Source organism: the organism of the source record quoted next, unplaced genomic scaffold (assembly GCF_019419815.1).
Source record: "Pyrus x bretschneideri cultivar Hongxiangsu unplaced genomic scaffold, Pyrus_bretschneideri_v1 Contig79, whole genome shotgun sequence".
Classification (NCBI taxonomy): Eukaryota; Viridiplantae; Streptophyta; class Magnoliopsida; order Rosales; family Rosaceae; genus Pyrus; species Pyrus x bretschneideri.
In genome coordinates this window covers 316071-388159 of record NW_025999819.1, presented here as the reverse complement: position 1 = coordinate 388159, position 72089 = coordinate 316071, and the positions used below count along the sequence as shown (strand labels likewise).

The 72089-nt window shown below is 36.4% G+C and overlaps 3 protein-coding genes across 7 annotated transcripts; all 3 read right to left on the bottom strand.

Annotated features, from left to right (window-relative positions):
- Positions 1-20411: 20411 nt before the first annotated feature.
- On the bottom strand, positions 20412-27602 carry LOC103939988 (non-specific phospholipase C2-like). The gene is made up of 4 exons (XM_009350073.3): positions 27064-27602; positions 22031-22635; positions 20943-21122; positions 20412-20826 (listed from the first exon to the last, which is right to left on the bottom strand). The coding sequence occupies exons 1-4, from the start codon at positions 27525-27527 to the stop codon at positions 20516-20518; spliced, it is 1560 nt and encodes a 519-aa protein (XP_009348348.2). The 5' UTR covers positions 27528-27602; the 3' UTR covers positions 20412-20515.
- Positions 27603-32023: 4421 nt separating this feature from the next.
- LOC103939986 (nonsense-mediated mRNA decay factor SMG7) lies at positions 32024-39270 on the bottom strand. 4 transcript variants are annotated; one of them, XM_048575169.1, is made up of 9 exons: positions 39112-39270; positions 37069-37179; positions 36335-36922; positions 36124-36246; positions 35594-35826; positions 33440-35454; positions 33216-33355; positions 32811-32880; positions 32024-32582 (listed from the first exon to the last, which is right to left on the bottom strand). In XM_048575169.1, the coding sequence occupies exons 2-6, from the start codon at positions 37138-37140 to the stop codon at positions 33459-33461; spliced, it is 3012 nt and encodes a 1003-aa protein (XP_048431126.1). In that variant the 5' UTR covers positions 37141-37179; positions 39112-39270; the 3' UTR covers positions 32024-32582; positions 32811-32880; positions 33216-33355; positions 33440-33458. The 4 variants fall into 4 exon arrangements, with proteins under 4 accessions (XP_048431126.1, XP_048431125.1, XP_009348344.1 ...); XM_048575168.1 differs by having other exon boundaries at positions 32024-32578; XM_009350069.3 differs by lacking the exon at positions 32811-32880.
- Positions 39271-53883: 14613 nt separating this feature from the next.
- On the bottom strand, positions 53884-67969 carry LOC103939987 (rho GTPase-activating protein 7). Of its 2 annotated transcripts, none has more exons than XM_009350071.3 (22): positions 67534-67969; positions 66689-66728; positions 65632-65708; positions 64804-64874; positions 64645-64723; positions 64357-64501; positions 64148-64267; positions 62593-62670; positions 62355-62410; positions 62196-62265; positions 61770-61857; positions 59904-60147; positions 58364-58585; positions 57462-57809; positions 56870-56919; positions 56613-56673; positions 56443-56526; positions 55620-55733; positions 55359-55528; positions 54868-54937; positions 54539-54745; positions 53884-54383 (listed from the first exon to the last, which is right to left on the bottom strand). In XM_009350071.3, the coding sequence occupies exons 1-22, from the start codon at positions 67585-67587 to the stop codon at positions 54198-54200; spliced, it is 2634 nt and encodes an 877-aa protein (XP_009348346.2). In that variant the 5' UTR covers positions 67588-67969; the 3' UTR covers positions 53884-54197. The 2 variants fall into 2 exon arrangements, with proteins under 2 accessions (XP_009348346.2, XP_009348347.2); XM_009350072.3 differs by having other exon boundaries at positions 66689-66725; positions 67534-67968.
- Positions 67970-72089: the final 4120 nt, after the last annotated feature.

The following is a 72089-nucleotide window of genomic DNA, read 5'->3' as shown; positions in this document are numbered from 1 at the left end:
ATCATTCAAGGCCCCAAACCTTGGTGGAACGCTGGATGACCCAGGAAAGAGGTGCCTCTGGAAGAAAGCTGCAAACCGTTGACGATCATCAAGCTCATCAAGCTTCCTCTTCATGCCTGTTGAATAATTGTTGGCAAGCACGTGCAAACTTCGGTTCTCGTACTTAAGCTGTTTGATCTCCTGCTTAAGACTCTCCACCTCCGCCATTAAGGATTCAACTTGTCGGGAGCGAGCAAGAAGGCGTTGGCCCATGTTGGACACAGAGCCAGTGCACTGAACACTCAGAGCCAGGGATTCTTGAACGGCCAACTCATCGGACCGTCCTGAAAGCAGCTGACTGTCTTTGGGAGTGAGGAGGTTCCGAGCCACTATCGTAGCCGTTGTGGGATCCGTCATCACAGAGTCCTCATCTGTAAGAGGGCCATGGGAAGATAAGAAAGACGGGCACCATACCTTACCCTGACGAGACGCGACCGGATCACTGCTTAGACTCAAATCTAAGCAAAGGTTCGATGGGTTGGATGAGCTAGCCATTGTTCACGAAGTTAAAAGAGAAGGGGTGGACGGAGTAGATTTTCAAAAGGGCCGGAGACGAGTTTCAAGAATGGAAAATCTTCAGAGTGTGTAAGTTGGCGGTGATCGATAGCTCTATAAAAAGCCAAGGCAACGTGTCCACCAATTCAAAAAGCCTCGGCTTTTCAGAAATCGCGTTCAACACGTGGAGGCCACCATCGCAACTACACGTCTTTAGCCGACAAGCGCAAAGTTCGGCGACGCTTTATCTGCTTTTCAGAAAACGCGTGCAGCTTTATCGAAGAGGCGTCTTCAAAGATCGAAGAGTCGTCACTATTCCAAAAAGCCGGATTTGCGGGATCAAAATGTTTGTCGACAACGGTAAAAGAACAGTATCACCACTTGCTATTGAATTCTCTATATATGTCGACCTTCATTTTTTTTGGCAAGACAGAACTGAAGAAAATGCCCAACTCTTTCTCACCTCTGAGGGCGCACTCCCAGCAAAGCCTTTTGAAATACTCCATTCTTTTTTCTTCCCCAAAGATGATACCAGATGCCTGGAGTACAGATGACCCAGGAGGAAACAGCACCACAAATACATGTGCTGATTCATTCACCGCTTCTTCAAAAGCAAAGGTATCTCATATCATCAAGGGCAAAAGCAAAGGTATCTCATATCATGCTCTTTCCCTGTCTTTTCCTTTGTCCTTGATATTACTTGCATGGCAAAGTGAAAGAAGCAATCAGTCGGCACTTGGAGTCTATCTGGACTCTATTCCCTGGTTGCTTACCTAGCTTTGCTGAGCTATCCTCTAACCCTTTTCAATACGAATTGGAGAGATTGAACAAAGAAACAGATAAAAGGAGGAAGCTCAGACCTTCGGGGGAGACCAAAGGAAGCCTGCTACCCAGTTCAAGAGTAGCACAAAGGAAAATCAACGATGGGAGCAGCGCATTTCAAGAGTAAGCCTGTGGAATCACTCAAGATGAAGCCTCACTGCAATCACCAAGGAGAAGATGGAATTTACACTCCATAACCAGATTTGCATCTCTAAAACTCTTCTCTTTGTTAGATACATTCTGCCATGTTTAGTATGTTTAGTGCTGTTTTATATGTTTTCTTTTGTTTGGTGTGTTTTAAGCTTAAAACATTGAGGACAATGTTTGATTTAAGTGTGGGGGGGTAACTAAGTATGTTGATACAAAATTTGTTGGATTTTATCACCCATAACTTCAAGTGTTGTTCCTTGCTGTTTTAAAATGTTTTTAAACTGTTTTAGTGTGTTTTGACTTAAAAATTCGAAAATCCCATAAAAATTTGAAAAAAAATTGTTTTGAAAAACCCAAAAAGAGTTGTTTTTGTGTGTTTGTGTCGTAGGTCACCTTCCAACACAATGATGAGGATTTGGTTTTTAATTGCATGATGGTTAAAGAAAGTTACAAACATGGATGGACGTTTGATATACTCTTTGGTTTATGCTTGGTTGTCGTTATAGTTTACGAATTCACATGTAATCACAAATGATAAAAATTAGTTTTTGTAACATGCTTGAAGGAAGGAACTTAAACAAACGATACATCCCTGTGAGACTTGAGCCTAGACGTTATTTGGAGAGTAATAATCTGTGCGTCATTGTTTTCTAAAGTCGTTGCATGATCTCATTATTCTTTGCTTGGTTACTACTTAGAAGGCGTTTCATCACTTAGTTCCAAATGCTAGAACTCATGCCCATTTCATTCAAAGCATGTCATTGATTTGCATAACACATTTTCAAGATAAAAGTTGTGTAGTGACCACCACAAAAGCCAAATAGCCGTGCACACTTCACTGATTTTGTGTTTAAGTTTAACCCCCTTTGAGCCTTGTGTAACCTACTTTCTTTGTTAACCCACATTATCTTCACCTAGCCTAGATTAGGACCATCTATACCTTTGTTCTTGAAGCATAGTAAGCATGAATGAATTCCCTTTGATTAATGTGTGCAGAAAATAAGTGTGGGGGAAAGTGTATTCATGTGAGTTTATGTGCCATAGGCACGGTTGAAAAAAAAAAAAAAAAAAAAAAAAAAAAAAGAAAAAGAGAAAAGAAGAAAGAAAGAAAAGAAAAGAGAAAAAAAAAATGAAAGAAAAAATTGAAAAGTATTGGTTGTTGAAGTAAGGACCCAAAATAATGAATTAGGTCCTAAGAGTTGTTTGAATCTTCCCCATTTGTCTAAAAGTTGATTTCTGCATTCTAAGGGAATTCTAGGACTTAATTTCAATACTTTGCTTGCTATTGCTTAAAGAACTTTTGTTTATCCCTACCTTTCGTTGTTAGCCAATACCTCAGGCCCCGTTACAACCCTTGACTTCTATCTTGAGTGTTGTGCATTTCAATTGTGGAGTTTGAATTTGGTATGAGCATATGGTGTCACTGGTTCTCGCATCTAAGTAGTAGCATTCCATTCATGAGATCATATCTAAACACGTTTAATTACTCCATAAATGGTGATTCTTTGTTATAACATATGTGAGTACTAGTCTTTCATGTTTACATCAATCTTCTCACATATAACTAGTGTAGGGTGTGTAGTCAGAAAATCTGAGTGAAAATTGAGTGCATAACTAGTGAGGAATTGAGGGAGTTCTCGAAGGCATGTTACTACATTCAAAATGTGTTTTAATTGATTAAATGCGAACTAGTGAATGGTGACTATGATTAAGTATGTGCTTAAGGGGAAGTAGGACTAAAAGCTATGTGAGTAATGATCTTTGACATGTCATGTTTCATTGGAAATCCCTGAGGCAAACGTTGGAAGGTTTAGGTTGTTTTCTTTGTTTTGTTTCGTTTTGTTTACTTTAGTTGTTTTGTTTTGCTCGAGGACTAGCAAAAGTTAAGTGTGGGGGAATTTGATAGGAGCATATTCATGCGACTTAATTAGCTTGTTCTCGTGCATTTATGTTGTGTTTACTTATCTATTTTAGTGTTTAAGGCCACTTTTGTGTATTTTCAGATTAAAAGGCCAAAGTGTGCAAGAAGATGCAAATTGGAGCCTTTTGGAGCGAAAGAGGAATGAATGAGTTGAAGACGTGAAGAAACAATGAATTCCTACCAAAACGAGGATTCCTACTCAAACAAGGTTTCCTATTTTAGGAAAGTTAACCCTAAGTTTCCCGTTTTGGTAACCTTTCCTAATCTTAAACGTCCATATTTCCTAGCCACTTTGTAACCCTTTGCCGTGCCCTTTCATTTCACCCTAGCCGTCACTTTTCATTCTCCCATTCAGATTCTCACCCTAACTCACCCTAACTCACCCTAGTCGACCTAATTGTTTCACTTTAATTCATATTTTCAGCCACCACCCTAATTCCCTCTCTAGCCGTCACACTCCCATCCATTTAGTTGACAAAACCATCTTATTCATTCACCCTAAATCTGCCCATTAACCCTTCAATCCGTGACCCCCATTTTACACCCTAATTCCTCCATTCTCTCCCTAATTAATTCACAAAAATCTGCAGCCCACTACATACATATTCATTAAGCCGTGCATTGCCATTAACCCTAATCCTCTAATATATTATTCATCCACCATTCCACTAACCCTAATTATTCAGCCAATCTTCCCATAATTTTTCAAAAGCAGCCACTTTTTCCCATTTTTTTCCGTCCATAATTGGTGCATCTTTTCCATCACCCTAATATCCCATAATGCTAATCCGTGCATTCCCATTAAGCCACTATCACCCATAATCCATACAACCTAATATGCCATTATTCCTTCCACCATACCTTAAACAAACATCCATTCACATCACTAATCTTCCTATAAATACCCATTCATTCCATTCATCAAGGCATCTCATATTTTCATACACAACACAAACACAAAAACAGCAACCTTGTTGCCGTGAGTTCCCCTTCTCCATTTCCTCCATTTCCACTCCATTCCACACTTCCCATCCCTCAAAAACACTTCATACCATCACACAACCTATCCTTAAACCTTGTGCTACAACAACGAGGAAGAAAAGAGTGCCTAAACGTTCATACAATTCAAGTTTGAGTTGTTGGAATCTTTAGGTGTTTCTTTGATTTCAAAGTTTCATTTTAATTCTCTTCGTTTTGTACGTATAAGGAATGGAAGAGAAGAGTGCTTAAACGTTCATACAATTCAAGTTTTGAGTTGTTGGAATGTTTAGGTGTTTCTTTGATTTCAAAGTTATGAGGAACTAAACCCCTTTAGCTAGGGGGTGATTCGACACTATGTTTATATTTGCAATATGAATTGATTAACTTTCGTTGGAATTTCATAAGTTGTGGATTCAATTTGTTTAACCGTTTGATTGATAACTTATTTATGAATGTTTATTAAGAATGCGCGCTTAATTTTCATGCATAAATATGACGCTAGAATATAAGTGAATTTCACCTAATCGTTATGAACTTATATTCACAAGTAGTGGAGGTTGCTTATAAACAATCGCGTTAAATGAATTCTTGGCACGAGTTTCATGCTCATCATATTAACGAATGCCTCGTCAACACTTATAGTTTTCATAATGCTTAATGATCTTTGATTGTATCTTTATTGTGCTGTTCACGTAAAGGACTTTTGGAGAATGTTGTGAATTGCGTTGCGCAAACCCATCCAATTCATTAACTTAAGGAAAACTTGACGGTTAATTTAAGCGGACCTAATTAATCCGGAGTGTTGAGTTTCATAATTTATTGAAAGACCAACTGAGAATCAATCTTGTATGCAAGTATAACATGTGTGGAGAAGAACCCCTTAGCTAGCCTTCATTCCATTCATTCCATCACAAAGTCATATTTCCATTCCGCTTAGTTTATTAACTTGTTTTGATATTTCAATTTTCGTCAAATCAAAACTTCCCCCCCCCCCCCTTTACTTTCTTGTTCTTTAGTGCTTAGAATCTGTTTAGTTTATGTTTTAAAGTATTTTGAATCAAGCCATAATCTTAAATTCGTCCAAAATTAGTTTTGAGTCTTTTGGTTTGTCTTAATGTTTTAAATTTTAGTTTTGCATTCTTTGAGTATAGTTTAGTGTTTTATATTGTTTTTACGTTCTTAAGTCAATTTAGAAGGTTTTAGCAAGCCCTCCTAATCCCCGGTCTAGAACGATCCCTCACTTATCCATTCTACTACAATTGTCAAACGAGGGTTTAATTTGAGTGTCAAGTAAATCTCGCATCACTAGGGTATAAGTTTGTTTCACCTAATCGTTATGAATTTATATTCGCAAGTAGTGAAGGTCGCTAGTCACGATCGTGTTAAGTAGATTCCTAGCAGGAGTATCATGCTTTTCATAGTTACAAATGCCTTGTCGATGCTTATGATTTCCAAAGAACATAATGATTCTAACTTGTGTCTTTGTCATGCTGTTCATATAGAGAACTTGTTAGGAATAATTTGGTTGCGATGCATATTCATCCAATTCAATGATTCTAGGGAAATCTGAAGGTTAATTTAAGCGGACCTAATTAACTTGGAGTGTCGAGGTTCCTAACTTATTGAATTGATAACTGGAAATTGATTTACGTTGCATATATTTCATGTGTGGAGAAGAACCCCTTAGCTATTCCATCATCCATTGGTTCATCACAATTTGTCTTACAATATGTTTTCTTTACAATCTACCTATTAAGTTTAATTTCGTCCAAACACAATCCCCCCATATTTTGTTAAGTCTTAGTCATTCTAATATGTCTTATTTTGTGTTCTTAAGTATTTGGAGTCACAAACACTTTCAAATTCGTCCAATTCAAGTTATAGTTTCTGTTTGAGTCAATTTGATTGTTTTAGGCAGTTTTGAGTGTTTCAAATCTATTTTGAGTCATAGTAGTCTAGTTAGAGTCTTTAAGTTTAGTTTTTGTGCTTTTGAGTCAATTTATATTAGATTAGCACCCCTAGTTAATCCCCGGTTAGAACGATCCCTACTTACATCATTACTACAATTGTCACAAATAGGGTTTAATTTGTGTGTCACATTCGTAACGCATCAAAGGTAAGTAAAGAAGTTCAAAATTCATTTTACGAAGTCTAAGAAAGAGCAAACTGATAAGGAAATCTTGGATACTTTCCAGAAGTCCAAGTGAACTTACCTCTTTTAGATGCCATAAAACAAGTGCCCAAGTATGCAAAGTTCCTTAAAGATCTTTGTACGAACAAGAGGAGTTTCAATGATCAAGAAACTGTGGCATTAAGTGAGGAAGTATCAGCTGTTTTGCAGAGAAAGCTACCACCAAAGTTAAAGGATGCCGGTAGCTTTACCATTCCATGTGTAATTGGAGGGAAAGAGTTTGGGAGAGCATTGTGTGATTTTGGGGCATCAATCAATCTGATGCCATATTCAGTGTATGAATCACTAAACCTTAGAGACTTGAAGGAAACAAAGGTAGTAATCCAGTTGGCAGATCGTTCAAATAGAATCCCAAAAGCCTATTGGAGGATGTACTTGTGCAAGTGAATGAGCTTATTTTTCCCGCTGACTTTTTTGTTCTTGAGATGGAACATGACCTTATGCCTACTGCACTTCCTCTTATATTGGGAAGACCATTCCTTAGAACAGCTCGTACGAAGATTGATGTTTACGATGGTACCTTAACCATGGAAATTGATGGAGAAAACGTCAAGTTCAAAATCTTCAATGCTATGAGGTACCCTAGTGATTTTGAATCTTGTTTTTCTATTGATGCGTTTGACTATTTTGTGCAGGATTGTTTTAATGAAGGTGTGAGACAAGATAATTTAGAGAAGGTGTTAGTGCATAGCATTACACATGGAAATCTTAATTATTTTGAGCCCTTGAGTCTCTTTCACCAATTCGTGGTAAGTCTTCTTCCTATTTTATTTCTCTTCCTACTTCTAACGAAAAAAACTCTTCCTTCTGTGATTCATGCACCTAAATTGGAGCTCAAACCAATTCCTGAACATTTGAAGTATGCATTTTTTGGGAGAGGATGAAACATTACCGGTCATTATATCATCATAACTCACAGCAGAAAAGGGGGAGAAACTGATTAGGGTACTAAGGATCGCAAAACTGTCATAGGTTGGAGCATTGCAGATATCAAAGGTATAAATCCAGCTACATGTATACATAGGATTCTGTTGGAGGAAGGTGCAAAACCTTCAAGGGAAGCTCAATGCCGTTTGAACCCACTCATGATGGAAGTCGTCAAGAAAGAGGTTATCAATCTTCTTGATGTTAGCATTATATATCCTATCTCAGACAGCAAGTGGGTGAACCCTGCTCAAGTAGTTCCGAAGCGATCTGGGGTCCCAGTTCTTAAAAATAAAGCTAGTGAGCTAGTGGCTACATGTGTGCAAAATAGTTGGAGAGTCTGTATGGACTATCAGAAGATAAATAGCACCACATACAAGGATCACTTTCTGGTCTCATTCATTGATCAAATGTTAAAAAGGTTAGCTGGTCATTCTCACTATTGCTTTCTTGATGGATATTCTGGATATAATCAGATTGCAGTTGCTTCAGATGATCAAGAAAAAATGACTTTCACATGTCCATTTGGCACATTTGGATATCGGAGGATGCCGTTTGGACTTTGCAACGCCCCCGCCACAATTCAACGGTGTATGGTAAGTATCTTTTCTGATATGATTGAGAAAATAATTGAAGTGTTCATGGATGATTTTTCAATTTATGATGATTCTTTTGATACATGTCTACATAATTTGTCCCTAGTTTTAAAATGTTGCCAAGAAACTAATCTGGTCTTAAATTGGAAAAAATGTCATTTCATGGTTCCGCATAGATTAGTTCTAGGGCATATCATATCTGAAAATGGAATTGAAGTTGATAAATCTAAAGTAGAACTTATTAGTTCTTTACCCCTCCCTACTACTGTCAGGGAGGTTCGTTCCTTTCTTGGACATGCAGGTTTCTACCGTAGGTTTATGAAGGACTTCTCAATGATTTCTAGACCCTTATGTTGTTTGCTTCAAAAGGATGTAACATTTGATATGAATAAAGAGTGTGGTAGCATTCAACAAGCTTAAGGAGTTGTTATCCACAGCTCCTGTAATCATGCCACTAGATTGGAGTTTACCTTTTGAGTTGATATGCGATGCTTCAGACTATACTGTTAATGCAGTTCTAGGGCAGCATGTTAACAAAGTGCCACATGTCATCTATTATGCATCTCAAACACTCAATGATGCACAGTTGAATTATTCAACAATAGAAAAAGAGCTTATAGCTGTTGTATTTGCTTTAGAAAAATTTAGATCTTATTTGATTGGAACTAAAGTTATTGTGTTTTCTGACCATGCAGCTTTGAAGTATCTACTCACAAAAAAAGATGCAAAACCGCGACTCATTCGATGGATACTTCTGCTTCAAGAGTTTGACTTGGAGATCAAGGATAAGAAAAAGAGTGAGAATGTTGTAGCAGATCATCTTAGCAAACTTTTGCATTCAAACACGGAGGAAAATCTCATCCCTTTACGTGTGAGTTTTCCAGATGAGCAATTGTTTTCATTAAAGGTTACTGACCCTTGGTATGCAGATATTATCAATTTCAAGGTCACCAAAATGATTCCAGATGATAGGAGCCTATTCATGCGACTTAAATGGCTTGTTCTCGTGTATTTACGTTATGTTTCTCTAGTTATTTTAGTCCTTTATGCTTCTTTTGTGTGTTTTCAGGATTATAAGACGTGTTTGACGAAAGGATGCATTGTAGAGTGTTTTGGGGCCTTTTTGGAGCACTATTGGGCTAAGGATGGATAGCTTATGCTTGGAGCCCAAGTGTTGGATGAAATTGAAGGCCTTGTATGCACTTGAGGACACAAAACAATGGCCCTAACCCAATTACATTCACATTGCCATGGGCTTAACACAAACACCATTCCTTGCCATGCAAGGGGGAGCAATTTGGGTCCATTTCATGCACTTAAACCCTAGCCCAATTACACACCATTGCAGCCAAATCCATTCTTTGTCATGCACATTCACCACCAATTCAACCACATGCACTTATTCCTCCATCATTGCACACCATTGCAGCCACATGCACAAAACACCTTCCTTGCCGTCCAAACACATGCATTTCCCTTGCCATTTTCAGCCATCAGACTTCATCATTGCAGCCACCATTCATCCTAGTTGTCAATCACATACTTTCCCATTGTATAATTCATCCACATGCATCTTTAACCAACAAACAAATCAGCCACAATGCACCAAAACACCCATGCCGTGACCTTCCTAGCCATTTCCAGCTTTTCCCTTTACAATTCACATGCATTCCATACTTTTCCTAGCTGTTTTCCATCATTATTTCAGCCACCATTCACCCTTTATTTCACATGCATTCACACACACTTCACACAAACAACATTCACATGCCAACACAATCTTTATCCAACAAACAAAACAGCCAACATATGCACCAAAACAACATTGCCGTGAGCTTCCCTTGCATTTTCAGATTTCCACCAACCAATCTAGTTGTCATTACACATGCATTCCATTCTTTAATCATTCCTAGCTGCCATTCACATGTTCTCCCATCCATTCTCTTCCTATAAATACCCTTGCATTCATTCATTCATTCATCATCTCATTCACAACACAACACCCGTGATAGGAGCATATTTATACGACTTAGTTAGCTTGTTTTCTTGCATTTAATTAGCTAAACTATGTTAATTATAGTGTTTAAAGTTATTTTCGTGCAATTTCAGGTTTTAGTGTCAAAGTATGCCAAAAGAAGCAATTTGGAGCATTCTAGAGCATTTTTGGGCCAAGATTGGATAGTGCAAGCATGGAGGCATGAGGATGGACGAATTTGAAGGCTTGAATTCAGTTAGGGAGCTGCAAGGGGGCCTAAAGACCTTATTTCTAGAAGGCTTTATCTATTCACACATGGTGCCTAATTTCTGTATTGGAAGAACTAGCCGTCCTAGCTTGTCTCCTAGCTGTCCTACCTTGTCTCCTAGCCATCCTAGCTTGTCACAAGCTCATATCTGATTACCCTAGGGTTTTAAGTGCTTATATATACTCATATTAACCCCTAGATCAGATCACCACCTCTCATACACATTCATTCACGCCAGAAATTCATTCCCTCTCTCTAACACAGCCATACTTCACCATTCTTCATATTTTCTGCCCAAAAACACTCCTTGCCTTCCCCTACATCCATCCCTACCCTAAACACATCATTCTACATCATCCATAACCCCCCAAACTCACCAAAACCCCTTGTGCTGCAGCAACTAGATGAGAAGAGGCTTAAACGTTCATACAATTCAAGATTGAGTTGTTGGAATTTTTAGGTGTACTTCGATTCTTGTTTTCAATGTTTACTTTGTTATTACTCTCTAAGTTTGTTGTAATCATGAGTGGCTAAACCCCCTTGGTTAGGGGGGAATTCGAAACCATGTACATGCTTGCAATATGATTTGATTACATTCAGTTGTTATTTCATAAGTTGTGGATTCAATTCGTTCATCTATTTGATAGATAACTTATTTGTGTATGTTGATTGAGAGTGCACGCTTAGTTTTCATGCATGAATATGATGCTAGATTATGAGGGAGTTTCACCTAATAGTTACAATCTTATAATCACAAGTAGTGAAGGTCGCTTGAAAACGATCGCGTTGAATGAATTCTTAGCATAAGTTTCATGCAATTCATAGTAACGAATGCTTTGTCAATGCTTATGTTTTTCATAGAACTTAATGATTCTTGCTTGTATCTCTATTATGCAATTCATGTAGGGAACTTGTAGGGAATGTTTTGGGTTGTCGTATGCAATCATCCAACTTAATAACTTGTGGAAAAACTGAGGGTTAATTAGTGCAATTCACGGTTAATTTGGGGCGTTGAGTATTTATAATTTATTGGAAGAACAACTGAAAATCGTTTTGTTTGCAAGTGTGACATGTGTGGAGAAGAACCTCCTAATTAGCCTTTTATCCATCCTTTTTATCCAAAAACATTCTACAATCTGTATAGTTTAAAGTTTCTGTTTTATGTTGAATTTTCGTCCAAAACAAATCCCCCTTTAATTTGAAGTCTTAGATTAGTTAGAAAGTGTTTTGATTTGTGTTTCTAAGTATTTTGATTTATTTTATTACCCAATTTCGTCCAAAGTAGTCAAAGTGCTCAAAACTGCCCAGAAAGTGTTTTTAAGGCAGTTTTGAGTGTTTTGGGTGCTGTATGAGTCTTTTGGTTTGTTTTAGTGTTTTAAGTGTTTAGTTTTGCATTCTTTGAGTCTAGTTTAGTGTGAAAGTGTCTTAGTTTGTGTTTATAAGTGTTTTGATTCAATTTATTACACACATTCGTCCAAATTCACCAAAGTGCTCAAAACTGCCCAGATTGTGTTTTTAAGGCAGTTTTGAGTGTTTTGGGGCTGTTTTGAGTCCTTTGGTTTGTTTTAGTGTTTTAAATGTTTAGTTTTGCATTCTTTGAGTCTAGCTTAGTGTTTTAAACTTTATTTTACGTTTTTAAGTCAGTTTCCAAGAGATTTGCAATCCCTCCTAATCCCCGGTTAAGAACGATCCCTACTTACATACTTACTACAATTGATAAAAAGAGGGTTTAATTTGTGTGCTTATCTATTTCGCATCAACCCCTCAAACACTTCCATTCCCTCTCCTAGCCGTGGGTTTCTTTCCATTTTCTATCTTTCCTCATCCATTTCCATAACTCCCACTCCATTCCACACTTCCATCCCCCCAAACCAACTATCCTTAGACCTTGTGCCACAATGAAGAGGAAGATAAGAGGGCCTAAACGTTCATACAATTCACGTTTGAGTTGTTGGAATGTTTAGGCGTTTCTTTGATTTCAATGTTTAATTTCAATTCTCTTTGTTTTGTAAGTATGAGGAACTAAACCCCCCTTAGCAAGGGGGTGATTCGAAATATATGTTTATGCTTGCAATATGATTTGATTACTTCTAATTACGTTTCATAAGTTGTGAATCCAATTTGTTTAACTGTTTGATTGATAACCTATTTATGTATGTTTATTGAGAATGAACGCTTAATTTTCATGCATGAATATGACGCTAGAATATAAGTGAGTTTCACGTAATAGTTATGAACTTATATTCACAAGTAGTGGAGGTTGCTTATAAACAATCGCGTTAAACAAATTCTTGGCATAAGTTTCATGCAATCATAGTAACGAATGCCTCGTCAACACTTATAGTTTTCATGATGCTTAATGATTCTTGCTTGTATCTCTATTATGCAATTCATGTAGGGAACTTGTGAGGAATGCTTTGGGTTGTCGTATGCAATCATCCAATTCATTAACTTAAGGAAAACTTGACGGTTAATTTAAGCGGACCTAATTAACCCGGGGTGTTGAGAATTCATGGTTTATTGAAAAGCAATTAGAAATCGTTTTGTATGCAAGTATAACATGTGTGGAGATGAACCCCTTAGCTAGCTTCTCATCCATTCATTTCCGTCAAATTCGTATTTACAATTTGTTTTCTTTGCAATCTATCCATTTTAGTTTAATCTCGTCCAAACCTCAATCCCCCCCATATTTTGTTTAAGTCTTAGTCTTAATCTTTCTTACTTTTAATTTTGCATTCTTCGAGTTTAGTATAGTGTTTTAAACTTGTTTTTACGTTTTTGAAGTCAAATCCAAGTGGTTAACAATCCCTCCTAATCCCCGGTCCAGAACGATCCCTACTTACATACTTACTACAATTGATGAAAAGAGGGTTTAATTTGTGTGCGTATAATTCCCGCATCACTACTCACAAAAAAAGATGCAAAACCGCGACTCATTCGATGGATACTTCTGCTTCAAGAGTTTGACTTGGAGATCAAGGATAAGAAAAAGAGTGAGAATGTTGTAGCAGATCATCTTAGCAAACTTTTGCATTCAAACACGGAGGAAAATCTCATCCCTTTACGTGTGAGTTTTCCGGATGAGCAATTGTTTTCATTAAAGGTTATTGACCCTTGGTATGCAGATATTATCAATTTCAAGGTCACCAAAATGATTCCAGATGATTTTACACATGCTCAGAAAGATAAGCTTGTCAAAACCGCCAAATACTACGAGTGAGATGATCCTTATTTGTGGAAATATTGCCCTGATCAATTGATTAGAAGGTGTGTCCCCGAATCTGAGTTTAAATCTATTCTAACTTTTTGTCATTCTTATGCATGTGGCGGCCATTTTGGAGCAAAAATGACAACGAACATTATGATGCGTAAGAGTTTTGTGCAATATGCGATCGTTGTCAACGAACATGTAACTTGGGCCCAAGAAATCAAATGCCACAAACCCTTATTTTGATTGTTGAGATCTTTGATGTGTGGGGCATTGATTTCATGGGACCTTTTCCATCTTCAAATGGTTTTCTTTACATTTTATTGGTTGTGGATTATTTTTCTAAATGGGTGGAAGCGAAGGCCACCAAAACTAATGATTCAAAAGTTGTTCATATTTTATTAAGACTAACATCTTTGCAAGATTTGGAACACCTAGAGCAATCATTAGTGATGGAGGGAGTCACTTTTGCAATCGAACATTTGAAGCGTTGCTTCGGAAGTACAATGTCACACATAAGGTGTCTACATCTTATCATCCACAAACTAGAGGTCAAGTAGAAGTATCAAACCGTGAGGTGAAGCAAATTTTGGAGAAAACTATGAATCCTAGTAGGAAGGATTGGAGCATTCGCTTGAACGATGCATTGTGGGCTTATAAGACTGCTTATAAGACTCCTATTGGAATGTCTCCATTTCGGTTAGTTTATGGAAAACCATATCATCTTCCAGTAGAGTTAGAACACAAAGCTTATTGGGCGATCAAAGCCTATAACATGGACATGAGTGTTGCCAGACAGCAGAAGAAGCATCAATTGAATGAGTTAGATGAAATCTAGAATGATGCATACGAGTCTAGTCGAATATACAAGGAGAAATCAAAGGCATTTCATGACAAGATGATATCAAGGAAGAGCTTTGCCATTGGACAAAAAGTTCTTCTATTTTGGTTATTTCCAGGTAAGCTTCATTCTCGATGGGTTGGTCCATTTGTTATAACTAATATATGGTGCAGTGGAAATCCAAAGTGCAAAGACCGGAAACATGTTCAAAGTGAATGGGCATAGACTCAAGCCATATTACGAGTCTGTTACAAAGCATGATGTAGAGGTTGTACCCCTCCAAGAACCAGCTCCCCTTGGATGATTACTCTTGGTACTGTCTGGCTGCGAACGTAAAAGCAAGCGCTTATTGGGAGGCAACCCAATATTTCTATACATTGTATTTTTATGTCATTTTCAATTTTTTGTTTGCTTTTTTTGAGTTTTCTTGCATGCTAAACTGAATTATTTCTTTTCTTTGTAGGAATATTTGGTTATGTCCACCCTTGGAGTTTATTGCAGAATTGAAGTTTGGGGGTCATCGTTTGATTTTACTGCAAATTCGGGAAGTTTTCAGTCCAAATGCTTTATTTTGTTTCTTACTATTTTATTTTATTTTTATTTTATGCATTATTATGTTTTTTTGACATTGGGGACAATGTCCAGTTTAAGTTTGGGGGTAAGGATTAAAAAAATGACCAAATTGAAAATTTGAACTAGTTTGATTTGTTTTCATGTTGTTTCTTTTTGTTTTCTTAGTTAGTTTTATTTACTCTAAACAAAAATATAAAAAAAAAATTCAGAAGATTTGAAAACCCAAAAAAATAGCCTTATTTTCTTTATTGTTTTGAATTAGATTTTTTTTAGTTTCCCGACCCAGTGATATAATTGGATTGAATTTGAACCATGGTGATCAAGAACTTAGTAAGCATGTATTGTGTGAAATTCCTTATTCTCTTGTTAGCCTTGTACATGTTTAATCATCTTTGAAAAACCAAATCCACATAACCTTGTTGATGTGAAACTAAAGCATGACTTAAAGCTTCGTAAGTAAATATAGTGGCCATATACAGCCTATGTGAGTTTTTAAGCCTATTGAAAGTGTGTGCATTTTTCATACACTCCTATTCTTTCATGTGTGATAAACTTATGTGAATTACATCTCTAGAACTTGCGTAACAATCTTTCGAAACGTTTGTCATTGATTGCATGAACTTGAAAAGGATAGAGGCATTAGGTTTATCACCATGACCCAAATAAGCATGTTTCCTAAAGAAAAATGATATCATTAGATTGCCAATTTGAGCCGTATATGTTGAGTCTTCTATTTCTTATCACCAGATATGTCTACCCTTATACCTTAAACATTTTTCCTTACCCTTTCCAAGCTAGCTAGTGAACAATGTGAGATTGTCTTATGAGAAATGTTTGTGAAGTACTTTGAAGGAGTTTGGCAAAAGAATAAGTGTGGGGGTATTTCATGTTTGTATTTAGTTATGTGCAAAAATTGGTTCAAAAAAAAAAAAGCAAAACATAGAAAAAAAAAAAAAAAAAAAAAAAATTGTATACAAAGCAAATAAACAGTTTTTTAAGTTTCAGTTTAGGGGTGTGGTTGGAGGTATTAGTAGAGTGGATGGAGAGTTTAAGTTCTTATAAATCTCAACAAGAGAATTGCTTGCAATGTAGCTTGGAACTTGTGTTTACCTATCCTTTCATTTTTATAACCCTCTCCCTAAGCCTCGTTATATCCAATAAAAGTCCTCTTGATCTTAGTTTCACAATTATGATTGTGCAGATGAGATTTTTATGCAAGCTTATGGTAGATCTTTCACATTTGATTCTTTGAGCGAAACACGATAAACTAAACATATGTGTGATTGAGTGTATGTCCCGTGAGAGGGTCACTAGTTTGCATGTGGTGTTTCAACAAAAAAAACTTGAAATTGCATTAGCATGGCTATTACACACACTACACTTCAAGGATGATTAAAAGGTCGCTGTTAACATTTGAATAAGGAAGATGAGCTTGGATTAGCTTGTTTGGTGCTAGCTAAGGTTCTAGATGATTTGTTTTCTTGAATGAAATTCTATGAGGGTCACATAGGGGGAGGCTAATGTTTTTCATGTTGCTACTTTTTCATGTTTTCTTTGTTTTGCTTGAGGACTAGCAAAAGCTAAGTGTGGGGGTATTTGATAAGCTCATATTTATATATATTCTACATCAAATTCACTTGTCTTTTCTTAGTTAGTTCCTTATATTTTTGAGCTATTTACTTTGTTTTTGTATTTTTTAGGATTTGTCAAGCAAAAAAAAGAAAAACAGCACAAGTGGGATTTTAAGTAACAAATTCATCAAAACTGCCTGTGCAGGTCAGCTGACTTTGGAAGAAAGTTGTGGACAGTTCAGAATGAATTAGAGAATGAGCCTTATATGGTTGGAAAGCTACGGATGTCTATTTTCTGGAGCATTTCACGGATTGCTATTATCATTTAAGACGTTATGGCCGTTTTAACACTAAAAGGTTCCCAAGAGGTTGAGCAGTTTGTAACTGACAAGAAAGCATTGAAAGCAAGAAATCCAATAAATCTAGCAGCCAAAACTGATGCAGCCAAGAACAAACCAGCTAACATCAATTCAAATATCAGAGGAAATGGAAAATTAAGTGGGAGTAATGGGCATAAAGGCTGCCTAAAGAGTTACAATTGTTTTACCATTTCCTCTCACTTATTGTCATCACTAAATGGCTGTTAGTGGGGTGAGTTATGGAGAAAAAACTATAGCAGCAAGCAAGAACAAAAAAGGGTTGCAGGTTGCACTACAAAGACAGGAAAAAAAGAAAGGAAAGGAAGAAAAAAAGGCAAGGCTACTGCGTTGGGGAAGGAAGGAAAGGAAGGAGGAAATCTTGGCATTCTCTTCTTTCGGTTTTTTCTTCTCAAACTCATGTCTTTCTTTTGGTTTTATTTGAGAATAATGTGTAACTAAATTTTTAGTAGTTAGGTGCTATTTGAAACCCCGAATATGATTGCAATTTTGTTATGACATTTCGTTTGAATTACTTTTATGAATGGATGAAAATAGGTTCACTACTTGTCTCATTGATGAATTCTTTATGTGTTTTCTATGGATGCATACTTAGTAAGCATATCTAGGATTCTAATGCTATATGAATATGTGTGTGTCTGCCCTTATCGAATGAGGACCTACATATGTTCTAGAGTTGTACTTGTTAATTGCAATTAACATGTGAACCAATTTCTAGGATAAGTAAGACAACACTAGTACTTACGATGCCTTGTGATGACTCAAACTCTTTTCGTTCTTAATGATTTCTACTTGTTAAATCTATGAACACGCCATTCTAGATTGCATGTTAGGGACTAAGTTAAGTTGAAAACGCTATTCTCTTAACTTACTACGTAAGAAAGAGTAATTGGTTGAGTTCTAACATTGAGGCAACTTGAGCATCTTCATCCAGAAATAGAAGGAATTTGAATGAAACATAACATGTTTGCATGATTATTTGATGGTGGATAGCAATTCCCCTAACTCGTTTTTCTTAATTTGTGAACTACTTAAAATCTGTTTTTGCCCTGTTTTTGTTCGATTTAATTTAAATAGTAAATCAACTCCAAATATTCCAAAAATTTGTGTGAGTGTAGCTCTGTATGTCTAGTGTTTGCATATAAAATTTCATAGACTTTAAATAAGTGTAAGTTGGTCTAATAATTATTTTTCAGTGGCTGGCCAGTGGGGACAACAGCCCAGTTTTTGTGACATTTTAAGTAGTTAGATAAAACAATCTTCTGCGAGAAAGACCCTTATTTTAATATGCTACAATTGACAAATCTTTGTGTTAATAAGGAAAATGAATAGGACATTTATGTGCTACTTTGTGGTGTGCTTTTAATCCTATCACCTAACTATGCCACTTTGAAGGTTTTTGGGTGTAGTTGTTTTCCATGGCTACAACCTTACTCTAAGTCTAAATTAGATCCCAAAAGCAAGCTCTGTGTGTTCCTTGGTTACTGCCTCAATTGCAAAGGTTACAAATGTTTGGATCTCACTACCAACAAGTTATACATCTCACGAAATGTGATCCTTGATGAAGGCAGTTTTCCCTTTCACAATCTTGCAGCTTCACAGTGCTCTCTTTCCTCAGCAGCAGTTTCATCTCTCAATACCATTCCCACTCACTTCACATTCACTCAACCACAGACCCATTCCCCTATACCTTCATCTCCATCTTCTATATTGCCAAGTAGCTCTTCTCCAACAGCCCCTAGACCTACATCTCATATACCTTCACTCAGTTCCTACTAATACTCACCCTATGCAAACTAGGCCAAATCTGGTATTTACAAACCAAAAGCCTTTTCTACAACCAAACATCGTCTCCCTTCTCATCTTTCCAATGAATTTGTTCCCCCTACATATCTCCAAGCTTCCAAATATCCACATTGGGTTAAGGCAATGCAAAAGGAGTTTTTTTCCTAGCAACAAACTGGTACTTGGTCTTTAGTACCCAAAATTGCTCATCAAAACATTGTGGGATGTAAATAGATTTTCAATATTAAAAGAAAACTTGATGGTACCATAGATAGATACAAAGCTTGCTTAGTTGCCAAAGGTTTTCATCAGCAAGAAAGACTGGATTATACTGAGACTTTAGTCCAGTAGCCAGGCCTGTGACAATTCGACTCCTGCTTACTCTTGCTGCCTAATTTGATTGGAGTCTCAGTCAACTAGATGTAAGCAACGCATTTCTACATGGGACATTGTCTGAATCTGTTTATATGCAACAGTCGCTTGGGTTTGAAGATGTTATTCATCCTACTCATGTTTGTCAAAATCCCTATATGGTCATAAACAGGCTCCCCAAGCCTGGTATGAAAAACTCCATGGAGCATTGCACACCCTTGGCTTCACTGGTTCTAAATCAGATCATTCATTGTTTGTCAAAAGGGATCCTATGGTCTTTGTTCTGGTATATGTTGATGACATTATTATCACAGGGCCATCTACATCAGCTTGCAAGCATGTTATTTCTCAACTTAGCTCTCTCTTTCCCATTAGACCTTGCTGCACTTCATTATTTTCTGGGAATTAAAGTCAAGCGATCCTCCAAAGGCATCTTTATTTCACAAACCAAGTATATCTTGGATCTATTAAAGAAGGCTAGCATGGTTGGAGCAAAATCATGTGCTACCCCCACTCAGTACATCTAAGATGGATCATTCTTCTCCATTGCTTGACAATCCTACAGAATATCGATCTTTGGTTGGTGCATTACAATATCTCACTTGGACTCGGCCAGATTTATCATTTGCAGTCAACCTTGTTTGTCAATTCATGCACAACCCAAGCCAGTCTCATTTTCAAGCTGTCAAAAGGATCCTTCGATATCTTAAGGGTTCTATTGACATTGGTCTTTGGTTTACAAAATCTATCTCTGTTCCATCTGTCAAAGCCTTCTTAGATGCTAACTAGGCAGGTTGCACACTTGATTGAAGATCAATTGGTGGTTATTGTATTTTTTTGGGTTCATCTATCATCAGTTGGAGTGCTAAGAAGCAACCAACAATGGCTCGTTCTTCAACAAAGGCAGAGTATCGATCTCTAGCTAATACTGCAGCTGAAATTACATGGATATGACAGTTACTTGCTGATATTGGTTTCCATCTTCCATGTACTCCTCAACTCTGGTGTGATAATCAATTAGCTATCTCTCTTGCCAAAAATCCTTTGTCTCATGCTAGACCAAAGCATGTAGAGATCGACACCACTACATTCGAGAAAAGGTGTTATCGAAGACCATCTCAGTCCATTTTATCTGCACTCAAGATCTGCACAAAATCTCTTTCCAAAGAGCGGTTTCGGCTCTTTAGGTCCAAATTGTCTCTTCGAACTCCTCAGTTTAGTTCGAGAGGGGATTTTTATTTTTTTTTCTCCCAGATATCAAGATACGGTTTAAGAACTTGGAATTTGAGATGGGCAAAATAATGCAGAATATCATGAAATGCTCAAACTTCATTTGATTATTTCATCTCTTTCCTTGGATTTGTACAACTAGATAAATATATGATTGCTCTTTTACATATGCACCGGAGGATCCACTGCCAGATTTCTATGGGTGTTCTGGTGAAGTTCTGGACGATCTCGAAGTAAGGGAGGGTTTCATCTGGACAATCTGCTCCTCATTAACTCCCATTCTCTTAGCGTAAAGCCCCGCTTCAAAAAATCCTTTAACTGCATCATCTGCGTATTTCTTCCCATCCTTGACCGTCATCGCCTTCCCTGTCTTTTTTGGGTAACTTGTAAATATGTTGTCTCCTTTTAGAACTGCCGCGAGTTGTATCATCTCCTGCTGAAATTCTGTAAGCTTGGCATCTTCGTTAGGCTCACTCTTTCTGATGGCGACTGGTGTTGGCAGTTGCTCTGGTCAAAATTCAGACAATTGAGACGTACATATTAGATATCCATTCGCCATGCAGGATTGATGCATCAACGTTGCATGTAATCTTTTCCTGTTTTGTTAGTAAAATGTGACTTACCTGGGCAGTCAGTTCGGGGTTCTGTCCGTGTTTGGACAATGCCTTCAAAGGTACCAGCCCATTCATCCCTCTTTGTTAGGAAGGGTGCAGTTAGGTTGAAGATCTTCTTGACTGTTGCCGGAATAGACGAGTGTTCAAATTCCGAAGTCGGAAATGGCGATCCATTAGGACCATGAACGACTGCTTCATCATCATCAATGCAAAAAATAAGTTACTAACCATAAGAGTTATATAAAATTTAGCATGCAGACATATATATAGCTGATTCTGTTATCAACCAAGGAAGTTTGTTGTTCGTTGACGATGTAGACGACCCATTCCATACAAAAAGGCAATGTGAAATGGGCACCAATTTCTGGAAGCAATCCAAATATGAACATGGAACAACTGTACCCACAAACTGAGGTTTGTACCATTTGATTGTTACTTTTTACTTCTAACTTATGTTATCGACTGGTGGCTTATAATAATATAATATATAATATAACATGACACACGTTTGATACATAGGATTGACCTGACTCGAACTAATTGCGGGGATTAGCTTGGATTTGTTTGGCCTGTCTTCGTTCTATTTAGATCCCTCATTTTAAATGGCTTTAAATATATAAGCCCGCAACAAATATGTATAATCTCAATTTATCCAATTGTTAATCAATCAGATTCCAATGTTTAGTTCATGTTGGGATAATTGTTAAATAGCTCAATGTAGTCTTAGTCTAGTGAAACAAACGCCCCCTCGTGTAATATGAACTCTAGTGGTGATGGGAGGTGGGATTAGGACAAGGATTATGATAGATATAGGTTTCGTTACCTCCAAGTGTATAATCTAAAAAAAAACTTTAGATACTAGAAAGACACATTCTATGACCAACTTGAACAATTTCATGTGTTGATATTTTGAACTATTTGGTTGATATTTTGAATTACTTTACCAATGTGTTTTATCTTTCTATGAACTCCAAATGCTGAGTCGCCAACATTAAAACTCAGAATAATATGAATATATAAAACTTAAGCAGAAAATCACATGTCAATCATTTAATTAGCTGAAAATTTAAAATTAATCAAGAAGCAGCAGTACTCACCTGTACCCTTCTCTATCCATGGTGAGACCATGATCGTTGGAACCCTAACTCCCAACCGGTCAAACTGAAAGAAGAAAGGCTCCGGCCCCACAATCCCGTCAGGGCTGGGGACTTCACGAACCGGTGTAGACACATGATCATAGAAGCCCCCATGTTCATCATACGTGATGATGAATAGGGTGTCGTTCCACTGAGGGCTTGCTCTTAGTGTCTCGTACACCTCCTTTACAAACATTTGCCCGTGGTACACGTCATGGGAGGGATGATCGTCATTTGCAGGTGCACTCTTGATGTCAAAGTACCTCTGTTCTATGACAGTGTACCCGGGTAGTTTCCCTTCGTTTGCATGTCTCTTGAAGGTTTTGTACCGATGGAACTTAAATATGTACTTGAGCTTCCTCAAGTTCCTGTAGAACAATGTAGATGGAATGTTTTGGTAGTATATCCCGAAGGATATTCCAGCGTCATCGAGGTTCTGGAAGATGGTTCTTTGAGGGTAACCCTTGGCGAGAAGGGCTGGGATGTTGCTTGTTGCACCAGCTGATGTCCCTGAATGCACGTAGAGCCGATTCGGCTGTGTTGAGGTTGGCAGTGAGGCGAACCACCTTAACAAAATTCTTATGTTAATTGCTTGGGACAGCCGACAATGTCAAGTAAAACAATAACACTATGTTTGGGTGAAGAAATTTAAGATTACTAAGGAATTTTAAAATGATGAAAATTGAATTGACAGGATTTTATTTTCTAGGATTTGGAAATTTTCTTCTTTGGTTAACCTAAAAGAACAATGGAATTACACACGGAATTTGTTATTTTTAAGATTTTAATCATAGAAATTGGAGAATGACACATATTTAATTACATGAAATTTAAACTTGGGAATTGGAGGTCACAAATTCCAAGTTTTTTTTTTCCACACAGAAATTCTAGATTCCTATGTTTATGAATCCGACAAAGGAAATTGTGCATCTCAATATACAAATTCTGATTTTTTACCAAATTCCAAGTTTATTTCCCTCATCCAAACATAATGTAAAACTTCGGAGTGGCAAATAATACATGCACGAAATGATTATTTGGCACATGAATTAGATCGTACACCAATGTGTTACCACAGGCAGATCCATACAGGGACCCAAAGGGTCTTGGGACATTCGGAAGCCCGAATAAACACTTTTGATCGACCTTCCAACAATTTGGGCAGGTGCAGTGGAGAGGCTTGTTGCCTCCATGGATGTGTTGGCAGCCGTGCTTATAACAAAGAAAAAGAAGAGGTTTTAAATTTTTGTTTGAAAGGACCTAGCCAAAACGACAGAGTTTTTGAGCCAGCTCATTATAAGAAGTCTAAAAACTAAAATATCTCTGTTTTCTCTACAAAGCCCGAGAACCCCAATCTTTTCCAATATCCCCAAATTATATTTAGGAACTCCCAGCCCCAATCGTCACAACCTTCCAACTTTAAACTCAAGTTACCCTATTCCCCACTACCATTTGTTGTTCCACCGCCTTTAGCTGCCTAATTTTATTTCTTCCAAATTCATATAAGTTTTTTAATCCTAGACTCTGGTCCCATGGTCCCAACTCCCAATTAATAATATATATGTTACATTAACAAATTTTATCGTTGTAGAGTCACTAATTGCGTTATGTTCCTAAGGAGAATTTGTTGGTTTTATTACGTTTGAGATTAATCTTGATTTATTCAATGAACCAAATTCTGTAGAAAATAGTGATATGGAACCAAATTAGTTTAATAATTTTTTTTGAGCTTTTATGTTGGAACCCCCGATCTTGAAATCCTAGATTCCCCACTTTGTGTTACATAAACGTTTTCTATAGTTTTTTTTTTTTTTTTAACAAACGTTAAGAGAATGTATAATAAATTACAATAAAGAATATTTGAACACAAGACCTCAAATGTATAAACAAATACTCTTAATGTTAAAAATAAATAAACAAGGAAAATAATGAAAACAATGTGCTCAGAAGTGCCACTGTGTGTTACATAAACGTTTTCTATAGTTTCTTTTTTTTTTTTTTAACAAACGGTAAGAGAATGTATAATAAATTACAATAAAGAATATTTGAATACAAGACCTCAAATGTATAAACAAATACTCTTAATGTAAAAATATAAAAAATAAAAAAAGGAAAATAATGAAAATAGTGTGCTCAGAAGTCATAATAGACCTGGCAGTTTCTTATATGACCCGTTAAAAAGACAATTAAACGATACGAAGTTAACGAATTTTGGGCGACACAATAACTAATCGGATCGTTATCGTGTCACACGATAAGAACAAGTTAATAACGGGTCCTTAACAGGTTTACACAAGAGTGACACACGGGTAACCCGTTTCGACACGTTAAGAAAAAAGTTATTTTGATGATTTTAATTTTTTTTAAACTACTTTAAAAAACAACCTTATTATAAAATACAATAGTCATAGTGTATATGTATATATATATTATATATTAAAATATGTATTATTGTATTATTATTCTATATAAATTTAAAAAATTACAAAATAAAAATATCAATTTACAAATGCGAAAAAATGTGAAATAATATACAAATGCTCGTGTTCGCATAGAAGCTTTGAGGATGGGTACATCATCGTTTGAATTTGTAAAACCATACAAACCCTCATGAATAGTGTTTTTAAGGGAGTTCAAAATAAGCCAATATCATTTCCAAAGGTGATTGATGAAAATTGAAGGGTTTTATTGTAAAAAAAACGTGCAAGGTTTTGCATATACATTTGGTATCTTGTAGTAATGTACTAATATTTTTTCATTAGACTCTTATTTTGGGGTATGTAATATTTAAAAGACAAATGTTGTTTTTATGTTTTGAAGTAATATTTATGTAACAATGTGATATACATATACAAATTTAGTATTATTTTTTCAATTTTTTGGGGTCAAATTATGTTTTTTATTTTCATTATTTATTATTTTAAAATATATTTTCCTTAACAGATAACGAGTTAGGTCATATTACCTGATAATATTAACGGGTCAATTTTGGGTCTGGTCATATTACTTATTTACTTTAACGAGTGTTACACGACACGATCCGTTAAAATATTGAGTATGTCATGAAAACGATACAAATAAGAAAAACACAACACGAATGTCAGGTCAACTAACAAACTACAAGTGTTAACCGCAATTATTTGCATGGCAAACTACAAAAGTGGAACAAAATGGATTTGACGGATTTGACATTTTCACAACACGTTAATTGTCTTGTTGTTATCGCAAAATGTCATCAACGCCAAGAAATTTACATTCTGAAAACAAAAATAATACTTCAAATTTTCTGAATTTTACTGTTCACAAAATATGAAAAGGTAAAGATTTACTGTTCAGAAACATGAAAAAGTAAAGATAAAACGAAGCATTTCTGTGTGAAAGTTAATTTATCTAGCATTACTCCAAATTAAAATGTCAAATTTCATTTTAATTGCTGATGTGTTAAAATAACATTTTGTAAAGTTTCTTATTCCCAACTGTTATGTCAGAGTAAAATTTTTTTGATTATTTATATAATCCAGAATCTAATAATCAAATAATTGATAATGAAAAAACAAATGTGAATCCAGCATTAAAATAAAATAAAATAAAAATTTTGACGTTACTTTCAAATTTAACAGCAAAGTGGAGAATGTCAATTCATGTAGGATTTTGACATCTACTTTTCATTGTGAACGGAACACGAGTGGAACATCACGTGTTTTTATATAAGTGGTGGAAAATTGTATTTTTTAAGTTATTAACTTTTTAACACATATGTCTCATCATTTGCATAGTATCATGTGATGTACCATCTCTTATTCCAGTCACACAGAAAAATCTCTTCTCCTTTAAAATAAAAAATTCATCTTTTTTTTTTTTTTTTTTTTGTCAAAAACAGTTCACATAAAAATTTTGACATCTTCTGTGAATGGTCAAAGCGTTCATTTTCTCTCGCTCGCATTCAATTCTCTCAACGGCTTTCTCTTTTTAATATTTTTTACCATTAATAATGAGAATAATGTATGCTTAACAGGAATTAGTTAGCAGAGAATTCATCAAATCCCTGTTTACTTTTGCTTTTGATTTTTTATTTATTCAATTTACTTATAAAAAATAAAGATAAATTACACTTTCATACCTTAGGTTTAGGATCTATTTCAATTCCTTACAATATCTTCAAAACATTTCACTTTCATATCTTAAGTATTATTTTATTTCAAAATAATATCTCCGTTACATTTTTCATTCATTGATCCGCTGATGTAGCTGCCACATATATGCCACGTGGCTACCAAATGTCTGCCATGTGGCAAAAATAATTTTTTTTTAAACATGAATTTTCTCCCAAAAAAAAAAAACAGAAACCTGTCTTCTCCTGGCAACCCCCAAACCCATCTCCCCCATCTTCATCTTCTTTCCTGCAACCCATAAAGAAGAAGAAGAAAAAAAAAACCCCATATCTTGTCTCGCTATCGCCAAGTTCGTGGAATTGATGTGGATTTAAGGAGTGGGGGGTGTGTAGAGAAAGGAAGAGGATGGGTGCGGAGGGAGGGAGGGTCGCGGGTTGGGGGTGGGGTGCGTAAGGAGGGTCGCGGGTGGGGGGGATTATTTTGGGTTTTTGGTTTTGAGGGGACAACGGGGATTTGGGGGGGGGGATGACGGGAAGGTTAACTTCAGTTTTTTTTTTTTTTTAATTAATATGTTTAGAAGATTTAGGGTTTTTTTAAATAAAAAATTGTTTTTTTTTGCCACGGGACACACATTTGGCAGCCACGTGATGGCCATGTCAACGCTTAACGGATCAATGGATAGAAAATGTAACAGATGTATTATTTTGAAATAAAATAGTACTGAAAGTATGAAAGTGAAATGTTTTGAAGATGTTGTAAGAATTGAAATAGACCTCAAATCTGATGTATGAAAGTGTAATTTACCCAAAATAAACATGCGCATGCAAAGAAAAAAAATGTGCTGAAAATCATTAAAAAAAAATTTGGTACGTAGTTACCTACCTGTCAAAGACTGCAAATTCAGAAACAAGAGTTTTGTAGATAGCAACCATATCAGGATTGAATCCATTCATAACGTCCTGAGACATGGCGGTGGTGTTGTCCATGGAGTAAGCCTGCTGAGCAAACCCATTCATGGGAGGCGGGTCGGCGGACGTGTTATCCGACCCGAATATCTGCTCTCGGATGGCTTGGAAGGAGTGGCCAGGATCAGGGTCCACATAGTGAGACTCGTTCTTGAAGAAGAAGCGCTTGGAGTTGGGGTCGGTGGTGGAGAGAGGGTTGGACTCGGAGCCGTCCACTCCGTTGATTTCTGGGTTGATTTTCTTCATCCACCCTAGCATGTGGTCGAACGACCTGTTCTCCATCACTAGAACAACTATGTTTTTTATGGGATTGGCATGGACTGGACTATAGAGTCCTACGAGCAGCAGGAGGAGGACGGAAATGGCAGCGGTGGCTGCCATTTTAGAGTATTGGACTGGACCGGATTGGATTGGATTGAAGGACTTAAATATGTATGTTTTGGTGAGTAATGTGACTAAATTAATCACTGTTGCCTGGCGCGAGAGAGAGAGAGAGTTGGAGATGGCGAGCCCGTGAGTACCTGGTTTTTATAGGGCAAGTGGTGATGGCAGTGCATTAAGTAATTGCCTAGATATGGAGATAAGATTTCTTTTTTTTTTGTCAAACGATAAAATTATTAGATTAAACGTTAAATTAGAAATAGAGATGTATTTCGAAACCACAAGCTTCTCGGTTTTCTTATTTTGGGTCGGGGCACGAGGACATGTTACAGCCTCGCAGGGTGTGGCTTTTTCAGAAATTTGCCCCCTCAGATTTTATCTCTTTCCCTTTTTTTAATTTAAGAGATAACTCGTGTACATAATTTAATTGAAATAAGTGCGGCACTATTTTACTGTATTTTAATCAAATTGGAGGTTGGAGAATGATTAGTCACGGAGAATCCTCTCAAAATGGGAGAATTATAAGGAATTGAGAGGTTTAAAAGAGAACAAAATAATTTCATGTCTAATCCTTTTCTAATCATTTTTACCAAACAACCCCTAATAAATTAAAATGATGTAAAGGTAAATGAAAGATTTCCAGTTTAGAAAATTTAATTAATATTTATGGCCAAATCCGTTGGCTAAAATATTCCTAGGTGCATAAGAGAAACTGAATTTCACATAATTCTTTTTGTGAATGAATTTCAAATGATACATTGTATTGTCCAGTTTATTGTATTCTTCTCATTTTTGCAAAGGGTTTTTTTCCTATGTCTGGAAAGAAAAATAACGTAAAAATAAATTGTGGTAGGACCTGAAAACCATAAATATATATCAAAATTGAAGCTAACGAAAAATTACAGCGGAACAATTACTAATATTCCCCTAATTTTGCAAATTCTTATTTTGTCATATTACCTAATTTTGTGAATGAAGTTTGATAATGATATGGTTAATTTAATTATGTGTTTCATATTTTAGTTTGGTGAAACAAAACCATTTAACACAAATGTGGAAATGGAATATTATCTTTCTAGAACACGTAAGTTTTAGTCACTCAGTACTACAGCCTGGTGGTATTCCTTTTCACTTGTAAGTGAGAGGTCGTAGGTTCGAATTTCGTAGATGGTGAATTCGAAACCAAATTAGGTTGCCCATTGTGTAGCTTAGCCGAACTCCCCCTCCCATTAGTGTAAAATATATCGTTGTACTAAAAAAAAGAACACGTAAGCTCTGTACATAGTCATTGTCTATTTGGAGATGTTCAAGTTCCATCTTCACAAACAATAAAAAGTGGTATTCCTATTCACTTGTAAGTAAGAGGTCTTAAGTTCAATTCCCGTCAAAGATGAATTTGAACCACATTATTGATAGTCTATTGCGAGGCTAAGCGCACACCCACCTCTTTTTAGTGTTATAATATCGTTTGTTCTAAAAAAAAACACAATGAAACTCATTGAAAGAGAAAGTTATGACAAGGTAAGGACAATACAAAATAGAGTTCAAGATAGCTAAGCAAAAATCCAACTCCGCAAAAGAAAATTACAATGAAATAGGCCTTAGCTAAGCAGCCCATAGCTACATTCCAACAAAACAAAACCTAGATTTGAAAATGTAAAGTAGCCACCTCCACCTAAGCAGCCGCACCAATACCGCAAAGTCATCACCACTACTTGGAAGAAAGACCAGAGAACCAACATGATGAACAGAAAATGATGGTAGGCAAGCTACTCGTGCCATAATTCTACCAAGTAGTGCACTTAGCATTATAAATGCTTGCACTTTAAATGCTCCTAACCACCGAAGTGCACCGGCGGAGGTGATTCTTGGAGGAGGCACTCGATGAAATGAGTAGCATGGGCAGATGGTGGAGGATTCAAGTTGAGGAGCAATTTTTGGAGAGGAAGAAGGCATAAGAAAACGATCTGGGACAAACTCAGAGCAAACTAAGATGCAAAACGCTCAAAGTGATGGCAGTCGAAAGCCAAGGGCATTAAAAGATAATCCAAGTCAATAGTGGTTTGGTGTAGGAAAAGGAGGAAGAAAATCCCCAGGGAAGGATGGGGGAAGGAAGGAAAAATGGAGGGGGAGTCGGAGGGAGGGCTGGAAACCAAAAACAGGGAAGGATAGGGGAAGGGAGGAATCAGAGGATGGGAAAGAGAGGATAAGAGGGAGGAGGGTTAGGAAGGGGTGGGTACTATCGTACTAGGCTGCCGCCGACTCTAAGCTAGACCAAGAGGCCGACGGCCAAAGGGCTCTTAGAGGTAGGGTTTTTTGGGAAGAAGGGATAGGGCGCGTGGTTCAATCATTCAAAAATGTTAATGTTATTAGTTGGTTTTTCTCTCTTTTGTTTTCATTTTTTCTTCAAATATGAAATAATTATTACAATGGATCAGAAGACAATAATTTTTTTCACTCGTTTTATAGACACGCTCCATAATATACTTTAACGATCCAAACGTTCATCTTTTAGATTTTCTCTCAAAGTTCATGTCAACCAAAAATCATCCAAATCCAAAACTATATGACCATTCAATTAAATGATAGTCATTTTAGTATTTTTTTGCATAAGAGTATTTATTCATTTTCTTCACTCCAAACAAATGTTTTAATGATTTTGGATTTGTATTATTTTTTCCAATGGTGATCTATGAGTGATGAATTGAAACAATAAATGGTTCGGATCATTAAAAGAAGTTATGGGATAAACCATACAAATTAAGCACCAAAATGTCTGTAAAAAAATAAGTGTCCTCGATCTTAACCCATTACCAAATAAGTTTTGGCTAAATTAGAATAATAGTTCCCATGGTGATAAGTAGTGTTCTAAAAATTAGCCTAGGCAGCCGCATAGGCGCTAGGCGGTAAAGGCCCGCCCCGATTTTGGACAAATTTTTTCAAAAAATTGGTCTAGAGGTAGGCGGTCCTAGGCCCTTTTTTTTATTATTATTAATTGTGTGCTTTTTTCTCTTTTGGTTTCATAGTGGCATACTTATGGAAATGGTGTACCTAATTTGCAAATGATGGATTTATTACAAGTTCATCCAATAGTGAAACAAATTGGAGCACTTTTAAGGGGATACATACAAAGAAAAGAAATAAACTAGATACAGCAGAGTTAAATAATTTAGTCTATATCCAATCCAATGCAAGGATCATGATTCATGAACAAGAAGAATTTAGTCTATCATCCAAATCCTCCTCATTATGATTATATGCTCATTGTTTTTGAAATATTGAACTTTTTGGATGTATATAACTTGTGTATTTTTCTACTTCTATTTTTTTTCATTTTATCATTCTTTTATTATCCATACAAGTATAGTTTTTTTTAGGTGTAAATAGGCACTTATTTACAAGATATATAATAAATTTATATAAATCCGCCTATGCGCTAGGCCCCTTCCCGCTGCCGGATTAGTGCCTAACGATTTTTAGAACCTTGGTGTAAGGGAATCAGAACATCGCCCTCATGATGAAAAAATTCGAATTTAAAACCTCGTGATAAACTAACATTTTTATCAACACTCCATCCAACCTTCACAACCAAAAGGAAAAATAAAAATAAAAAATAAAATAAAAAAACTCATTTATCCGAGATTATGAATTCTTTGCTTCATGCTTCGATTCCATTCAAAGCTACTATTTTTTTTTTATTCTTGTAGCACTACAATCTAATTAACATTGAAAATTTTAGTTATCCTTTTCTTATGTGGAAACTTTAATTGAATTGCTTATTTGGTAATTCTATAGAAAACTGGACTTAATAGGCGATATTATAGCTAAAATTTTTGGAAACAATTTTGCAATCTGATTGAAAACGGATAATCGGAGTTGGTAAACATATAGTTGTGATATTGGTTTGAATGTTGGTGAGGAGTGATTCGAAATAGAAACCAGTTTTCAAAGTCTGGAGGTTTATTCATCAACAATAGCAAGAACAGAAGGGAAGCTGAAAAGCAGGTAGGGAGAGGCAGAACCCAAGTGGGCGATAAACTATTTGAAAATAGGCGGGTGGGTTGGGGTGGACAATGTTTACGGAGAGTTAACGGTAACATTAATGTTAGGCTTGAATCTTAATGGACTTCAACACGAGAGTATAAATTCGAATTTTCCCACGGTAATAGGGTACGGGGACGGGGACCATTAATTTAACTTCGCGATGAGTTTTAACTTATTTAGGCATCCCGCGTATGAATCTGGTTGTTCGTACAAGGAATATACTATCGACGCGTATGAATCAAGAGGAAATATTTAATAATTTTGTTTTAACCAGCAGACAGCAAGGAAAATGGTTTCGTGCCTCTCAAGTCATCTACATGACGACGTAATAAGAGGATTAATGTCAACAGACATGAGGCATCCCAATCCCATGCGCAATCGATCAATCGATCACTCAAATAACAGCCCATATCTGCGAGCCGACCGCAAACGAAACCAACAAAAACCGGACATTCAACATTTCCAAATTGTTCACATAATTTATTTTATTCAAATACATCTCGGGCTGAATATTCCACTCACCATATTAGTTTGCTAGAAAAGCTCAATAAAAACATCAGGGACCAAATTGGGACACCATTCACCACATCACACTCACACAGCGCAAATATTTTTTATATGTAACTATAATATCTACCGCATATCCCATTTCACATCCATATCCTTTCTAGTATATCATTCATTCCCAATAACCTGTGCAACAACTCGAGCTTTCCGAAAGCAAAGTCAAGCAGAATTACATACTATCATCTCCCACCTGATGATTACCGATATCCAACAGCAGTATATGCTTCCGCACTTCTGTAGAGAGCAAGCTAGCCGGTACAGAGTTTTTATTCCACCAGTTGCCGGAGGCATGCATACCCCACAAAACCAACATATGATCTTATTAACACCTTCTATCCATCCCCAAGTTACCTGACAAGGCATTTACTTCTTATGAACTCCGCAGCACAAAACATGTATCCATATTTCTCATCCTCCGAGCTGGAGAGTTTTGGCAAAATCTGTCTTGAACAAAACACAATCACAAAATCAATACCCAGAATAAGTAAATAGAGCTCAACCTTCAAAGTATCCTCCCAATGAAATGATTGGAAGGTTGTTTTTAAGCATTAAAACATCAGACTCATTACTTCTGGATGAGTAACTAAAGATTTTTATACTTCCAAAACGCTATGAACAACCATTTCAAGGATATTATTGGCGAAGCCAGCATCTCTGTGAACAGAATCTTACGATATATGTTCCTGGCGGAGTGCTAGCAAAGTGTAGTGCAGGGTAGCATGATCTGAACACTCATCGTTTTCTTTGAGAAGACGAGGTAATCAAAAACCAACAAAGTTAAACAACAAATTTAGGCCATATATGGTCTATGGAATGGAGAAGGTTGCAACTAATAGGAGACACGGGCTAGGTACATTATAGACACTTCATAGAAAGAACCTCCTAGCATATTATAAGCAAGAGATGGGAAGTATCTGCAGGCATAGATTTCTTACTTAATATAGACATTGAATGTTAGAAACCGAGATACCTATTTGTATTACACTTTGACCAACAGAATACACAAACCATAAAATAAAACATATCAGTTCGGGAGGAAAAGTAATTTGTGAACAATAACATTTCACAAACACATACCTGTGTAGTTGTAATTGCCAGCAAGAAGCCAAGGCCACCAATGCTCCAACACAAAATTAACATTGACAAAGCTTCAAAGTTGGAGTTTGAATTCCATAGCAAAGGGCAATGCAGATATTCACCGGATCATCCTCAGGAACCTTAACAACAATAAGGGCACACACTACATGAAGAACAGATAGGCAACAGTTGTAATACCAGCAGGAAGAGAAGAACATTCTTACCATCATAACCATACCGACTTCACACAAAATGGCGGCCCGTCCAGAAAGACTGTCCTTGATATTGCTCAGGCTGTGGATTCGGGTGCTGATTTCCATTTACAAGTTGTTGCTGTTGCTGCAGCTGCATTTCATGGTGTAGCTTGAGGTCATCAAGCCTCTGGAAATCTTGCCAGCTTTTCTGGTTTTCCACTGATAGTTGTATAGGTGTACCCTGTTTACCAGGAAAGGGGAAGTTCACTGCTCCACTTAAGCCATTGCTGTTTGTGAAGCTATGGGGATTGGAATGAGATGAGTAATTAACATAATTATTCAGCCCATTTACTTTCGTTGAAGATGGCATCTGATATCCATCCAACCAGCTGTAATCATCCATAACTAGATTCTCACTCATTGAATCTGAACCATAAATTGATTCGTTTGCATTTTTAGGAGGAACACGGCTAAAACCGGGTGGTGGACCAAGGTGCCTAACAGGTCGACTTACTGGACTTTTTCGGATACCTGTAGGCAGAGCTGATGATGTCTTTACAGTCAACCTGTCAGCAATTGCATCAACTTTATATGGCAAAAAAGCTTCTGAAGCTTTCGTGTGGCTGTAAAACATACCACTAGCACTACCATTCACTGGGAGTTGGTATGGTACAGAAACTGCCACAGGCTCAGATTTTAGTGCATGCCCACTTCCCATAAATCCCATACTCCTTAAGCTATTAGCAAGAGACATCTCTTCCTCCATTGCCGGATTCAAAGCATTTGATTGAATTGGTTGTAAATTCTGGGGGATAGTATTGGCAATTGATGCAGGTAGTTGTGTACCAACACCAAAACCAGTTTCCACTGAAAACTTGGAAGCATGTGACTGGATTGGTTGCAAGTGCTGGTGTATACCATTAGCAAAAGATACAGGTGTTTGTGAATCAGCCCTAAAAGCATTTTGATGGTGTAGATTATCCAAAGTGGCAGAACCATAAGTTCCATCAACTGTTTGATCACCTGTAGAAGCATTTTTACCAGTCTCTAGGCCGTCATACGCTGTCCACGTAGTGCTTACGGCATCAGGTCGTTTCTCAGCCACTACTGGCTTAAATACTATTACTTCATCATCCTCATCCCCTTCCATGGATAACTCTGTCTTTGGATATGCAGCTCCCAAATTGATTGTGCTCTCTACTTGATTTTCTTGTAGATTATCATCTCCAGTAGCCATATGTCGATGGGAGGTAGGAACGATATCATTTTGCCCTTGAGGTTCAAAGCCTATGATAAATTTCTTTAACTTCGAATCAAAATATACTGCTTTCTGGTCAACCTTAACCACATTTGCAAGAGCTTTGCCTGCTGCCAGAATCCTTTTAACACGGGCCCCTTTTTCCTTATGGCCATCACTTCCAAAAGAATGCTTCCTCGAGAAGTCCAATATTGTTTGTGCTGGAATTAGTGGAATAAATCCTCTCAATTCAAAATCCTCCAACAAAGCAAGACGATTTTCAGTTTCACCTTCTTCATATCTGCTCATGTTATTAAAGCAAGTCTCATCTTCATCATCATCTATCGACATTGGCCCAGTCGACAAGAGACTATTGAAGAAGGATATGCAAACTTTCCAGAATTTGGATCTAACAGAGGACTGTTTTTCGTCTGCATCACTTCCAGCTGCAACATCAGGACAACATGCCAACCATTCCACTAAAACAAGAATACCTGGTAAGAGGAAACTTGAAGATGGATCACACAACTGCACGCATCTCTCTAAGATTAGCCCCGCCAACTCAAAAACAGCAGTAAATGCATTCTGCAGTAGGACAGCACGTTGTACAATTTCTGCATATGTCTGACCTTCGCTTTCCTTTTTCACATTATGAATTGTGAATATCAATATGGAGATAAGTCTAACAATAGCAAGTCCATTCTCAACAGCATCTGCACCAAAATTCAGCACCTCTTCTGCTCCAGTACACAGAAGCTCACATAAGCCACTGCTTACCACAGATAGAACTTCCGCAAATGTCTCCAGGCTAAAGAAAGAACATCATAATAAGGAGGTTAATCTTCCAAACAATTTTGTAATAAACTTCAAACTAATAAACTTCAGACTGATATATTTCAACAAAACTCCAAACTAATAAACTTCAACAAAAAAATAAAAAAAAATACCTAGTACGCGTGAAAAGAATGCCATTCAGACGGACAAACCGGATGCAAAAAGCCTTATAGGTCTCCTGAGCACTGGATGCTCTTTCCTTAACAAGGCTTACCTTGGTATTGTTATCTTTAGATGCAGGTATTATTTCCCCTTTCCCTCTACCTTTGCCTGCCAACCGTGCAGGCAACTCTTTGACTGCAGAAGCATTAGTATTCCCAGACAGTTGAGAGTAACTCTGACGATTCTAAAAGAAAAAAGAAATAATAAAAACGTTTTAAACACAGCATATCAGACAATAAAGCAGAAACTTGCGTGAAAAATTTATACTCAGAAAAGAATTAGAACAAATACATGATAGCCATTAGTAAACTCTATCATTCTCAGAGCAAAAAAATTAGAACTAATGCTTTCTAAGTATGGCTTAAACATTGGAAAGAATTATATTGGAAGATCTAAATAATTAAAAATTCATCAAAATTTCAAGACAAGATCAAAATATATAGTTAATAAATTTAATTAGGTCATGTTAAATACACAATACCTTCTCAAATGCAACAATCAAGTTATCTCTTGCAGTTGAAAAGGGACTATCCACCGCCAGGCTACGAAAATATCGATAAACAGCCACCAACTCATCCCCCGAATAGGAAGCCAATATAGCAAGCTGAAGCATTTCAGAGTGACCAGTCAAAATAATGATAAACAGACATCCAGAGAAAAACTTATGAAGAAAAATATTAAAAAACGAATACCTGGTGATGGGGGTTCCCACTGGATGGCCAGAGAGATGCAGCTTCCATGTAGTAACTTGAGGCTGCAGCGTACTCACGAGTTTTTGAGTCCCCTTCCCCATACAATCCTTTGTAGCGTGCAAGGTCACCCAAATATATCAAGCATCTGTGGCACGATATTAGACCTTTATTTCCATCCTTGTCCATAACAATCTGGTTTTCAGAATCTTCTGAGAAATAACCAAGAGGAAGCCCATATTTCGCTCTGATCTTCACTATTAAATCATGATAAAATCCAGTTGCTTCTGAAAGGAATGTTTTTAACTGCAGTCTTATTTTTGTAACTCGATCAGGCCGAATTGGCCCCTTCACACCCTGAGATGTGTTTGAACGTGCAGAAGCTGTAGCAGCACCGAAGTGTGCTCGCAATTCCTCAATGCGCTTGTAATGTAACTGCCACAAAGCATACTCGATATTGTGCTGCTCAGAGAAAGCATGGTCCTCAAGAATTATTGCTTCATAATTCTCACGCATCTGTTGCCAGGCATTGGGATCTGATGGAATTCGTGCTTGGGTAGACCTCCGACGCCTATTCTCCAACTCAAGAATCTGAAAGGTAAAAATACGAATGTGAAATCGCATCAAATATGGATTCCCATTTAACATTTTCTATCAAAAAAGTTGTTGTTGCAGCTTGAACATATAGGAAGAAACAGCATAATTTTTCCCAAAAGGGGAAGAGCAAAAGGATATACCTTGTCATATAGACGTTGGGCGCGCTCCCTTGATGAAGGAGCAGACATTTTATCCATCTGTGGAATCATCATCCATCAAATATGTTTGATTAACTGAATACAGCATTAAATCTGCATAAAAGATTAAGCTGCATCAGTTGTTGAGAAACAAATCAACTAAATTTTGTCCCTCAATAGAATGAAATCAAGACCATTGAAATATGGCATGAATAGCACACCATAAATTCCTATTGTTTGAGCAACATATTTAGCTGAAAAGATTTCATACTAAGCATCCACAAGACTAATCATTGTGAACAAATGTATTAAAAGGCGGGGGGATGGCCAAGGCGTCCAATGGATAGCCCAGCCTAGGCGCGAGGCGTGAGGCGAAGCCTCACGGAACCTAAAATTTTAAAAATATTATATATAAGTATATTTATAACAATATAATACTTTGTAAAAACAAATATAACCATAACTAAGTCAAAGATAATGTCATCTTCTTTATTACTAAGTCTAGTTGTACTTGGAAACTATGTCATATACTCTCAAAATGTTATAATTTATTTTATTGTAAGCAATTATAGAGAACTTTAAGGAAAATAAGGATGAATGGTCATAATTATAGGAAAATTTATACAGGCTGAATGTTGCAATTATAAGTAATTTGAAAGGAAATAAAGGCTGAGTGGAGTAGTATAGGGTATTTAAAATGATATCAAGCAATAACTATGAGAATTTAAAGGAAAATAAAGGGTTGAGTGGAGTAATTATACGGTATTTAAAATGAAATAAAGGCTGAGTGGAGCAACTATTATGGAAATTTATGGGATTTGGAGAGAGAGAGTCTCTCCTTCTTTGTTGAAACTAGAATGGCAGAAAACATTTCAGAAAACCTGGATTTTGAAGGGAAAAAACGCCTAGATGAATGCCCTAGACGCCTTGAGGCAGGCCTCCGCAGCCCAGACGCACTCTAGCAATGCCTTCCGCCCACTCCCTCAAAACAGAGGCGGGAACACTGACGCCCAACCTCATAGGCCGCCTAGGCTAAGGCAAGCCTTTTGATAACTCAACAAGTTATCCACTCAATTTAATCAAACATGCCATCACGGAATAGTCATGCCTTAGAAAATAAAAAGAGAATAAAAACTAAGTGGAAAACTTGATTAATTATACACACTCCATGAATAATGCTACCAAAAACAACTTAGGTGAGAATTATACAAAGTGTCCCGCGTGAAGCAAAACAAAATCATGAAAGGACAGTGATCAGTCACAACACAACAACTATTTATTGTCAAAACCAACTACCTTACAAACCCAATAATACAATTAACAGTTTATAATGCTCTTCCGAAAGACCACCAACCCATCCAGCACATAGTATGACCCATTAAAGACTGCAACCGCATTCTACATTTCTTCTAACCATGAGAAAGGATTCCCCTGCTCTCGCAAAAAGCTCTTGTTTCTTGTCAGACAACTACCCCAGGTCACAAAATCATCCCACATATTTATTCGTAAAAACGGGCGTGCAGATTAAAGCAACCCAACAACATTCTTGAACCGAAGTTAGAAATTTAGGACATGAAACACTAACTTCATACAACCACCTAATATTCATCGACGACTTGGAAATAATAATAATAATAAAACCCACATGTATAAAACCCATGTTTAGTTTCTGGAAAATTTTGGGATAAAGAATAAACACAAACCAAAACCTAAAATTTAAAAATGGCTTTCAAAACCAATAGCTGCGTATCAATACCCTTTCCATTTCTATTTCTATTTCCCTTTCCTGAATAGAGCAAAAAATAAATTCAAAAAGAAAAAAAAAATTGCAAGAGATTTTCCCACCGCAAAGAAAGAAGAGAACATTCAACGTATACATAAAATTTTGCGAGAGAAGAACGACGACATCAGATCCTATAAATCAAAACCCCGTATCGGACTTACATCAAACAGCTCTAAAATTTTGCACGAAAAAATACGGAAAATAGATTGAAAAATTAAGGGAAAAAAAAACAAAGGAAGATTAAAGATGGAAGAGAAACGCACCTCTCCACCGCGGATCCACGCAGCGATTCGACGGATTAGAGAATCGGATTGCGAATTTGAAAGTCTTCGCGTTTAGGGTTTGGTGAGAGAGAGAGAGAGAGCGGTGTGGTTTGGTTTCTTTTGGATTTATGGTTTTTGGGTCCAAAACGGTATGAGGTTAGAGAGACGCAATTTCTTTTTCTTTTTCTTTTTTTTCTTCTTTTTCTTCTTTTTCGTTTTGTTTTTTCTATTTTCTTTTCTTCATTTTTGCATTTTCTCTTTATTTGGCATTTACCGGCTTTGGTTTCAGGCGGCGAGCCATTGAACGCCGACGTTTTGACCTCATCAATGTTGTCTTCATTTGGCTGTCCAGTTATATATTTTGTTTTATTTTTCCTTTTTTCCTCTGTATTGACTATTGCGGAGTCGGGAATTCCGGTATTTAATAACCTAAATTACATATTAATCTAAAATACCTATTAATAATTCTGTTAAACTTCACGAAATTACATTCCGACTCTCTTGTCAGAATTAAGCAAAAATAAAAAAACATGGGCAATCTAATAATTACGTGCAACATAATTTTGTTTGTTTTTGCAACAACCTCACAACCATATCCTTCAATGCTAATCATATGGAAGGCTGGAATATAACCAGTTCGAGCTTTTCTTTCTACGACCTTGAAAGGATCTGCTTTGTCTTGCATAAAGACTGCTTTTTCTTCCCATTCTGGTAGAACTGAGTTGATCCTGACTAAGAGTTCTTCACCTCTTTTGATATACTGCTTAATATTCATTGCTAATTGTAGGAAAGGTGGCGAGAGCGTTCGGGATCCTAGAAGCTCGATAGGCCAATTGTATGAGAAAGGTGAATATTGTGTGAATGTTTGAACAAATACATAAGTATTTATAGAGATTTTGGATGAATTTTTATTTAAATAAATTTTTTAGTTGTTTTAAACATTGAGTTTCGTTTTGGGCAGTTAGATCTTCTTCTTTTTTTTTTTTATCGTTAAATTTGATTATATTGGATCTCGATAGGAGTATATTTATAAGACTTTGTTATCTTATTTCTTTGCATTTACTTAGTTAATGTCCTTTTGTTATATTGATTTAAGTTATTTTCGTTTTATTTTAGGTCTAGTGGACAAAGTTGACAATTAGGGGGCGTTTGTTGCGCCGGACTATCTCGGACTGGATTAGCTTCAAGGACTAAGCTGGACTGGCTTAGACTAGACAAAACTGGACTAACTTAGTGAAGCGTTTGGTGCAGTATTGGACTAAAAAGTTGAATAATAACAAATTATAATATTATATTATTTAATATATAAATTATTAATATTTTATTATGATCTTATCTTTTTCTTCATTTTTTCCTATCATTTCCTTGTTAAATTGGATGAAGTTAGCACCGCCAAAAAAATTCATCACCATCCCTGTACCGAGATCTTAGCTTTGAATGCTCGAATCTGTCATGGATTTGAAGAAGCCCAAACAGGCCAAGACTTCCAGGCCATTTTCCAGCCACATTCGACCACATTTTGGCCTCGATTCACGTAAAATCGTAATCTTGTCACTCCCAGCTTCAATTTGGTATATTTTATATGAAAGTTGGTTGTGAAATGGATCTGAAAGAGAGTCGGAAGGTTAATGATTGATCTAGGTGGCCGGAGATGACAAGGAGTCTGTCGAGAGTGGTCGTTGAGCATGACGAGGACAAGAAAGAGAGAATAGTCTTAGCTAGTCCCATGGTTATTGGGGGGTCTCGTTAATACCTCTTAGTGAAGGGTTTTGTCCATGCTAGTCCCCTTTAGTCTCATTAATGTTAGTCCCAGCATGGAACAAACACAGTATTGGACTAATAGCTAGTCTAGTCCAATCCAACTTAATGAGGGCAAACAAACGCCCCCTAAATGGTTCAGGGAATAGAAGCAATTTTGGACATAGATTGGATATGTTGGATTGTACAAGAGATGGATATTTTTGGAGTTTAAATGGTGTTTTACATGCACTAAAATTTGGAGGATTTAAAGTTAATAAGGCAATTGATATGTACTTTATCTTATCTTATCTCCAACTTCTAAAAAAAGTTTAAATCAAATTTAAACAATCTCCAACTGTTTCCTTAGAGTCTAAAATAATTTAAACGCCCTCATCCATTTCTTCTTTGGACTTATAAACCTTGGATTCTGTCATGCTTTATAAAATGTCATGCAACCTATTTCACAAGTCTGCCACACCCATTATTTATTCATCCATTAAAGTTGCTGGAAATTTAGATTTTTTTCTATCTTTGTTTTAAGTTTCAATGTTTCTTATAGATTGTTTTTCAATTATGATGAACATGTGTAATTAAATTTCTTTTTAGCTAGAGGTGAATTTGAAGCCATGAGCATAACTTTTATATGAATTGATTGCATGTAGTTATTATTTCATAAAAAATATGAATGTAATTTACTTAACAAGTTTGTAGAGAACTCATTCTTGTATGTTTATTAAGTGAATTTCACCTAATCATTATGAACTTGTATTCACAAGCAGTAAAAGTCACTAGTTTGCACGTTGGGATTTGATGCTAGAATATAGGGGAATTTTACCTGATTATTATGAACTTATATTCATAAGTAGTAAAAGTCACTAATCATGATTGAGTTAAGTAAATATTTTGAAAGGATATCATGATGTTCATAGTTACGAATGTTTTGTCATTAATACTTATGATTTTCACATAACTTAATGATCATTGAGATGTATTTCTATCATCTGTTCATAGTTACGAAATTTGAGAAGAATGATTTGAGTTGTGCTACGATCAAATTCAATGAGCTTAGGAAAATTTGAGAGTTAATTAGTGTTGTTCACGATTAATTTGGTGCATTGTCATTCACAGTTTATAGGAAGAATAACTGGAAATTAATTTGTGTGCATATGTTTATGTGTGGAGAATAATCCCTTAGCTAGCCTTTCATCCATGTCTCACTCACAACTTAATTTACTTGCTGCCATTTATTTTCATTTCAGTTTAGTTCAATTAAATTCGTTCAAAATCTCTCATTCATTGTTTTGTTGTTAGTTTAACTTGGTTTTTTGTTTTTTGTTTAATTTGTGTTGATTAACATCCCTTCAAATCTTTGAAATAGAACGATCCCCACTTACTCGTACTACGATCACATCTTTTGCAGGGTTTAATTTGTGCATTAGTTACATCAAATTTTGGAGTTGTTGCTGGGGATAAGCAAAAGTGCTTATATTCCCCTTTGTTGCCTTTTGTTTCTTTTATTTTATTTTGTTTTATTTTGTTTCAAATACTAGTTTATGACTCGAGGTTCTCAATTTGTCATTGAGAATATAATTATACTTTGTGAAGGATCTAGAGTTAGTTCTTTTTGGCTTTTCTTGTAAAACTTGTAATTATGTACCACACATGCTCTTTAGATCTATTTTCCTTAGATGAGACCTTAGGATACTTGGGTCTAAAGTCTAGGTTATGAAAGATCAAACTGCAAATGGTGTTGCCTCGGCTCAAGTAAGCTTTATACATGCATATGCATTTTACATTTAAATTTCTTAGACATTTTGACTAGTGAAGTTACCTTGTCAGAATTGTTCATTGTTTTCATGTGAGTCAGGCAAGCAATTTAAGATAAACGAGTTGACTGACACCTTTTACCCAAGTGTGAGTTTTTCACCATTGATCTTTTTCGATTGCTTTTCATTTGACACATGTCCTTGTGGTACTCCAACTAAACCAAAACAAAATTAAAAAAAAATTGATAAAAGCCTTGTGTGGTGGCCTTTTGTTTTTTTGGGATTTCCAACTTCATCTTCAAAGTGATAGTGTCTTTCTTTTTCCTCTCCAACTTAGAAACCCTAGAAGGAGTGATAGGAGCATATTTATGCGACTTTGTTAGTTTATTTCCTTGCATTTAGTGAGTTAGTTTCTATTTATTATAGTGATTTAAGCTATTTTCGTGTGTTTGTAGGTTCAATTGGCTAATGTGGCAAGAAAAGGCAATTTGGAGCATGTTAGAGCAGTTTTGGGCTTGGAATGGATAGCACATGCATGAAGCAAGGTGGATGGATGAATTTGAAGTTCAAGAAGGGCTAAGAATATGCTAAAGAGATGGAAGAATTAATTCAAGATAAATAAGATATGGAACTCAGCAAGAAAGAAGGAAACATGAGCCGAACTACCTTATTTTGTCTTAGCCAATCCTAATCCTACACTACTTAAGTTCCAGCTGCTAGGGGAATCCCTGATTATATTAGGACACCTAAATATATGATTCTAGAAGGCTTAATCCTAATTCTACAAGGGTGTCGCACCTATTCCTTCTAGAAAACCCATGCCTTGTCGTGCACTCCCTTTCCCTTTCTCTCCAAGATCCTACCGCATTTTCTTTCCCCTTTCCCTCATAGATTCTGATTTTAATTAGCCTTTTTCCTTGTGGATTTGGTGTGCAAATCTTTCCTAAATTTTAATAAGGGCCATGCCTTTCTCCTTTTAATGATATATGTATTCTGCCGCACAAAAGGGAGGATAGAATCTATCCATCACACACTTTAACCTATTTTCAGAGCCAAACACCTTTGTGCCGCAGCCTTGCAAGGAGAGAAGAGAGGAGACCCTTGGAGCCAGGCCCTGCCATTCAAGTTTGGATTGTTGGAACGTTCTTAGGTGTATTCTATCTTTTATTTTCAATGTTTAATTTAAGTTATCTTTGTTTAAGTGCGAACATGAGGAGCTAAACTCGTTTTGGCTATAGGAGAATTCAAAGCCATGAACATATATGTGATATGAATTGATTTCATCCAGTTATTGTTTCGTAAAACATGAATGCGATTTACTTATCTATTTGATTGATAACTTATTCTTGTATGTTGATTAAGGAGACCTACTTAGTTTGCATGCATGAATTTGATGCTAAAATATAAGGGAATTTCACCCAATCGTTATGAACTTATATTTATAAGTAGTGGAAGTCACTAATCATGATTGTGTTAAATAAATCCATGGCAGAAGTATCATGAAGTTCATAGTTACGAATGTCTTGTCAATGCTTATGATTTTCATAGAACTTAATGATCTTTGATATGTATCTTTATCATGTTGTTCATATGGGAACTTGATAAGAATAATTTGATTGCGTTGCTGAGTCCAATTCAATGAAATTAGGGAAATCTGAGAGTTAATTTGTGCAGTTCACAATTAATTTGGGGCATTGTCATTCATGCTTTATTGGAATAATAATTGGAAATCAATTTGTATGCATATGTGTCATGTGTGGAGAATGACCATCTAGCTAGCCTATCACCCATCAATTCACCCAAATTCATATCAATTTACTTTGTTTTTGTAACTTGTTTGTTTAAGTTTTAAATTCGTCAAAACCAATCCCCCTTTTTATATTTCGTATTTACTTAGCTAGAACATGTTCAATTCTATTTTATTAGTGTTTTGAGTCAAGTTAAATCAAAATTCATCCAAAATCACCCTTAGTTTCTGTTTTGAGTCAATTTGCATGTTTTGTGCTGTTTTGAGTCATTAGAGTCTAGTTTAGTTAGAATTTAAAATTGAGTTGATTAGCATTCCTTCTAATCCCTGGCCTATAATGATTCCTACTTATTCATACTACAACTACATAAAAAAAGTTTAAGTTTGTGTACTATTTTATAACACATCAAGGAGCAAATCATTTTCTGGATAAAAGTTCTTTATTGAATATTCTTAAAATTATTCATAAAAATGCTTGCTCCAATCTTTGATTTCAATCTTATTTCAAAATCTTTTTTAATAGACCTTTATAGGGAGGATTCTCAGTTAGTTTCTTCAATCCTTAATGCTTGGTTGGGGAAATTGATTTTTTTTTAATCCACAGCTACATATCATTTACATAGTTCATGGTTGGTTAGAGGGTTTAGATTTTAGAGAGTATTGTAAAAGCTTGAAGTTTCCTCTCTTATCCTTTACTAGAAACCCAAGTTGCATATCTTTTTTCATGTCTTTAATCTTATGCTAACTCACTCACATTATCTTTGAAAAAGGTTTGCAATGTTCATAGTCTAGATTTTTAAGTTTCAAATCTTCATATAGACCTAGGTTGGATTCACATCAGTTTTCTTGCTTCAATGGAGAAACTGACTTGTCATTTGAATCGATATTTCATATCATCATCATCATCATATCATTCTACATGAATCGGTTTGGTCTCGGTGCCACAAGATGGATGAATCTGCCCTCTTATGAAGATTGAAGATGTCTTCATCTCATGCAAAGTAAGTTTGTACAAATGTAAAGATGCTTCATAGATTAGGTCTAGAAAATGAGCTTGACCTTGTATGAATCTTATTTTCACTAGTGGATTAGACTCGATGGAGTCCCTAATTTTTTAAATCCAAAGGTGGGTTTTTCCAGTCAAAAACTGCTTATGATCTTTGTTACTTGATGTCACACCTCGATCTTGACGTACGTCCAGGATCGATGTGCGACGGTGAATTGTAGGGGATGCCAGGAAATACAAACTGAAATATTGAACTAAAAATAACAATAATCACATCCTTTTAAGGAAAAGTATAGGGGTAACCTAACACTCCAAATTCTCTTAACTGTGTCTGCTACCCCAAAGCTCCCCTATCTACTAAAACCTGCATAATCGCCCCTACACCATGGGAATGGTGCACCGTGCAAACAACAACCCTGATAAGCCGCGAAACTTGTGTGAGTGACAATAATGCAACGTATGTGATGATATTAAAAACCATCCATGTCATGGTTTATATTCATCAAATATAAAATCATATTTTATGAAATCATAATCAAGCCACTGAAAATCCTGAAGGAGTCACCCACACATCCAACGGCTCGTCTAAAACAAGTCACAAAAGCTCACAACCATAAACTCATACAACATAATGAAAAGTAGGGCTAGAGTGACACAGTTCGGTCGAAGCCTACATCTCGAAAGCTATCTCAATCCAACTCAATCCGAAGAATCAACAAAGCAATTAATCGGGTTCCGGACCTCTCAACGGAACCATAACACCGATCGGGATTCCAGACCACTCAATGGAATCCAACCAAGATACGATTCCGAACCAATCAACGGAATCACGAAGTACAATAGATATCAGACCACTCAATGAAATCCAAGCTGGATACGATTCCGGACCACTCAAAGGAATCACAAAGCATGAGGGATTCCAGACCACTCAACGAAATCCAGACGGAGCAGGGAACTGGACCACTCAATGGAACCCCCACGGAAACCCAGTTCTAGATCACTTAACGGAGCCGAGCAGAAGGCCATCAACCATAATGTACAACGGCTCAAAGAAACGAAACATGAATCAAGTTACTCAATTTACAAAAGCTCAACAAGTGAAACAAGGCACAAATACTAAATTTGGAACGAATCAACGAAGTGGGAAATGAAACAATATCGAAGCAACAAATCCCCATCACAATGGGTTAACGGTCTACTACTAGCCCTCACATTCCATCACAACATGCCAATCATACAAATCAAACCATATTTCAAATATACACGTCAAATCACATTTCAAAAAACTACATCGATGGCTAAATATAAAAAATAAAAAAACAATTTTATAGAAAACATAATTATAAAACCAAGTCATATCCACACAGGATAACAATTACGAAAATAGGGTAATCACCAATATCACATATATTAAAGTCACTCACTTGGAGTCCGTGCTAACGCACCTTAGCACAATAATTGAGACGTCATGCACTATCGTCGCCTAAAACAAAGTACAATTCCACATTTAGATTTTCTTTGATAATTCACATACTCAAAAGCTCCCATATGTCCCCCACAACAACATTTAATGAGAATCAAACCGTCGTTCAAAGGTAGGGTCCATGATCTTACGTCACTTGCTCCGTAAGATCCAACCACTAGATTTTCGATTCGTAAGTTCCTAAGGTCCTTAAATATTACGTACTATAACGTAACAAAGTTTAGTGACGATCCAACGGTTGGATCGTCGATTGCTATAATGTTCCAATGGCGGACCTTAACGAAATTTCGCCGGATTCTGCAGATTTTGCAGGCTTTCTAGGCAATTTTTAGAACTCCATAACTCACTTGTTTCTCACCCAAATTAGACCCATAATATACCAAAACGAAGCTAGAGAAGTGTAGAGCTTAGAGTCCAAATGGTGGTTGGAGGTGGCTGTAAAATGGCCTAAAATATGGCTGTCCGCGGGAAAACAAGTTACTCGTCGAAATTTCTGGGCAAATTTTAAACGTCCATAACTTTGTCAATACTCAACAAAATCGAATGATTCATAAACAAAAATCATAGCTTGGAATGAGACAAACAGATTGGTACATTTCGTGATGGCAAAATCGTCGTGATTTGGCCAGAAATGGTATGGAAGTTCACGAGTTCGCCGGAAACAGGGCAAACTTTAAATTGTTATAACTTTCTCATTTCTCAACCAAATCACACGATCCAGACGTAAAAATTCATCTAGACATCATGAGGAATCGATTTATACCTTTTTTGAGCCCAGAAGATGGCTGAAAATTGTCTGAATCACGCCTAGAAGTCTCGGCCCAAAACCCTGTTCTTCGAACTCGAGGTTAGGATTTGTTTTCAATGAAACAAAACTCAAAACTAGGTTTATGGTGGTGAAGACATGTAGATAATGGTGGTTTTGGTGTTCAACAAGCCAAAATTTTTGGTGATGATGGTTGTTTGTTTCACTGGAAGAAAGGGAAAGCCAAGAGAGAGTTGGAAAGTTTTAGAAGGAGAGTGAAGAGATACAGGATAAAAGAGGGAAGAAAGAGAGCTTCAGAATTATTTTTTTTTGGGTGCCCACATGGCACTCACCCAATGGTTAGACAAAAATATCACATGTCCAATTAATTATCACTTTACCAAAATGTCCTCAACGTTCAAAACCTCACAAAATCTTCGTTATAATTCCGAATCACACTTCGTTTGCGCTCACGCATTCGTATCGACGAGTACTATCCAAATATATAAAAATAAGTGGAACAATACGTAGGGGTCAAGTACACGATAAATATAAAAGCGTCGAAACTAAGAATACGAAATACGTAATACGTAATTTTAAACAGTGAAATCCGGGAACGGGATTTCACACTTAACTTGTCCACGTATCTTGTTTATTAGCATTTGTTACATGCATCCTATAGGTTGCTATTTGATATGTGTTTGGGACTAAGTTTACACTGCATATTATGAGTAATGAATTGAATTGTTATTAACTAGGATAACTTGTAATAAACTAAGTTTGATTGATAGGCTTGTGTTAACAAATATGTACATAGTTGGCTGGTGAGTTTGACTAGTCAATCCAGCATACTTTAATTCATAATTGCTTTGTCATTATTGTTTGCACAATGAACTGATATGTGAATGTATTCAAGTTTAAGGATTGTTGTTGTGAGACTGATATGCGTAGACTCTGACTAGTTGGACGTACTAGTCAATTAAGTTTGGGCTTTTGAGGAGGAGTTTATCATTGGCGCTATGAAGGACGTTGTTGATGGTAATGTTTAAAGCAATGTACTGTTTTAGCTTGGGAAGAGCTGGCTTATCCTTGCATCTTCTCTTGTCATTCTGACGATGAAATAGGGCAGTGTATCTCGATCATTTCTTCTCTAAATGGACCTTCTTTCATGAATTGTGTCAGAGTTTTTCTTCCAAGCTTTATCTTCTCAGTCAATGATATCATCAACAATATCGAAGCATTCTGCTAAGGTGTCGTAATCGTAGTTTTTCTTATTCTTCTGTGCGAGAGGCAAGGGACATAGAGCCCTTGCTTGAAATCCATTGTAACGAGTTTGTCATCCATTGTAACGAGTCTGTCATCCAGTTTTTTGATCTCATTCATAATTTGAGTGCTCATGCTGAAAAATGGCCTTGTGACATTGTGAACATCACGATAGACATCAAGAAAATGGGCTGGCAATTATAAGAACTATGCGGGCTGGCAATTCTGAGAACTATCTCATAGCATGTCCCTCCAAGGTAGATGGGAACATCTTGCACATCCATGCATTCTTATTGTTATATAGAGCTATAACATTCTGACAATAAATGACGTAGTAGTTAGGGCCAAAATCTCTGTGGAAGTACTTAAACATGGGTTGAGCGAACTTCTTTAGAGAATGTACAGATTCGATTGTTGAAGAAATAGGATCTCTAACTTTAGCGATAACCTTGCTAGGGAGGCGATTTTGAGTGTCTCTTGGAGCATCCCTAAAAACATCGCGATTTAGTGATCTGCACCACTCTTGCTCTTCTGACAAATCTGGATCATCGAAGTTAAGATAGTAAGGCTCTTGTAGTGTCCAAGGGATCAGAGGTGCATCGGGTTTGGGTCACGCCTACAGAGGTATGATTGATAATCTGGCCATCACGTTGTTTTACATGCGTGTTCGGATCAATAATCCCAGCTATAGTCAAAATGGATGTTGATGCGATTAGATGTCCATACGGAGTTATAGTACTCAAGTTCCCAAATCCAAATACAAGGACTTAGGTTTGTAGAGTAGTCCTGCTAGAGTTCTCCAAAGCCTTCATTCGCCTCTCAATGTCAACAAGGTTTGAGCGGTTCTCCGTCTGAGAAGCCTTATTGGTCCTCTATAGTGGGAGGGGATCCAACAGTTAGAGCGTTATTGTTCCCTGAGACGATTGAAGCGTAAGGACTTGATTGTTTGTGCCTGGGTCGGAAGAGGCGTTAGAAAGCAAATTGTTTCTGCTTGAGGTGTTAGCAACATTGTGAACTAAACTATCTCTAGTAGACATAACTATGGTTCTAAAATATGCTAGGCGTTAGTCGGACAGTGGGTTGGGGCTTAGCCCTAGGCAACTAGGCGAGGCCTATGCAAGCGCCTAGGCGGACTAGGCGGATTTGAATAATTTTCATATAAATTAATTAAATTACTACATTATATATACAAATACAGTAATATGGTACAAAATAAATAACAACATATACTTATATATAGTAAATCTTTTTTAAAAATATATATATTTATATATATTATATGAGGTGGGAGTATTAGGTTAATAATCTAGTGGAAAACGGGTGAGGCCTTAAAAGGATAAGAATGGGATAATTAAAACAAAAGTTTACAGAAGAAGATGGTGGGCCTTTTAAGTGAGAAAAAAAATTAAATAATGAAAAAAAAAAGTCATCAAAAGAAAGAAGTATAAAACAATGACGTCAAGCAGTATATTAAAGAGCCAACTCATCATTTTCTCCACGATTTTGTGCCTATCCGTCAACTCCGCATCTAAAAATTTTCAAATTCCGGCTCTCCTTCACATAGCCTCTCCCAGCCCCATGCCCCGCCTTGCTCCTCCTAGTCTCTCCTAACCTCGCCTAGCCCCACCTAACCCTGCCCAAACGGCCACCTAATAAGCTTTCCGATTTCATAACCGATTCGAGATTAATCGCTGCAGTGGTATGTCACCTAACGCCTAGGCTGCCTTTTAGAACACTGGACATGAGGACTTGACTGTGGTAAAGTGATTTGGTTAAGGGAATATAAGTACACTCTCAATGAAAGCACCAATTGTTGGAACCAAGTTCGTTATGGACTTGGCCATTTGCATGTGGGTCAGAAACACCTTTAGAATCCTTTTGTTAGACCATATGCGTTGCATTTGAGCATTTCTGATCGGCCTACACTTAGTTGACTTGGCTAATCGAAGCTCTACTAAAATAAAATTCCTTTTGAAGATTTTCTAGTCTGGATGCCTCATTCGGACCTACATTAGACATATGGCACCGAGAACGTACTTGAGTTAAGAGGTGTTTTCAATTGGGATTTGATGAATTTTAATTCTTTTAATAAATCTAGGGGTATTTGATCAAGATTTTATATGATTCTCTAAAATTCTAAGTGTATTCAATCATAATTTTAAAATAATTTATTAAAATCCTTAGAAATTCTGGTGTATTCAATTAGGATATTAAAGAAGTTTATAAGATTACATGTGCATTCAATTAGCAATTACTTTTAAATAATTTTAAAAATTGAGAAATTTGTAATGTATTTTAAGCAATCACAAATCTCACCTCCCTTGAGATTTCGAGGAAATTGAATAAAAAATTTTCATGGAATCTTTACAAATCAATTAAACTCCATCAAAGGATTTATAAATCCATTAAAATCCCTCAAAATCTCAATTGAATACACCCTACATTGATCCGAGATACAAGTAATCGTACTCGGGGTCAAAGTTCAAAGTCACTACTTGGATGATTTTTGGATTGCCCTTTCTATTATTCCTCGAATGGCATAGAGCCCAAGCATGAATGTTATAACCCACAACCTTAGGTTGTATAATATTTCCAGAAGCCGGATGGTGCATTAGAACTTCCGGATTAGGGGACTATGTCCATTTGTCCATAGTTCACTTATCATAACTGCACTTAATACGGCTCGAGGCTCCTAAGCTACTAATCGGAATACCATGGAATAGGCTATAGGAGACTCCTCTGACACTATAAACAAGATGCCCCAAATTCATTGTGTTTTGAGTTGTAGGTAGAGTTGAACTTATTCTTTTTTTGGAGTAGCATCCCCCCATTGAATTTTTTTTCCCGTGCTTGGACTCTGCTATGCTCATCAAAGCAGTCGTGTCGGTGTCAGAGTTACTCACTACACTAGAATGGTATCATAATGAGTTAGTCCAATGCTATAGGAGTTGAAAAAAAAATTAATGTATAAAAAAAAAAAAACAAACAAACAAAACGAAAAAGGGATGTGCGATCAGCATACATCCCTTTTGAAAAACAATACAAATTAGTCACATTGTGCTCTTAGATATTTTATGCTGAAGTGATTTAAACTTTTCGAAGCATTTAAGATATTGGAAGAAAATAAAAAAATGTATTAGAAACCCTCCCTTGATGGGAAAACCTAGTCCTTGATCATCGACAGTAGTAGTAACAAGTCCATTCAAAAAGCAATCTTCATATGAGTCACCAAAATCGGTGGTTGTTACGAACTACAAGAGATTTTTTCTCTGGACATTAATCAAAATCTCTGTCAACAAGATCATTTGGTTTCCATCATCGCTCGTAGCAAAGGTCACTATTCGGGGAATATGAGTTCATTCTCATGAAAGCACCAATAATTTGAACCAAATTCACACATCGTCGCGAGGGGTGGAGATGCATAAACTTGACTACCTGTAAACTAGAAAACAAATGTAAGAAACCTTAGGAACAATAGGGGTGCCCACCAAAGGCTCTTTGACAATCATTTTAGTAAGCAATATATGAGACTCAACGCGTTCTCAGGGATTAACTTTAGAATGGTGTATTTATACCAGTCAAAAAAGAGTTCTTTTAGAATATAGAATCTGTATTAAATTGGAAGATTCTCAGAGGATATCTAGGAGTAGAAATTACATTCTCTTATGAGTGTAATTACTTGCAACGCACGCTAAATTCCTAGATTGTAGGATTCTCCAAGAATATAGAAAACCTTGTTGATTCCATTCTGAATTAGGTTTCTTATCTTGCCAAACAAGGATGGTCTATCTCAGGGAAGTCAACAGACGTCATGTACTTAATCCTAACAGGATGATGGTAGCATCGCTAATCCGTTTGTACAATTCGATAAGGCTGGAGTTGTTGATTCCATGATCAAACTTCATAGATATTCGTATTTTGATCTGCCTTACTCCAGCCCTGAAAAATCATGGTCCCACATCGAGGAGTAAATATTGCATCCTCTTAGGAATGTGATAAATTGCGGCACACATCAATCCCTAGATTGTAGGAATCTCAAGAATATAGGAAGCTTATTTGATCCCCAATCGGATCAAGTTTCATATATTGCGGAACAAGAATGGTCAATCTCAGCGAAGCAGAACTTTGCCTACCTTTATGGAGCACAACAGGATGTGGTGGCATCGATGGCCCATTCGAGCAGCTTTACTAATCGAAGTTGTTAAGTCCATAACCAAACTTTTGAGGTATTCGTATTTTAATCCGTCTTACTCTGGCCTTGGAAAATCATGGTCCCACAACTCTCATTTCCGTACACTTCTTAATAATACATGATAGAATAATGCATGATAAAACTCTAATGTATGATACAGGTACATACATACTTTTCACGTTTAATAAAATTATTTTGACACATTTTTTCAATAATATGCATTTTGGACATATTATTGAAAAAACAAAGATAAATAATTTTTAAAATAAATAGATATTTTACAAACAAAATATTAATATCTAAAAAAATTGCCGAATTTTTCAAAATATCTTTTTAGCAAAGTTGCCCAATAATACAAGTACGTATTATACCAGTTATGTATTTTACTATGTTTTATATACATTTTCTCCATTGTGAAAGAAAGCGACCACTGCATCCATTACTACAATCACCAACCTGATGGTCATGCCACTGTCACCACCAAAACCACAACTATCGCTTCCACTGCCTCTACCACCACTACTGCTTCTACAATGCCAACCACCCCCACCATTATCACTGTCATCAACATCGTCACCATCACCACCACCCTCACCACCATGCCTATTTTTGTCATCGTACACAAGTTCCGCATTAAAATTTAAACATTTTTACACTACCATCCATACGCTCTTAACATCCGACGATTTTTTGATCGCTCAATTTACAGCTACTTATTCTTAAAGCGCATCAAATGAGTCAGGAAAAAGTAATGCCATATAGAAAGACCCTTGGATTTGTAATAGAAAACTAAGATTAAAAACAAGTAATGCAGTTAGAAATATGTGAAGTGACCTCAAAAAGTAGCTGACTAAAAATATTATCGTTCAATAACATTACCCCCACCTATGGACACAACAACAGAAGACAGATTTGTTTACAGTGACAGGGTCCTTGTCAACAACAAAAGGAATCATCAATACATATAACACAGAGAAAACACTTCTCACCGAAATTCCGTTCACTTGCTCTCACTAAGAAAAGAAAAAGGAGCAACTTTCAATATCGAACAAGAGTGCCACATGACTATTTATATGCAAACATTATCAAAGAATATACAACAAGGCATCCGGCATTCTTCTTCTGACTCAATTTCCTCCGCCAGTCAATTCCACGGTGGGGACGATGGTCTATAAACAGAGTCTTGCAAAGATGCCGTGCCATAATTTAAATCAAGATTATGAAGCTGTTCCATCAGCTGAGAACGTCTTTCCTTGAAGAAATCAAGACGAGTTGTTAATTCTACCAAGGCAGAAGATGCTGTTGATGGATGCCTTGGATAATCCACCACCTGGAACCATAGTCACGACTTCAATACATTACAATTGTTTGAATTTGGCGGGAACCATTCCAGAGTCAATACAAGATAAGGTTTCAAAGATACTAAATAGAAAAATTTTAATTTTTTGAGAGAAATGACAGTCGCAGAAAAATAGAAACGCTTGCCTCTGGTGCTCTTGAAGTCGATGGCATGGACGCAGAATCAACAGCAGAAAGCTCATCAACAGACAAACTTTTCGATGCATCAGTACTTTTTGATTCACTTATGCTAGCTGGATCCATGAATTGCTTCCTAGAAGGCTGCCTTACACTGCTACCACATGCTACAATTTGGCCTTTGATAGTCCTCCAATCTTCCCCCAGCAAACTCTCCTGTAGCAAAATAGTCAAGGAGTACTGGGTTGTTAAGGGCAAATCACTGGAAAATATCCAAGCAGGAATGCTTCCCAATATGAAGCATGAATTATCGAAGATAGAAAAACATAACACCTCACCTCATTCCTTTGTTTCCTTTCATGATTACAGAAGGCAAGGGTTGCATCAAAATCTTGCTGAAGAAACCTCCTGCAGAAAGCAAACAATTTAAAATCATAAGAACTTCTTGACCTGAACCAAACAAATTCCAAGTAGTATTAAAGCTCTGCAAATTGCATTGATCAATCCCTCAATCATATAGCAATGTACTCTGCAATGTTAAGAAGCCTAGCAACCCGAATTTTAGGGGACTGATTTCTGCACTCCCCTTTTCAACCCCTGATCTTTTGGGGACTGATTTCTACACCTCATCCTCTTTCTGGATTGAATAAATCAAAAGAGAATCAGGGGGCAGAATTTAGCAGAGTGCAGAAGGTCAAAGACTCAAATGGGTGTGAAAAAATCATTTCCCAATTTTTACTTTTTTAGAGAAAAATTCAATCATATAAGATGGTTCTGTCTTTTCTTTTTTTTTATTCTTTTGAGAGAGAGATGGGTTCTGCACACTCACTGTTGGGAATTATGATTTTGGCCATTTTGATAACGGTCGCAAGCATCAGAGAGAGAACCATAATGATGCTGTCGCTGTTGATTAAGTTGATGGTGAAGTTCTGCAACTTTCTGCTTCAACCTGGCCACATCTGCTTCAGCAAGAGCAATCTCCTCAAGCTCAGCCCGTGTCTTCAAACCAGAATTTAATCATAAGAATCTGGCTTGGATAAATGATATGAAAAAGAATTAAAATAAAACTAATCCTTTATAATCTACAAACCTTAGAATCCATGCCACGTGAACTGGCCAACTGTCCAGAAGACATGCTCAAACCAACCTCTAATGCCGCTCTAAGATCTCGTTCAGCTTGTAGCTGCTCTTGCAATCTTGAAACCTATATTATCATTTGCAGATAGTTAATCGAAGATCTTATACACAGCCAAAAAGCAAAGAGGAAAATTACTTGTAAGATACAAAGTACTACCAATAGATGTCATTAAATACTATACACGTTCACACCTAAGATCTAGCTCCCACATCGACAATCTAGAAACTAATAATAGAGTAGTAAGGAGGTTTAAGCAGGTTTTCCACTGAAAAAACAGTGAGGAGGTTTTAGCATCAGTATAATTGCGTAACTCAATCAAGTGACACCCTTACTTGTCAAATATAAAATGATTGAGAAAATGAAAACACAAAACCTGTAATTTATTATGTTACTTGTCAAAAAATAAAATAAAAGGTGTTGTACACGAATATTAGCCAGTCGCCTATGCAACTGAACAGAACCAGCATTTTTGCTCTGTCTAATTGCCTTTGTAAGCCACAGAACAGAGGTGTAGTTATGAGGTATCATCACCACTACATAAGTGTATCAGTTAAAAATGTAAAAGGGTCGTCTTTCATTTGCATTCATGTAAAGGAAATTCAGAAGCAAACCCTCCCGGTGTCAAACAGGAGTAAACCCCACAACATCACCGAATGCAGGCAAAAATATATTCACACATTCTTTTGTTGTTCCCTTCCTTCTATTATCTAGTCAGGTCCTTAAATAAACGGGGACGGAGGAAGAAAATTAATCTGGAATATTTTCATGAACATACATCTTGTTCCAGTGCCAAGCGGCGCTCATGTAAAGCTTGCTTCCTTCTCTCCAAACTAGCTTGTAATATTGCATTTCCTCTTGCCTATAACATGAGTGCCTAATCTGGTTAGTAAAAGTACCAGTTTCTATGATTTGACATTACAATAAGTCAAGCACAAGTATAGCTACCTCTTTCGCAATCCTGTGCTGCAAGTCGTTTTTCGCAATCTCAAGCCTCTGAATTGAAAGCCTAAAAAAACAACAAACCAAATTATTTCGTTTACTAAAAGTACTATATAACTTACAGCACATATCAGATTTCTTAACAGCTACTTGAAAGTTGTAAAGCTTTAAACAAAAGGTAGCACGTCCATATATTTCATGAGCATTAAGCCTGTTGCTAAAACAAAGTACAAAACTACGAGTGCATATTATGAGTAACTTACTCTTCCTCTCCAGAAGAATCGACTGATTCCATTGATGGTGTCTTTCTTGCCTGTACAACAATCAATGAAGAATATCAGATGTCACTGGATTGTAAAACAAAACTGTAAATGCCGGCTAAGCTATTATCTCCTAAAACAAAGGGTATGCTCAAATATAAGGCTATCATGTCACATACCGACTAAAACCTAAAAATAATATCTAGACTGCAAATTCACCTTGAAAATAAGAAAAGAAGAGGACATTAAAAGTCAACAAACTAATAAATATGCACAAGCTTCATGATAATGAAGCCATACAGTTTCAGGAGGTATCCAATAAATCATTGTCTGTACTCGATGCAAAGAATTAAACCCAATAGAAAAAGATCCATCTCTCTTTTTTGTCTAAGACATTAGGGGCTCCACATCTTTCTCTCATGCAGAGTTAATTTGACTTTAAAAAAAGAAAGAGCTATCAAGTTTGATTATTGAACGTCAGGTAAATGAAACCGCTTCTTCACTGATTGACATATAATTTATCTGCTGCTTGTTAACTGGGTTAACCCGATAATCAACTTAAGATAAAAAAAGATAACAAAAAATGACAACTCACATTGCTTCTTCCCCAAAATGCCGATCGCTTTGCATTATGATTGGAGCCTGTAACTTTAGCCACTGTCTTCGCAGTTCCTGAATCAAGTCCAGGCACCAGTAAAGGATGCCCTGGATCCACTACTGACAGAATCTCTCCTATTGATCTGTAAGAATCTCCAGCAAGTGACGCACTTGGTGTTTCGGTCTCACTAATTAAATTTTCATTTTCCTTTTTTGGTTTGCTTCCTCTTTCCACGACTCCAACATTTGGATCTCTGATGGCTTGAGGAACACATGAACTTGAACTCTGAGCTGACGCATGATTTCCTTTAGGTGATCCAACATCTGAATCATCAACCCCGAACGCCTGTTTGAGGACACCAATTTACATGTCAATCAGAAATATTATAACTCACACAGTTGAACATTTCAACAGAGAAGAAAATCAGATCAAATAGGCAAAATCAGGAACTTGCATATAAGTTAATTGACTTAGTACGTCCCTTAGACTCCTAAAGACCCAAGAGCCAATCAAAGACCAAGGTTATGGAAAATAAAAATAAATAAATAAACAAAAGGGGTAACAGTGACACAGATCTATTAGCAGTATCATGTTGGAACCAACGTAATGTCACAAAAATCTTCCAGGTGTTTGTATCAAACTAATGAAATATAACTTTTTGTACATCATATAACTCATAGAGGACCCCACAGCAATTGCTGGAGTCAATTATGTGAAAGTCAACGCAATCAGTGGCATACAAAGGCATAACATACTAATGTCGCACAGGAGAAAGACTCTAATCCCTTCATTAATATATATATACACACACATAAAAAATTCTTAAAACCATACACAAATCAGAGCATAACACAAGCACTGTGGAGTGAGTGAGTGAGAGAGAAACGGAGGGAGAGAACCTTATAATCATAGAGGTCACTGCCAGCATAACCACTGCTTTCACTCAACTTTCCACTATGTACTCGATCCGGGTCATCATCTGCTTCCGGATCAACTTCATTTTCTGCGTCATGGTAACCATTGTCTTTCAGATCAAGATTTTCATCATCAGATGAATCTTCACTCCCACTATTCTCAATTCGAGAATCAGCAGAGATGGAACACCTTAGAAGATTTTCATCCTGAAACAAGAGCCCAACAAGTAAAGACCACTTTGCATAATTGAAAAATCTAACATGAACTTAAGATTTCGAGACTTTGTAAATAGCATGTAAAGGAAGACCATAAGAATCGGTGTCAGCAAAAGTTCCATCATTAATGAATGACGTGTTTCATCCCAATTTGTGTTTAAACAATATATCATGTATTTCATATTAAAACTTACTAGAGATGTCATTGAATTGACAACTAGCCATGCGGCCCAAAGAAACATCCAAAAAAACAAAACATTCAAACAATTAAAGTAAAATGAAGTAAATTATTCGAGTGCTTTTCAAAGTGAGGTGCAAAAGGATCCTACAAAAATAGATATTGATATCTCTCTCGAAGGATAAAATAGCATGGCACCCACTAATCCCAATAATGAAACTCCTATCTTATACTGCGAAATGCAAGAATTGCAGTTGAACCCCCATAAGCATTTATCTCTGAGACACATAACATTAGATAAAGAGGAAGGCAAATTTAACTACAAAACCTTCCTTCTTCAACCGAGACACCTCAAACCAATTCTTCAACAACTAGAACTGCATCCAATTTTTTCTATCATTCACAAAGACACTTTAGAGTTGGATGTCATCTCAAGCAGGCACTCTCACCATGTCATGGTTACAACATATCAGACCTTACCTATGATATAGTACTAACATGTCAATAAGTTGGTAATCCATTACTCATAAAGACTGGATCTTGTTCTAGATCAAGCAAAGATAAGCCAATGTATTTACCATATCATTAAGTCCCATCCAAAATACTAGTATGTCCAATCTGGTGTCTCAAAGGAGGCTTAACATAAAATCTTTCGTGCTCCTAATCACTCTACACGACCCCCACCCCAGCCTAAACCACCACCGAATAGCTTAAGTTTCTCTACTGCTCCCTAGAACACACTTGGATAGATCAATGGATTTAACATCCAACACAATTATCAACCTAACACCACACAAACTTACTACAATGATTATATCAACTTATTCAAGATATATTTCCGAGGAAAAACGAAGTCTGGGTTGTTATGACCGTGCACCTATGACTTGTACCAGTACCAAACTCATCTCCTTCATTAGTTCAACCAATCTTCACTAAGCCCATGGTACCCCCATTCCACAGTAAAAGGGATGTTAAAAGGAGAGTAGATATCCTAACACATTGCGCTGAATACTATAGTTGATTGGAATAAGTGAAGTTATACAGTTTGAAAGAATGAGAATTATAAATCCAGGATCCACCTTATGAAATAGCAAGAACACAATGTATAAACCAACTATGCAACTGTCTTACATCAAAAACGTTTTCATACTCCTCCAAAAGAGTTGTGATGATAGCTTGAGCATTTGCAGCAGCATTTGCAGCAGCAATAAGCTGGGTTGAATTATCACCATTAATATCAAAGTCATCATCCAGCTCACATTCACCAGCTAATAGAGGGCGTAAGAGCAAGGGTGCCATGCATGCAGCAACTGCAGATGGAGTCATCCGATTCTCATGAGAGTGAGAAGATATGGTATGCATCATCTTCAAAATTCTGCAAAAAGAAAAGGAGAAAAGCAAGTTATAGACCAATATGATTGTTTTGCATAATCGTTAACAGAATGCATGTCCATGGGAAAGAGTGGTCTCTACAATATAATATACCCAAAGTGGCTAAAATTTTATTTCCCAAATTAACAACCTAACATTCAACAGAGGTTATTGCATAAACTGTCTAGTAAGAAAACATTAACTTTTATATGGATAAATATGTCGAAACATCAATCCAACATTTCACCAATATGCCAAGATTTGAAGCACCGGATACTGAAATGGAAGGGAATAAGATTTTGATATTGGGATGGGCTTTGTTGCAATCTACATGCCCATATTACTTCCACTACTGAGTAACTAGGGCCATAACATTGTTTAATATATTTTCAATCACATCATGTCAAACTTCTTTGTAACATATTTTTCAGGCTTAAATGTCAAAATGGTCCCTGTGTTATAGTCATATGGCCAATTTAGTCCCCGTGTTTTCGATTTGGCTAATTTAGTCCTTGTGTTTACAAGGACTAATTACCCTTTCTCTTTTAGGGCATTTCATTCAATATCTTTTAAAAAATTCATAAGAAAAATCATATGAGCAATAATTACCCTTTCTCCTTACAAAAAAATGCAAATCAATGAGAAATGACACATAAGAAATAAAACTTCCAATCTGAAAAATGATTAAGGTTGTGACATAGAAAAGAGAGGGGGTAATGTTAGGGAGGAGGTTGGAGAGTTGGAAGGAGAATAATTTTTCTTTTAATTTTTAATTTTATTTAATTTTAAATTATTTAAATCAACTAAATTATAATTTTATAAATGTTTATAATAATTTATAAAAAAAAATTTTACAGAAATTAGATGGAAATGTCCTTAATTGGCTAACGGAGATAAACACAAGGACCAAATTGGCCAAGTTGAAAACAAAGGGACTCAATTGACCTAATGACTAAAAGACAGGGACCATTTTAACATTTAAGCCTATTTTTCAGGGTCCTTAGGTCCACATTATAGCCAGATTTCTATATGGTTATTTATAATATTCTACAGACTAGGACTATTTTGGTAATTCAACACAAAACTATTATTAAAATTATTGACGTTAATATATTTCAGACATACCAAAGACAACTTGAAATAAATCTAAAATAAAATAGATAACAAAAAAATTGTATAAATTCACACTCAAAATGCGAACGCTTTTGATTGTACATGTCATATAATTTATGAACAGTATGCTATACAATTTACATGTTTAAATGACGTTCTACTAATTAGAGTAACATTTCCTAATGTTTCATTCAAAATTTACTTCTAAAACAAGTATCCATTGTATTCATAATTTTTAACCATATTTCAATGAATATATCCTTGAATCCTCAATATGACTAAGGATATTTCAACTGACCCTAACATCTTCATCCTTGCTTCATATATTGTTTTATGTATCACCTTTCAAACTATTGGGCATGCCTTCCTTGCCAGCATATGAGACATCTCGTTCCCTTAAAACTCATGCATTATGTACAAGCACACTACAGAAGTAGGTGTCTCGAACATTATGAGTACAACTCAGAACGTAGAATGGAAGAAGACATCTCACATCATGTACGAGAAGGTTACCTCTGTAATAAACGGCGGTTTGGCTCGGGAAATGTCTCCAATATTGAAGAGCGCATTGCATTAATCCGAGCTTCCTTTCGATCAATTTCTAGTCAAAGAGAACACAAAACAAACAGTAAATTTTTTTATTCCATTACAATAATATAAATTGATCAATTTGTGCAAATAAATCCAGAAACTTGAGGAAACTATCAGTTGACAGAAAATTTGAGATGGAGACTTTGTACAAATCTCTGAATCGTGCATAAAAGTATTATTTAATATGTCCAAAAGGATAACTGCGCATGAGACTGATGGTCAATCTTTTCTATGCAGTATGTGGTTGTACAATCTCACAAGCTTTCCAGTTGTTTAACTCCCCAGATCAACAAAGAACCCATTAATTAATTTATGAATTCACAAGGCATAACATAAAGCTAAACTTACTATAAGCCTCTAGCAATGCAGTGCAGCAAGATGCTGGTACTGGAGATGAAGGCAGTTCTCTCAGAACATGCTGTAGATCAAACACATTGAGTAAATAATGAAATAAAGCATTATTCATACCAGATAGCAAATGACACCAAACAAATTTTGGGAAAGTACCTTGACACAATCACCAACAACATGAGCGTCCTCATCCGGATCAAATTCAGTCTTGCCTTCAAACATCAAAAACAGTTAGGACACTAAGCTGGAAATTAATGTATACTTCCAAGAAAATTGAGGGCATGAGCTATAAGCACAAAAGGATCTATTATGTATTTTACGATCCACTAAAGCCATGCAAAGCAATCACCAAATTGAATGAAGCAGATATTTTCAACTTGAATAAAATGGATACCTTGCTCATAATCTTGTACTCTACGTTCTACCTCCTCAACATCCGCAGACTGTCGCAAAATTCCTTCAGCTTTCGTACCTATTAGACAAATAAATTACAGATTATAAAACTGTATAGTATAATGCTCAAAAATATGTTTTCACACTGTCTTTCTTTTGGTATATCTCCCAATATAATGACTTAATGAGTAAATTCCCAGACTTGTGCTTCCAAATAGTTTCATTGGCAATTAGGAATTTAGGATTAACAGTTTGTACTAATGATGTCTCCACACTGGTATGTGAAGGAGTATCTTGACTTCTGCATGGCCAATATCACAACAATTGTATTCTAATCATACTCGGATATGAGTGTAATGCACTGACACAGAGACAAAGGGTCCAGTCAGTAAATAAAATGGGAAAGGGTACAACATACGATAGTTTACGGAGACGGAGTAAGCTAGGGTCATACTCAGTTGGTACGGTATTATGGGTTCATTTTAAAGTTCAATCTAGATTGTTTTCCTTATGGTAAACAATTTTGCATATTTTTCACTTATATAAACCGATATTTATACTAATTATAAATGGATTTATCAAACTTTATACATTATTTTTCCAAGCTGAAGCCACAGTGAATAGTTCAGATTTAATACATTATTTTCTCTAAGCTTTTTTCATATTATTTCTTGGTATTGGTAAAAGCAAAAAAGGAGAGGATTCCACAATACTGTTCCTCTTCATCTTCTTCAAGTTTTCAGAGTTCCTGCAACTCCAAAACATTAAATAATATTTTGCCTAAGAGAGATTAAAAACTAAAACAGAAGTAGGAGATTGGGTCGCCCATTATTGCGAATAAAGAATTTATTTGCATACCAAATGTATACTCATTTGTGCTAAAAATACAATTAAAAGTCCATACTCATTAACTATTTTTTAATTAGCTAATAGATTTATTAAAGAAAAACACAAATATGTGCTAAAGCCTAAGCGAGAAATTCACTTCCTTGCCAACAAGGCAACATATGCATCTGTTTTTGAAATGGTCATTAGCTTTTAAGAAAACATAAAAGAAAGGGAAACGAGCGTGGAGATGGTACTGTGCAGTCTACAAAGTGCCCCACCACTACATGCGAACCCAAGTTCGAACATAAAACCTGTGATTTATGCAACTCTGGTCCACCTTTTTATTTATATCCATACAAATTGCATCTGTAAAGCACGGGTATGAAGTATCCAATTATGCGCCCACAAAAGACTTACAAACACATCTGCTACTCAAAATACATAGTTGACTTTTTGGAAAATCTGATATTGGATACAAGATACATGAACAAGAGAAACACGAAGGATGAACAAGGGTTGTTCCGTACGTTAGTCTAGAAAACATAAGGGTTCTACGGTAAATATTAACTGGATTACCAAAAACGTAGGGGTTCTACGGTAAATCTTAACTAGAAAACATAGGGGTTCTAAGGTAAATATTAACTGGATTAACAAGGGTTACACACATTTGCAAGGAATTTTTCCATACAGTTTGAGTTCTTGTCAATATTAACTGGATCACAACTTACCAAACTTTTCCAGGAACCGAAGAGCTTTCTCGAGGAAGGAAGGACCTCCATCAATATCTTCTAACGCAAGCAGAATTGGTCTTCCAACAACCAAAGATTTAACAGGCCGTTTATCCCTCCCTGACAGCCCAAAATTATATATAAATATACTAGCTCAAGATATATGAAATCATGAGACATTGAATGTGTAATGACAAAAAAGTACAAACATTGATGGAAGGACCCTTCAAGCGTATCATTCGTGTCATTACGGAAAATCCCATTGTGTCCCATGACAAGGGCAGCACTTGGAGCTTGTGCAAGGGCAAGTTCAAGGGCTGTCTTCCACTCATACAAGTCTTCCGATGTCTCAGCCTATGATTACAAAAATTAATCGAATTATTGTGTACATAAATATCAGCAGAAGCTATGCAATGTACATAAACATCAACAGAAGCTATGCAATTATACTATATATTCGAATAAGTCTTGAACAAAAATATCACAAAAAAAGTCACCTTAAGAGTGAAGGCCCGCCCATCACGTCCATCAGGAAATAAAACCGTCAGCAGCTTTTTATCTTCTCTTACAACAACACTACATGAAACCAGTTGCATTTTATTAGTCAGATTGCAGATAATAATAAATAAAAAAACAGTCGGCATGGTCACGCATACCTCCCAGAATTGTTCAAGTCAATGCCCCCCAAAGTCAAATTTACTTCACCACCTCTTTGTGGAAGTGCACTCTGTACAAAGATTTAAAACAACATTCATTACTAAAAACGAAATAAAAACTAACATTCACTTCGCAGTTGTTCAACTGTCGGATACTTATGAGAGAGAGAGAGAGAGAGAGAGAGAGAGAGAGAGAGAGAAACACACACACACAAAATCAATAAGGTCCTGCCTCAGTTTTCAAGAGTTCTGCTCAGCAAATAAGCTAGCAATTAGCAGGTTGTTCTGGGAACTCCAACACATAACCAACCAGCAAACACTTGAAATACAGAGCCTTATAAATTGAAATTGTATTCGCAATGTGACATTTTAATTGAGGAAGGAGGAATGATGGGAAACCATGCATTTTCGTTGGTTTCCTTAATAACATATACATTAAAGGAAGAGAAGCAACTACAATAATTTCACATATCATCAAGATCACGATATGAAGGACTGAACAGGGATTCATCCCATTTCATGAGGCAATACAAGAAGTTTCCATAGCTCTTGACATGGTAGAATATTAGTGTCTTTCAAACATACAGGGAAGCTAGGTGTGAACCCTTTCCAACAAAAAACCATCAAAACTGCATGTCTCAAGTCCACCATTTTTAGCACCAATACAACTTACACGTCAATTCAGTGACCAACAAATTTTTTCCAATAACAATATTGAATTCATGCAAAATAATGCCGCCAATCATAGAAGAAGAAGAGGAATTAAAAGGAAGACAAAACATAATGGTATAACCAAAAAAGAGGTAAACATTAGTGATGAATACTAACAGGATCATTTTTAAAGAAAACCAAAGAAGTCCGTGTGAGGATAAACCACCGCTTCTTCCAAGACTTCCAGCCTATTCCTGCAAAGTTAATACATAAGAACTGTATGTATAAATAATGAGTGCAGAAGACATGATTCTGAAAAAACTATGAAATGCATGATAGAAAAATTTTAAAGTTCGAATGCTAGTTGACAAAACCAAACACGAATACCAAGATACTCTTAACATATCAGCTTGAGAGGAAAGAAGCAAAATCTTCAGTTGTCCCCAAGATCTCTAACACAGAGGCTGCAACATAAACTGGTTTGGAAGGTTTTCATTATTCAAATTAAACAAAATAAAAACTCCTTGGAAAAACTTCTTTTCCTCTCTTTTAATTGCTTAAAATATATTAATAGCTGTTCATAATTAGACCAAGCAAAAATAGTTATTTCTCTTGAAAAAGTAAAAATCCACAAGCACAGAGTTTTCAGAAAAATACTCTTTAACACCTATGATGTGGTTTATTTGAATTATGTCAGACACTGCACGGATATAGGATAAGGTTAAAGAAACTTATCAATGTACAAATCAGATAAATAAATAGGATATGAATATCTCTGGAAATTAAATGGTTTGTTTAAGAATTATATGCCTTGGGTGTTTCTTTTCGGAGTGTTATCTCCGTTTCTCTCTTTCATTTGGAAGTGTTTTTCTTTCTTTCTGTTATCTCCCTCATTAATCTTCTATTAAGTCTAAATCTTATGAAATTTCCAAAGAACTTAGTTCCTAGTACCACATCCATTAGTCTAACAAATAAACACTTGGGCAATGATCAAAGCAATTAATGGATTCAACAAATTGATATGCTGATAAGTCTAGTAAAGAATTCTTTTCCAAGTAAAGATAACATTATAAAGGCCAATTATCAAATTTCAGATTTACAATTTTTTTCCTTCTAAGATTAATGAATCATGTCGAAGTCAAACGAGCGTTATAACAAATAAATTGGAAATGCAATGCGACCAAAACTGTCATCGGGTGGAAACCGAACAGGAGAACAAGAGATGTATACCAACCTTTAGAAGATATGAAAAGTGGGCCACTCTTGAACACCTGCTGGATCATCTGATATGTTAGAAGGCATGAAAATATTTCCCACCCACGAAGCACAATGTGAAACTACTTTGCAAAATTAAGCACAAGGGATGCAAAGGAACACCGAAACATGATCAGGTTACATTGATAACTGACAGACTGCGATTTCGAGAATCTGAAAGTTAAGAACACATTCAAGTATAAAGAAATTGATTTCACTTTAAAATATCCATGTTTCCATCAATTCCCTCAAAACTTGGGCACATTTGTGTTTGTTCGGATGAAATGAAACTGCACTGCAGTTTCATTCCAAACTTGTACATCCTGTTTTGTACACTATTGGTATCATCTTAATGAAATTCTTGTTCCGTTGTTCCATAACAGAAAAGAAACATTCTAAATCCAAATCAACATCACTCGAAAACAAAATAGGCGATTAAACTCGGGCTAAGCACAACTTCATTAATTTCGACAAGTGCATTGCCACACCAACAAGTATGGGAACCATTGCGTCGAATTTACTTTGCCTTTTAATTTCCTTTCTTGTACACTTTGCTCCAGCAATCCGAACAGAACATGGAAACAAAATCAATCTAATGCAATCGAATTTCACAACATTTGCGACGAACATTCCACCACCCGTGATTTAACGAAAACCAAAATCTAAAAAATAAAAAAAATTGAAAAATCGCGTTTCACAACATCAGTTTGGCGGCTTCCCACAAAAGGCAGCTAAAACGAATTTAAACAAATATTCAAAAATAAAATAAATAAATCGACTCTACTAATTTAAGCAAGAAAAGGAGAGGGGAGGAAGAAAGAGTACCGTGTTAGAAGCAGCAGGTCGAAGGGGGCGCTCAAAAGCAGCTAAAGCGGACATTTTGGGCGATTAACATCGAAATCGCGAAGAGCAGTAGCCAGCATTTCAATCGTCCGAGCCGCCCATTGAGCGAACTCGGGCGAGACGGCGTAGATCGGCGAGCGAGCTGAGCTGAGGTATCAACGCGATCTGAAACCAAAAGCCCTTTCTCTCTCTCTAGTGTTGGCAACTCTGCACAGACAGAGAGAGAGGCTTTTTCTAGGGTTTAAGACTTAGAGAGAGAGAGAGAGAGAGAGAGAGAGAGAGAGAGATGGTTGGAGTTTAGAAAGAAGGAGGAGCAACTACCATAGTTACTGCGCTGTCCGTGTGCCCCGGCTAAGACGTAAAAACAGGGAGGAGAATGACAAGGGAAGCAACCAAAAAGGCGCACTTCTGAATCTCTAATTTTTTTTTTTTTTTTTAACTAACGTATTATCTACAGCACAGCACGAGGACTTAAATAATAATACGGTTCAAATTCATTTTTAACGATAATGTAATTTAAAATTTCTCATTTATAAGTAAAGAATAATAACAATAAACAGTAATATTAAATAGTTCTGAATCTTTATTTTTTCTTTTAACTTTCTTGGTTTTTGGTTGGGTTAGATTTAATTAGTAATTAAATAATAATAAATGAATTAGGTAGAGAGCAGCAGTGGCCGTGGTAGTATTTTTGTTGGGGAGGGAGGACTGTGTTTGCTTTTTCACCTACTTGCTTGAAGCTGAAGTTGGACGAGGAGGAGGGAGAGGGAGTGGTCGTCTGCAGTCGAGGTTAGGTCTCAGTGGAGAAATCGGATCAATGGGAGGGACGGGAAGGGAAGGAGGGTACAAAACAAACCAAGCTGGCAGCGGAGACGGAGTGAATCTAGACAGAGAAATTCTCTCTCATCCTAATCTTAACTAAAGGAGAATAAAAATACAATTTTATCTTTTACTATAAAATAAAATCATGAACAGTAAAGTAAATTCACACAAATTAAATTTTATTATTTTTTTTTTCAAAGTCTCACCCTTCTAATTTTGAAAAAAAAAAAAAAAAAACTTCTTTCTCTAATCCACATTTCTTTTTCCCCCTTTCTCCTTCCCATTTAAAAATAAAAAATTAAAAAAAAAATATTCACACACAAAGTGTGGGGCATATGCTTGTATATAGTAATCTAATTCGTCTTAGATAACCACCACGAGGTAGCTCAATAGTTGGCGACGAATTTTAGACCATTATTTGATAGGGAGATTATATTCACACACCCCAAGTTACTTCTCCCATAACCTTTTAATTTTTTAATATTTATTTATCAAGTGCTAGTGATGTGTAGAAAATATTACAAAATTAAAAGGGTGTAGAAGAAGTAATTTGGGGTGTGTGAATATAATCTCTCTATTTGATATTGCACGTCCTGGTTCGATTTCTAACATTGGTGAATCACACGATGTTGGCTCTCAAAGGCTAAAATGCCTATGTGCGCTTCCAACCTCTAGAATGGTGGACTGTCATGGCAAAGCCATTAACTTATCCATTTTTAAAAAATAAAATGAAAAAGTCGTGTTACTTCCCCTTGGTCACGACTACTGTATGAGACTTGGACTTCACGCTCTCCGTCACTATGATTGTACTTTGTACATACCCGTAAAAATCATGGCATGTGTTTGCTTTCTTTATTTCAATATTCCATGTGTACTGATATTTTTTTTTTAAGGTAAAAGCAATTTCACTAGTTTTACCAAAGCAATAGTAAGGAAAGGGTAATTGCTATTGCTATTAAATCGAAAAAGACTTACGAATTCATTGCAATATCAGACCTACGTTAAATTTTCTGTTAATTTGGCTGTTAAATGATGACGTGGCAAATACAAGCCCCATATATATTCTGATATGGATGTCAAGCTTGAACCACTGGACAAAAAATAATAAAAAGATGTGATTATTTATAAATGTTTGAAATGCCCACCTTCGTCTCCACTGTCACTCAGCCACCCTCGATTCCTACCTTCGACCACTCCTTCCGCGCCCGGTCACTTATGTCGCAGAAAATGATGGCGTTCCTAAATCTTCCCATCTCTTCCCACAATTTCTCAATAACCAAACACACTATAACTCCTGAAATTTTTGAAAGGAAAACAGTAAAATAAAAAATAAAAAATAAAAACGTAAACCCCATTCATTGCAACATCGACAAAGGAATGCATGACTTGTACTCGCCGAAGCCGCCTCTAAAGACGGAGTTGTTATGGCGAAGGTGCAAGCAATTAACCTGGCAAAGTCGCCTTTGTGCTCGTAAACTGCCTTGTCGTAGGCCAAAGCGACTTCCTCTGTCATGTCAAAAGTTCTGAGCCAGAGCCTGGTGTGATTCTTCATTGACGACAATTATTGGTGATGCTGCTTAAAGAACTTGTCTAAAAACACTTGGTTTGTGGAGAGGTGGAACAACCATTGTTGTAGGAACTGGACTGGTTTTGGAAAGAGAGAAAGTCGTGGTAAGAGAAGGAGGTAGAAGGGAACAAAGTGAGGAAAGGGGAGGAGAAATGAGGATTTGAGGCAGTGGTGGGGTGACTGTAATGACGAAGGTGGGGATGTATGGCCCAAAGTGAAAAATTATTTTCTTATTTTATAATCTTTGTTATTAGTTTTAAGTATTTATAAATAATAACAAATTTGTATTAGTTTTTTGTCCATAGGGCTTAAAGTTGACATTCGTATCAGCAAAAATACGGGCCTTACATTTGACACGTAATCATTTATGGCCAAATTGGCATAATATTTATTGAAAGCCTGACATTACAACGAATCCGTAAGTTGATGATGTTGGAGGTATGCCCTTAAAGCCACTCATTTGATCTAATAGCTATTGGAATACTTATGATGTAAACTCTTATTTGTTTAATGGAAAAACAAAACTTATTGTTAATCACTATATAGTGTAACATGTGTTTATCAATAACAAAATCCATGGAATGTATTCAATCTAAGAAAGAAGTGATCTAAGTAAGAAGGTCAAAGAGACCTTTTCTCTTATGTTCATTCCTAAAACGGTCCTAATCATAGGATTGTCAATTGGGCATCAGTTCACTAAGTTAATGTGTGTTATGTTAACTCAAGCGGGAGTATGACTATTGTCAAGTCATTAAGCGTTAGATATTAAGACAAACACATATGTGCTCAAAAGGGTATTGAGTACACAAAACAACAATCAACAGAGAGTTCCAACATACATGTCATGTAAGCACTCGTAAGTTGTAATAACGCGAAGTAGTCCTTTGACCTGAGAAATCATAGTTGTTTGTGTGGTTAAGTCCTTGATCTTTAACTATGTTAAAGGCATTGCATTGAGGATGTCTATGGCATTATGAGGGTTAAGCTACCTAACATGTAAGCATGTGAATGTACAACAACAGATCACTAACCTTTCATGGTGGAAGAAGAATACTTTGAGATATGATTCAGGAGTCTTTGGCCAAAGCATATGATTGAGATTTATGAAGTACAAGTATTTATGATGTCACATCCCAGCCTGGGCCTCATCACAACTCGGGCTCAACTCCACCGTAGCACGATATTGTTCGTTTTGGGCCCCGACCACACCCTCATGATTTTGTTTCTAGGAACTGACATGAGAACTTCCCAGTGGGTCACCCATCATAGGAGTGCTCTCACGTGCTACTCGTTTAACTTCGGAGTTCCCATGGAACCCGAAGCCAGTGAACTCCCAAAAGGTCTCGTGCTAGGTAAAGATGGAAATATACATATAAAGCTTACAAGATCCACTCCCATGGGCAATGTTGGATGTTACAATCCACCCCCCTTAGGGGCTCAACGTCCTCATCGGCACACCAATTGGCACTGATACCAAATTGTCACATCCCAACCCGAGCCCCCACCATAACCCGGGCTCGATTCCACCGTAGTATGATATTGTCCGTTTTGGGCCCCGACCACGACCTCATGGTTTTCTTTCTAGGAACTCACACGAGAACTTCCCAGTGGGTCACTGATGCGTGAATTATATACGCACACAAATTAAACCCTCTTTTTGTCAATTGTAGTAAGTATGTAAGTAGGGATTGTTCTGGACCGGGGATTAGGAGGGATTGTTAATCACTTGGATTTGACTTCAAAAACGTAAAAACAAGTTTAAAACACTATACTAGACTCAAAGAATGCAAAACTCAGAATAAGATAGATTAAGACTAAGACTAAACAAAATATGGGGGGGGGGGATTGAGGTTTGGACGAATTTAAACTAAAATGGATAGATTGTAAAGAAAACAAATTGTAAATACGAATTTGACGGAAATGAATGGATGAGAAGCTAGCTAAGGGGTTCATCACCACACATGTTATACTTGCATACAAAATGATTTCTAATTGCTTTTCAATAAACCATGAATTCTCAACACCCCGGGTTAATTAGGTCCGTTTAAATTAACCGTCAAGTTTTCCTTAAGTTAATGAATTGGATGATTGCATACGACAACCCAAAGCATTTCCCACAAGTTCCCTACATGAATTGCATAATAGAGAT

Excerpts from the sequence above, each read along its gene's own strand:
- LOC103939988 (XM_009350073.3), bottom strand. The coding sequence starts at position 27,527 with ATGGCAGCCACCGCTGCCATTTCCGTCCTCCTCCTGCTGCTCGTAGGA. Across the intron at positions 22,636-27,063 it reads GAATTTGCAGTCTTTGACAG|GTGGTTCGCCTCACTGCCAA; the intron begins GTAGGTAACTAC and ends AATTTTGTTAAG. Across the intron at positions 20,827-20,942 it reads ACCCCGAACTGACTGCCCAG|AGCAACTGCCAACACCAGTC; the intron begins GTAAGTCACATT and ends AATTTTGACCAG.
- LOC103939986 (XM_048575169.1), bottom strand. The coding sequence starts at position 37,140 with ATGATGATTCCACAGATGGATAAAATGTCTGCTCCTTCATCAAGGGAG. Across the intron at positions 36,923-37,068 it reads CCCAACGTCTATATGACAAG|ATTCTTGAGTTGGAGAATAG; the intron begins GTATATCCTTTT and ends TTTACCTTTCAG. Across the intron at positions 35,455-35,593 it reads ATTCTTTTCACGCGTACTAG|CCTGGAGACATTTGCGGAAG; the intron begins GTATTTTTTTTT and ends TTCTTTCTTTAG.
- LOC103939987 (XM_009350071.3), bottom strand. The coding sequence starts at position 67,587 with ATGTCCGCTTTAGCTGCTTTTGAGCGCCCCCTTCGACCTGCTGCTTCT. Across the intron at positions 55,734-56,442 it reads GCTTGGCACTGGAACAAGAT|GTTTCAAGATTGCAAGAGCA; the intron begins GTATGTTCATGA and ends ATGATAATATAG. Across the intron at positions 54,746-54,867 it reads AAAGGAAACAAAGGAATGAG|GAGAGTTTGCTGGGGGAAGA; the intron begins GTGAGGTGTTAT and ends ATTTTGCTACAG.